The sequence below is a fragment of the Ruditapes philippinarum genome, unplaced genomic scaffold (assembly GCF_026571515.1).
Source record: "Ruditapes philippinarum isolate M1 unplaced genomic scaffold, ASM2657151v2 ctg319_1_1_1_1, whole genome shotgun sequence".
Taxonomy (NCBI): domain Eukaryota; kingdom Metazoa; phylum Mollusca; class Bivalvia; order Venerida; family Veneridae; genus Ruditapes; species Ruditapes philippinarum.
Genome location: NW_026857916.1, coordinates 4,267 through 67,580, shown reverse-complemented (window position 1 = coordinate 67,580; position 63,314 = coordinate 4,267). Strand labels below are relative to the sequence as shown.

At 32.1% G+C, this 63,314-nt stretch overlaps 2 protein-coding genes across 2 annotated transcripts; both read right to left on the bottom strand.

Moving 5' to 3' along the window:
* Positions 1 to 4,042: 4,042 nt before the first annotated feature.
* On the bottom strand, positions 4,043 to 10,367 carry LOC132751512 (NXPE family member 3-like). The gene is given in 2 exon segments (XM_060741687.1): positions 4,043 to 9,224; positions 10,239 to 10,367. A coding segment is annotated over 1 exon segment (1,485 nt). The 5' UTR covers positions 9,023 to 9,224; positions 10,239 to 10,367; the 3' UTR covers positions 4,043 to 7,537.
* A 15,362-nt stretch (positions 10,368 to 25,729) lies between these two features.
* LOC132751511 (TBC1 domain family member 12-like) lies at positions 25,730 to 56,123 on the bottom strand. Its single transcript, XM_060741686.1, is given in 13 exon segments — positions 25,730 to 26,449; positions 27,340 to 27,455; positions 30,737 to 30,846; positions 31,631 to 31,759; positions 33,651 to 33,722; positions 34,171 to 34,265; positions 34,608 to 34,691; positions 36,370 to 36,476; positions 39,940 to 40,057; positions 41,431 to 41,513; positions 53,308 to 53,405; positions 54,578 to 54,704; positions 56,083 to 56,123. Coding segments are annotated over 13 exon segments (1,359 nt in total). The 5' UTR covers positions 56,109 to 56,123; the 3' UTR covers positions 25,730 to 26,255.
* Positions 56,124 to 63,314: the final 7,191 nt, after the last annotated feature.

The following is a 63,314-nucleotide window of genomic DNA, read 5'->3' as shown; positions in this document are numbered from 1 at the left end:
ATAAGAATCCCTAAAGAAAGCCCAACACGGCAAAATTGAAAATGTTGCAGGCTCGGTTTGATTGAGCCTGTTCATGGACAGTACTGGAAAGTGCAAGTTACCGTCCACGCCCCTAGCACCGGCTTAAGCAGAATTCAACATTTAACATGAACTGGTAAAATTTAGAATTTTGAAATGTCCGCAGATGTGTTCATATGGCGGTTATCATGGAACCTTCAATGTTCCATGAGAAGAGGCATATGGTCCCCAAGTAAAAAAATGTAAAAAAAAAACTTCTTTATAGTTTAAGAGATTTTGAAAATACTTGGCAGAAATAGTTACAATAATAAGACGATTTGTCATGCCCAACACCTGCATCCCTACCTCCATGGTCAAGGTGTCACTTAGAGGTCAAAGCTTAACATTATAGATTTTTAAATTCCGTGTTTCATTTTATATCTTTAATAAATTTATTGTTGCATTTGCAGATCTAACATTGATCATAATTTTGGACTAAAAGTCCTGAGATCCATACCTCAATCTTTTGAAATAGAACAATTTTATGATTGATATAAAACTGTCTGTTTTGTTTTTTTCATGATTTTGCAAGATAATAATATTATGTTATTATAATATGTTGTTGAGGTAAGTTTGAAATAAATATATATATATTTGATGGACAAATGACATTTATGAAATCGCTGTGAGCCTGTCAATAAGTAGATCTAACACATTACATTAATAAGTTAACAAGTGTTATCGAAAAGACAGTTTACCGTGCAAAGAATTGACAAGTAAAAGGTGGTAAAGCTTTCGAATAAAATGTACTGCAGGTCTTATACATGTATACCCTCTAACCAAACCTAATTCAGTGCCTAAGTTCCGACGAAAACAGTATATTTTTTTTCTTTTCCAGTCAAATAAACATACGGAATTTTCAAAGATATTAACCCTGATATATTTTTTGTAATGGATTTCATTCAAAGTTTAAGGGATTTCAATATCAAAATAGAATATTGTCAAACTGCACACAGAGTGTGATGGGGTAGCCTGGGTAAAGGCTTAATCACTTTATTGGTCAAGTTGAAAGTTAACACTATAATGGTCAGCATAAAATGTTGTATGTATATCTAATTAAAATTCTATCATTCCTCAAGTGAGAATTAAGATGTTACTAACGGATTTATTCCAAATGTATTTTCCTCCGACATATTTTGGCCGGTGTAAAATGTATTTTTTAAATGACATATCTTCCTCTGTCTAACTGTAATACATTGTACTGACGGCCAAAAGCGTGAAGTATCTACCATTTTGTATCGTTTATTGCATCTGTCATGCATTTACATAATGAATTAAGAAATAAACGAATAAAACATCAATAAGAAATTTAATACAAACACAACGCTTTATAGAGACATTAACATATTTAAAAACATGGTGAGAACAACATTCTTACTCACAGAATAAAATAAATAAATATAACAGAAACTTATTCGGGAAGCATTTGGTAACTCCATGGGATTATATATTATGCATCTTGCAAGAATGCAACTTGTATTAATATGACCTGACAAAAATTATCTTGTACCTTTCCTTTATAGAATAAAAATATAACACAATCAAAGGGCTGCAACCTCTGTGGTATTTTCTGGTCTTTGCAATCTAAATCATACTGACTATCTGTATGTATTTTCCTATATAAATTTATTTTTATATACTATAATTAATCTTACGCAGCGACTGCGTCTATAACAGTTTGAGATTGATACATATGGAATTTTGCATGACTAGAGTTGCACCAAAAAATCATTTTCATTTTTTATGACAGCCATACTTAATCTTTGCATATCGTGGCTACTTCCTTAAAAAAGACACTTCAAAAAAAAAAAAAGTTGCCTCGACTAGGATTTGAACCTTGGGCCTCTCACACCCTAAACGAGCGCGCGGTGAAGTATACATATGTAGAATACATTGTAATTCTAAATTGAGAATTTCCATTCCGTGTATGTAATCCTTACTAATTTCGAGGTATTTTCTTGACTATAAACCTGTTGTGTAACACTGATGAAAATAATTTAGCGAAAATCTTTTCGCCAAAACAGTACGACATGTATATATTCCACTACTCGACAGTCAGATTTATGTGTACTACGCTCTGGAGTATTCGGTAATCGACATAGCTAAAAATAGCATTTTCATTGATTAAGCTTTACGGAAATAGCCGAACAGTTTTCATTGGGTAAAAAAGATATTCATCCGCGAAATTTGTGATTGTAACCTCATATTTCTATTGACTACTCTAAACTTTTAATGCACTGTAATTCGTTAAATGCATACATTAAAAATTGTTCTTTATTTTAGATTGCTGGTTTTTAAGCAGTTCTGAGTGAGACCTACTTTGCGTTGTTAGGTCTGTTAGGAAAATTTGTGTTAGACCGTGGATGTTAGCTATGTATTTACTGATCTTGCGATCAGAAAATACAAAAAGCATGTCCATTTTAAATACCCTCGGCGAGTTATTCACCCTGACAGTCTGATACGTACAGGAACTTCTACACATTAAGTTGTTCATATGAGAATATTATACATTGTTAAGTATCATACTGAATTCTGCCGGGCGAGTGCACATCTGTACCTATATTGGATGAGGCGCTAGCACGTATTTTGGTACTGAACCTAACTTGTGTTCATTAAGGGTAATCTCAACGCAGCTTTGTAACAAGTGCTTCCAACTGAGCTATTTTTACTGACATATGTTAAGGATGCTGCTGGATGGCATGCCATCCCAACACTGCGAAAATGACAGTTTTTTCGGACATAAACGCGATTAACATGCCACAAAAGTCTTTAGATTTAAATGTGATAGCAAATTTACGGGCTGAATTCACCTGTTGAGTGGGCAAATTTACTGCAAAATACATTATTGTTCAGGTTTTGTCACACCCATGCAATGACGATCAAGAGTCAGGCTGCGTATACGTGGTATTATAAGAAAAATCACTGACGTCGTCAATTTGCAACACTAACTTTTCCATCACCATCACATATATTGCGCATTTGTGTAACATTTGTGTTTGTTATAGAATCAAATAAATGGGAAACAATATCATTTCTTTCTCTCAACTACATATATTGAACATTTCAGCATTGCCATTGCTAGATACAAATATGAGACCATTTTAACACGCAAACTTATCAAAGTGTTCATTTGAATCACAGTTTTGAATGAATGAAAGAATTACGATTTTTTCGGTCACAATTTTTATTTAAAACGTTAAGAACAATTTAAATACAAACATAACAATACATATAGACATTTACAACAGGACAATAACCTTTTTGGCAAACATTATTTTCTCTCTGAATATGACAAATAAACACAACAATGCCTATCCTCCATTTTGTTCAGTGCTGATTAAAGCAAATATTTAAAAAAGAAGACAAAATGAAGTTAAAATAATTAATTAAAAAAGAATAATAAAAAAACAAGAACCTGTTTGGTAAACATAATGCCCATGGCGCAGATACTTGCAACATTTTTTCAAAAATGTTTACCCATGCACTCAGTTATGGACAGCAAAATTGCCAAAAAATGTAAACACAGTCATGACGTTTTGTTATTGTGAAAAAATTGTGACTATTAGAAAAAAACGCATAAAAGGATTGTGCTTCATTTTCCTCAGTGCTTGATAAAAAAAAATAGAAAAGGGGCCATAATTATACAAAAGTGATTGCTATAATTACCGGTCCATCGTAGTATTGATGGTTTTGAGAAAAGGCAAATATTCTAAAAAAGATAAAATGAAGTAAAAATAATTAATTAAAGATAAACTATGCTCAAATTTGGTGTTTGAAAATATTGATGATTGCTACGCAGTCTCTTTGTAAATATGAAATAAACATGTTTCTACCTCATTCAAAGTAGATATGCTACACACTAAAAGTGGTCAAAATATGAATATATAGTGTCATTAAAAAACTGACAGTTTTTTATTTAAGAAAAGACCATCGTACATTTTTTAATTCAAATTAAACATATTCAGTAAGGATTTCATGGATTTCAATAAATTTCTGTGATAAAAATATTTTACTCAAAGATGAGCATAGTATATCTTTAAAAAAAAGAATATAAACACGAACATGTTTGGCAAACATAAATGTCCCTGGTGTAGATACTTGTTACAATTTTTCAACAACAAAAAATATGATTATCCAAGCACTCATTTTTGGACAAAAAAAATTGCCAAAAAATGTAAATACAGTCATGACGTATCGTTATTTTGAAAAATATAAGTTGGCATGTCATTGCTATTAAATATTCAACTTATCGTGAATAAGAACTCCAAGCATGAAGTGAATTTGTAACATCTTCGATAGGTTTTCACAAAATGTACCTTAAGAATTAACCAAAACAAGAGGGCCATGATGGCCCTAGATCGCTCACCTGAATTATCAAACTCATCCAAACAATTACCTAGACAAGCATTCTGACCAAGTCTCATGACAGGTGAGTCAAAAATGTGACCACTACAGTGTTAACAAGGATTATCCATATTTGAGCAGTGCGACCTAGTTTTTTACCCAGGTGACACATATTCAAACTTGACCTAGAAATCATCAAAACAAACTTTCAGACCAATTTCCAGGATACTTGGATCAAAACAGTAGCAACTAGAGTGTTAACAAGATTTTTCTATTTTTAGCTCCGGTGACCTAGTTTCACATGCGATTTCGAACTAATCCAAGCAATTACCTAGACAAGCATCCTGACCAAGTTTGATGATAATCGAGTCGAAAATGTGACCACTAGAATGTTAACAAGGTTTTTCCATATTTGGGCGGTGTGACCTAGTTTTTCATCCAAGATGACCCATGTTTGATCTTGACTTAGAAATCATCAAAAAAACTTTCAGACCAATTAACAGAATATTTGGATCACAACAGTAGCCACTAGAGTGTTAACAAGATTTTTCTATTTTTAGCTCATGTGACCTAGTTTTTCATCCGAGATGTCCCATGTTCGATTTATTCCAAGCAATGACCTATTCAAGTTTCCTGACCAAGTTTGATGACAATTGAGTCAAAATTGTGACCACTAGAGTGTTAACAAGGTTTTTCTATTTTAGCTCCTGTGACCTAGTTTTTCATCCGAGATGACCCATGTTCGAACTCATCCGAGCTATCACCTAGACAAGCATTTTGATCAAGTTTGATGATGATTGATGCAAAAATGTGACCGCTAAAGTGTTAACAAGGTTTTTCTATTTATAGCTCCGGTGACCTAGTTTTTCATCCGAGATGACCCATATTCGAACTCATCTGAGCTATTATCTAAACAAGCATCCTGACAAAGTTTGATGATGATTGGGTCAAAAATGTGACCACTAGAGTGTTCACAAGGTTTTTCTATTTTTAGCTCCTGTGACCTAGTTTTCATCAGAGATGACCCATGTTCGAACTCATCCAAGCAATTGACTAGACAAGCATTCTGACCAAGTTTGATGATGATTGGTTCAAAAATGTGACCACTAGAGTGTTCACAAGGTTTTTCTATTTATAGCTCCTGTGACCTACTTTTTCATCCGAGATGACCCATGTTCGAACTCATCCGAGCTATCACCTAGACAAACATCCTGACCAAGTTTGATGATGATTGGGTCAAAAATGTGACCTCTAGAGTGTTCACAAGGTTTTTCTATTTTTAGCTCTTGTGACCTAGTTTTTCATCCGAGATGACCCATGTTCGAACTCATCCGAGCTTTCAACTAGATAAGCATCCTGACCAAGTTTGATGATGATTGAGGCAAAAATGCGACCGCTAGAGTGTTCACAAGCAATTGTGGACGGCCGGACGGACGACGGACGACGGACGACGGACATTCACCGATCCTAAAAGCTCACCCTGAGCAAGCTCAGGTGAGCTAAAAATTGAAATTAACAAAGTACTGAGCTGAGCAAAAATAAGTTATAAGGTTAACTGTATTCAAATATTGAAGAGATATGGACCTTTTAATTAAGAAGAAGGGCACACTTTTACAAAAATAAATTTTAGGGTTATCTGCCTTTCTGAATTGGTGACATATTTAAATTGTGAAAATGTCCATCAAATGTCATTTAAGATTTTAAAATATGCAAAATAGCCCTTACTCGCAAGCCATGCAGTAGAAATATTGGGAGGAATACAGTCTAAATAAAATCAGTCCTTAAAAGCATATAATTAACAAGCAAAGTATTTCTTTTATCTTATTGATATTTTTTTTTACATTTCTTCAAATTATTATACAATTCTCTAGTTTAATTTCCTTGAAATATTCTGGTTCATCTTGGGGCACGCACCTTTACTGAATAATGACGGGAGGGTCATGCTAACAGCTCCATTTCTTTTCTTCTTCAACACCAATCGCAACTACTCGGCCCTTTCCGTCAGACTTCGGATAAGGACGAACACAGTAGTATGAATACACAGAACGGATGCGGTATTTCGGTCTAACCTACGCTAAGAAACTAAACATGTAAACAAATAGTAATTTAATGTTGGGAGTTGTTTACAAGTTTATTTTCAATATATGTAGTAAAAGTTCACCTAAAATAAGTGATATCATAGGTACAAAAGCAAATAATTCATTTTTTATATATTAATTATTATGGTTGTAGAAACCGAAAGTACAAAAAACCAACCTGTTGTCATTTCGTCGGATTTGTTTAAAATCAATGGGCATATTTAAATTACAAATTGTTGTCAGACATATTTTCAAGCAAAAGAGTACCGGAACAGGCATTTGATGTCAAATATATACATTCGTTTCACACTATCTCTGTTTCTGTTTACATCTGAAGCCACGTGGTAGAACTACTTTCAATCCGTATTGTTTCCGATGTTAATATTATAGATAATAGCCGAGGCAGTTCCGAATGCTTCAACACTAGCGGTTACTTCATGGGGGTATACATTTGTATATTTTACTAGAATACAACGTTCATTTATATATGTATGCATAGCATTTGTATAAAACTGTAACAAACTGTAACAAAATATATTTCTATACCATAATTGTATATTATTATCATAATAAATTCATTGATCCAAAATATACCCATAGCAACCCCCAAGATTTTTTTTTATTTAAGACGTGTTTACCCCGATAAATTTTTGATAACGAACATATTTTGAGACTTAAACTTATTGTACATTTGAAATAAAAACTTTCCTCATTTTAAGCAAATAGGAAAAAATAAAAAGAAACTCAACAATAAAAAACGAATTCACCACTATCTGCAGTGTTCTCACAGAACTGTTATGTAGTCTGGAACACAAATCAATAAGCTTTTGTCAATGTTGTTTGCCTAAATGTGACTAACCGTCCTAGAATTATGTCGTCCATGTTTTCTCTTATCACACCTAACGCTAATGTGAATCAAGGATTCTTCTCTAGAAACAAGTTGCTAGTGATATCAAAAGTACGTACCTTTAACAAAATGTACCTGTAAATTTGTAAACTTACTAAGGATAGTTACTTTCAGACAAAGGTATTAACATTTTAGGTTTAAGCACAACACTTTAGCATATATAAGACATAAGCTGATGAATTTGACTATTAAACGCATTCCCTTTAGGATGAAGATTTTCACTATTATGGGCAACTGTTATTGACCAAACATCTAAATATATAACGTTATTTATGAGTTTTGAAAACTCTTCTCTGATGATTTCTTCAAAGAGAAGTGAAATTTTCGCATCAAACCATCGGCTATCATCTATACAAATATGTGGCCCTTTGAAGAATATTTTAGTATTTGGTTTTCTAATAACAAAACTTTCGATGGCCATAGCCAAATGTCTTATTCTTTCCCTAAATTTTGACGGAGGATACGCGGAAAAATGAGAATTGTAGTTTATTATTAATATCAATGATTTATTACTATCATTGCAATTTTCTAGTGAATGCAGAAGTTGAGGCACGGATACAATACCAATGGGTGGAAAGTTTGGATTATGGAACGGCATCTCGTGTTTAACATACATCAAGTTAATTCCATAATTTGTGAATAATTTCTTTGCATGATATTGTCCGTTTGACCCTAGGGCGTCTTTCATGTTAACACGTCCAAGATCTAGCACGTGTTCAATTAAATATTCTGCATAGTGTCTAATAGTAGAATCCCCAATTAGCACAATATTCTTATTTTTTAAACACCGCACGTAAGATGGTACATCATGTTTGATATTGCTGAAACAGTTAAAGAAATTCCATTTATTATTCAACCAGTAACCACTTGGACCAGATTCCGCCCATGATGATGACACTGGACGCTGACTGCATGAAACACCCCTTATTGCTTTATTGAATGTTGGGATTTCAAGAGACAATGTTTGTTTAAAAATTCCATGTCCTTTATTTCGTATCTTTTCTTTTTGAGGCACCATACTGTTATAAATTGGCCCAGTTCCAAATGATTCAATGTCTGAGCACTTTATTTTCAAGTGTTTAGGTTTTCCACAGAACCATTACATGCCACCATTAAGGCTTGTAAAATTGCACACTTTTTCATATCCAAAAATCATTTTGTTAGCACCACAAGCAGTAAGCCCCCTAAGTAGATTTTTTCGGAATGTTCCCCTTATTCCCCACGCCTTTTGCATAGCAAATACTGTATTTCCGTATTTTCTCAAGGCTTTCATACGGAGACAAGTGTTTTCAAGGGAAGAAGCCAATTTCAATGTCACTTTTGTCTTTCCTGTCCAGTACACTTTTACACTGGCCGTATAATAGCCATTTTTGTGATCAATCACGTGACCGGAAACGGGTCCATCTCCATTTGCTTGGCGTGCCCAGACGACAATGACGTCATCGCCTATTGTTTTTCTTCTATTGCTCATATCAAACGTTTCTATAGCAATTGTTATATTCCCTTTATCATCAAGTTTTATAACCGTTACTCTAGAAAATTTCAGACTTGTCATTTTCAGCCTATTAACAGTGTCCACATGAATGCAGAGTGCTTGCAATCGTTCTTCCGGTTTTAACTTTGTCACAGTGTACATGTATCTGGAAACGTTAACCTCGCTGTGATTTGCCGGTTTGAACTGACGTAAAAAATTGCATATCTTTCAGAAGCATATTTGTCCTGAATCTGTGTCAATGAAATTACTAAAATTATAATTGTGGCAGCTGCCAAATAAACGTAACGTAGTTCCTTGGACGAACTTGTTTGTGCCATTTTCTAATCGATTTCACATGACAACTCTGAAATAATAATAATTATAATTATATCTGAAAAAGTAAGCGTTAATTTTAGTTAATGATTAACAATATTCAATCATAAGCTATTTTAGAGATTTTGTGTCAAAAGTTATTGGAAGCGAACAAGAAGACATCACAGCAGCACACATTGCTGTAACTTTAAATCAGTTGGCACGAAATACTTGTTCACTGCTAAATATGCAGGACAGTTAGTCTATATTGCTGGTTTATTTTTACATTGTTTGACAATAAAACGTATGAATGAGACTACGTCTGATGCAAAATAAGATAATTTAAAAAAGAAGACTATTTGTGAAACTCGAACTCGTGACATAATATTTGATCGCAAAGAATCCCGACTACTTCCTGACATTTAACATTGAGGTTCAAACTAACCGTTATATTTGATTTTGTAAGACCCGTTTGTGGGTCGTATACAGACATTTGTGTACACATAAAATGAAACGTCAATCTCAAACAGTACTGCGGTAATTATCTATATAAATAAAATGTAATTTATATAAACAGTAGCAAATCGTTTGTTTTCTTTTAATATTTAATGACCAAAATCAGCAAAATAATAAATAGTTTTAATAGAAGGAAACCTTTTAATTGTCTCAATTTTCCTGGATACAAATGTATTGTTGCCTTTAAAGAAATAAATTAACATATAATAATGTCTCTTTCTTTGTCGTTTTTAAAGGTTGTCAGATTAGAACAGTAGTGTACATTTTTATTCATAACGCGGAATGTTGTAAATGTCGACCGGACATAATTTAGCCATGTATTTCTATATCTTTTATATTCTATTAGACTGATAAAATTTGGCTGCTCAAACGTATAAATTAGACATTTAGAGATGATAAATTTATCTAAGGAAGCTACGAGCTAAAAACTTGCTCACTGGTCGAGGTTAACTTAAATATTGTCACTGACTAAGTCTATGTTTGCCTTGTGATGAAGTACATGCGTCAAAAATTCCGTAAAAATATGAAGAAATACAAAACAATAGCTTACATGATCAGGAAGGGGTAATCTTTACTTAGTATATGGCGGCTTTGCAATGTGCAAATATCGAATTGATACTCACACATTCTTGTTACGTGATAAGACATATTCGTAATGTATACTGATGTAAAAACTTGTAAGTCTTATTAACTTCATCAGGTTGACACTTGTTGTATCCTGTCAAAAAAAACCATCAATCTTTGACAACTGTATTTGAATATGTTCGTTTTGTAATCCTTGAAGCTATGCTTCACCTCATACCTAACATAAATTAATTATGACGTTTTATTTTCCGGCAATTTTTAATTTTTATATTATACTAATTAAGAGAGCTAGGGGATCAGAGGTTATGAAGCTTGCATATCACAGATAACACGTCAAAAGACAAATTTAAAAAGCATGCAACATATCCTAAATGTGATTCAACAGTATTCAAATGAGGATTACTGGAACCACCCAGCAAGAAAATAAACGGATAGAAAGAACTAAATTACCACAAGCACAACAATAATGTCATGCTGAAAGATCTTTAATGATAGAAAATATAACATCTTTGATTGAATGTACGGGGCGACTTTTTACAGCCTCCACACAGCACAAACAAGGCTAATGTGGCTATAAAATAGAGAAAATAAGAATCACTAAAGAACTGAAGTCCACATTATAATGCTGCATGCTAAATTCCTTAGCTCTATGGAAGTTAATGAAAATATGTTTTCTTTATAAATGTATGTTAAGTTAGTGCCTCCAGTAAGGGGCCTCAGTTATTAAAGTCACCAAAAAACAATTATGCTTTTGAGTGAAACGTGTTTAAACGCTTTTCATTTTGGGTCATTGCGCGAATGATCTGAAATTTTGCACAAAGATTTGTGGTCTAAACCTACATCAAATGATACATTTATCTGGAAAAAATATTTTAAGTCCCCATCATGTCAAAAAAACCTCAGTGGAGTCCCTTTAAGTATAAATAACTGTCAGGGTTGTCTTATCCATAGAAATGCATTCAACATTTGATCGTGAATAAGAACTCTAAATATGAAGTGATTATATATGTACTCTCTTTGATAGTTTTTGACAAAATGTAAGTTAACCAAAATATTTAAATTTGAAAAAAGATACAAAGCTGAGCAAACATATGTTATTATGTTACCTGTATTCCAATATTGAGGAGATATGGCCCTTTTAAAAAAACATCTGTAAGAAGAATGGCACAATTATGCACACACACACACAAAAAAATAAAAAAAAAAAACAGAAGAAAGAAACGAATTTTAGGGTTGTCTGCCATTCTGGATTTATGTAACATTTGAATATTGAACATGTCCACTAAATATCATGTGAAAAAATGTTAGTTTTGGAGAAAATGGACGTCAACAAAAACGTTAACAAGGACAAAAAAAATCTGAGCTGAATAAGGGTCATAACTTCGCAAAAATAACTTATGATTACCTGCAATTTTTAGATAATAGTTTTAAAGCACGTTGTCATAAAGGTAACGAAATATTAACAAAGTAGTATTTTGACTTCTATACAAAATACTAAATCAATGTAATTTACCGCATTTTACTTGTCAATTCTGTCTCCTCGATGACACTTGTTAACTTATTAATGTAATGTGTTAGATCTACTTATTGACAGGCTCACGGCGATTTCATAAATGTCATTTGTCCATCAATTTTGACAATTTATAAATTGTTTAAAGCCGTCATACAAGAGTCAACAGACCGGAAATACGTAAGACTTCTCGAGTAATTGGCGACGCCGGTGAACGGCATCGTCTCTTATGGAATGCCTTTTTTGTTGCACATGGGAGGAGCTGTTATTATTGAAAGTTTATGTCATGTTGTGTTTATTAGTTTTATATTGATTCTTAAAAATAAAGTAAACAAATACGTTATTACATTTGTATCAAATGAATTATTTGAAAAGCATATTCTTATGAAATTGCGGGCTCAGTTTAACAGCTTATCCATACTAAAGGCCGGACAATCGCAACTTTTTGGCCGTTATAGAAAGTAGCCGATGGCTTTCCGATTGAAAGCCAGACTCCGAATATTGTTGTGGTCTACACTGACATTTTATTTTTATGCCCCCACATAGAGGGAGCATATAGCGTTGCACTTGTCCGTCCATCCGTCCGTCCGTACGTCTGTCCGTCTGTCCGAGCAAACATTTGATTATTATGAGCTTCATTCCGTAGTTAAATAAAGAACATTAACTCATAAAATTCAAATTAAGAGCTATTTTTTTTGTTTTTTTAGAGCGTTAATTTTGCTTAACTTTCAGGTTTCCTTATGGTGTGGTGTTAAGAAGACTGTTTGCCCGCACTAAAATTCAAAAGTTTGCGACGTCGTTAGTCCCAAATCTTGTGAACGCAACTCCTCTTAAACCGGATGGCAGATTTAGCTTAAACTTCCAGGGATGAACAACCTTAATGTGTAGATGGTAGTAAAGGAAGGAATTTTTGCTGCGACCAAATTTAAGAGAATTATGGCCCTTTCTTGATTTTTTCACAATATACTATGTAGAAATTTTGTGAACGCAATTCCACTTAAACCGGATGGCAGATTTTGCTTAAACTTCCAGGGATGAACAACCTTAATGTGAAGATGGTAGTAAAGGAAGGAATTTTTGCTGCGACCAAATTTAACAGAATTATGGCCCTTTGTTGATTTTTGCACTATATACCATATAGAAATTTTGTGAACGCAACTCCTCTAAAATCGGATGGCAGATTTTGCTTAAACTTCCAGGGATGAACAAACTTAATGTGTAGATGGTAGTAAAGGAAGGAATTTTCGCTGCGACAAAATTAAACAGAATTATGGCCCTTCGTTGTCGTAGGGGGCATCCGTGTCCTTTGGACACAGTTCTAGTTTGTTTTTGTTTTGTTATTAACCTTAGATTAGTTTTTATGGTCTTCACTGTTTATTTATGTTTGTGTGTGTTATGCATTGTACATTGTTTCGTTATGTTTTGTCAAACTTTTGTTGAAGTAAAATGAATTATTAAACACAACTTTATATCTATTGCACTTCACTTTTTAGCTCACCTGTCACAAAGTGACAGGGTGAGCTTTTGTGATCGCTTTTCGTCCGGCGTCCGTCCGTCCGTCGTCCGTCCGTCCGTAAACTTTTACTTTAAATGACATCTCCTTATAAACCACTTAGCCAATTTCATCCAAACTTCACAGGAATGTTCCTTTGGTGGTCACCTTTAAAAGTTGTTCAAAGAATTTAATTCCATGCAGAACTCTGGTTGCCATGGCAACCGAAAGAAAAAACTTTAAATATCTTCTCTTAAAAAAACCCAAGAGCTAGAGCTTAGATATTTGGCATGAAACATCTTCTAATGAGTGTCTACCAAGTTTGTTCAAATAAAAGCCCTGGGGTCAAAACTGGCCCCGCCCCAGGGGGTCTTTGATTTTCCCTATATGCATATAGTAAAAACTTAAAATATCTTCTTTGAAAGAACCCAAAGAGCTAGAGCTAAGATATTTAGCATGAAACATCTTCTAGTGAGTGTCTACCAAGTTTGTTCAAATAAAAGCCCTGGGGTTTTAACTGACCCCGCTCCGGGTGCCTTTATACAGGTGAGCGACCTCGGGGCCATCATGGCCCTCTTGTTTAGTATTTCCCTGTTTTTGAACAAATTTTCTCTGTAAACAAATAATGGAGTCAAGATCTTGACCAAGAGCCTTGGTTGATATATCATACAATGATATTTCAAAATACTAGTAACGACCGCTTAGTATTTCTGCAGTTGCAGTGTCTTTGACCTATAATAAGTTCAAAGGGTCAAGGTCACAGGGGTCAAATATAGCTAAGATCATTTGGACTGCAGTTAAAATATGTTGGTGTTTTGTTGATATGTCTTTCATACTTCTTTTACTTTGATTTTTATGTTTATATTTTTTTTAATTTAAATTTCTCCCTTTAAAAACATTTAGTATTTCCTAGCTTGTTTTGACTTTTCTTCACCTTCGACCAAGAATAAAGAAGTTTTCGTTCAGTTATATGAATAATAAATGTATAAGAAAATGTTTGTGTGGTTATTATTGAATGCTATAAGAAACTTACATTGCTCCAAAGAACACTTTTGAGTAAACAGGTGCGAGGGTTCTAAAACAAAATGATTTACAAATACTAACATTACAAAATGCCTCACTTTTTATTCTTGATAATTATATTATTATCCTTAAACTGCTAAACATTTTGGGTAAACTTGGTCAATGCATATCAAAATCAGCATACAATTCATTTAGTCTTAACTCAATCTGCACTGTCAATATGTCAGCAGTAATATTTTGTCCATCCATTTATTGATGTTGATCAATGGTACTATACAAAATGGAAGTGCAAAGCCCAAGTCCCTTATTGTCAACACTTTAAAACTAAATTTGATTTTGTTGTTTATTAAGTTCAAGATGAAGTGAACACTGACACTTATTAGTGCATGCACAAGTGAATACTTTTCATCTAGAAATAAGCTTTGGCTGCTTTGCATCAATGCTTTTCTTATTCAGGGGGATTTCCGGTTTGTTTCCATGGTGTGCACGTGACATTGACTCATAAAGAAGACTTAAAGCGCAAGAACCAGTAATTTTCTGTTTGAGCAACTTATATACAATAATTCACAAAGGGAGGTTCGAAGTCAATAACAGATACCACGCACTGGCTGCATCAACAAATATCAGACATGACACTGTCTGAATAAATACAGGATGATCTGATAACATCCATGCTGTTACTAGTAACATCAGTGCCGTTACTTGTAACACCCATGATGTAACTTGTAACAACCATGCTGTTACTTGTTACATCCATGCTTTTACTTGTGACATGCATACCGTTACTTGTAACATGCACGCCGTTACTTGTAACATCCATGCCGTTACTTGTAACATGCACGCCTTTACTTGTAACATCCAGGGCATTATTTGTATCATCCATGCCGTTACTTGTAACTGTCATGCAGTTATTTGTAAAATCCACGCCTTTACTTGTAACATCCATGCCGTTTCTCTAACATCCACGACGTTACTCGTAACATCCACGACGTTACTCGTAACATCCACGCTGTTACTCGTAACATTCACGTCGTCACTCGTAACATCCACGCTGTTACTTGTTACATCAATGCCGTTATTTTGTAACTTCCATGCCGTTACTCGTAACATCCATGCCAAACAGATGATAAGGATAGATCTAATAAGGCTTATTATGCCTCAGATATGCTATCATTTTTATTTCTCAAAAACTTTTTATTTTTGGTATCTTTTTAAGGTTTCAAAAGAAATACTCATTTGCCATATATATGTACATGTACTATCTTTTGCTTTCTTTGCTCTTTTGGTAACTGGTATAATTATAGTGAATTTGTATTTTGTGTGGAAGTCAAAATACTATTTTGTTTACATTTTACTATCTTTATGACACATTACTTCGAATTCAGCGCTACTTTCTCGAGTAGTAAAATATCTTATGATTTTTTGGTTGTTTGTTTGATTGGGTTTTACGTCACACGTCAAATGGCAACGTGGTGGAGTTAGACCTCAGTGGAACCACCGATGTTCCGTAAGCGAAACATCTTATGTACTTTAAATCCATTGTTAAAACATTATTAAACACATGTTCAACATTTGTAAACAGTTACAAAATATGCATTTCTGAGGCATAATGTACCTTTAAGAATTCAAGCAACTAATAAAACAACTAAATAACTCAGTGTTAATTGGTTTTATTGAATCTACAATTCATTGCACTGTTTTTAACATTTGTAGATATATGTACAATTTTTTAAGACTTTACAAAATATTCAATATATCACAAAATAAATATCTCAAGAGTGATTTCACATCTCACAATAAATCAAATCAGCAAACAAACAATGGAAAACCACAGACAGAATATGAGTATATTACAAAAGTGACCCTGAATTAGCCAGCAATTTCTTTTTGCCATTTTAAATAAAAGGCAAAAACCATGATATGAAGTGAAAATGTAAATTTGTATAACATTTTGTTCATATTGAAATATGAAACAATGTAAAATACTTATCCTGTCATATCATAAATTTATTACCATGATCATCTCTATTTTTAGCAATACAATTCGCAATATTAACATATGCTGTATGGAAATAGCTTATACATCTATAATCTAATGCTTAAAATCATCGTAAAATTTTCTGTTTATAACTGAATACACAAGTAAACAAGAGCCACCGATGGGTGGGGGCAACGCTCGACTTTTTACTTTTTCTAAAAGCAAACAAAGAAATGTTTGAACAAATCTTAAAGTTTCCTTTTTATCAATTTAATAGGTCTGTCTTATCACATTAGTTTTGTCTTTATATATACACACATTTATATATATACGCATTTATATTAATATACGCATCTATATATACCAATAAATATATATGGTCATTTAATGCACAAATCAGTGAAAATTCAATAATTTAACCTTCAAGGTCAATGTCATAAAAAAGCCAAGGTCAATTTGAGTTTGATAAACATGAAGGTCTTGTCCTTAAGAATGTTCTGTTATTATATGAAGTCAATCCATTCAATAATAGCAAAGTTAAAGCCAGTAAAAGCCAAAAAATGAAAATTTCAATAATTTGACCTTCAAATTCAAGGTCATTTATGAGTGAAGGCCAATGTTTGTCTGATTATTTTAAAAGGCTATCCTTGAAGATTTGTATGTTCAAGTTTGAAGACAATCCGGTCAAAAATAGCCAAAAAAAATGAAAATATCAATAATTTGACCTTATAAGTCAAGGTCATTTATGAGTACAGGTCAAGGTCTGTCTGGTTATTCTAAAAGGCTATCCTTGAAGATTATAATGTTCAAGTTTGAAGACAATCTATTCAAAAATAACAAAGTTACAGCAAATAATAGCCAAAAATATGAAAATTTCAATAATTTGACCTTCAAAGTCAAGGTCATTTATGAATGAAGGTCAAAGTCTGTCTGGTTATTTCAAAGGGATATCCTTGAAGATTATTATGTTCAAGTTTGAAGACAATCCATTCAAAAATGACAAAGTTACAGCCAATAAAAGCAAGAACAAGCAAAATTTTGACTTTTGACCTTGAAGGTCAAGGTCATTTATGAAGGTCAAGGTTAGTGTGGTCTACTGAAAGGTCTTGTCCCAAGAGTTGTTGTGGCCAAGTATGAAGACAATACACCAAGAACTAAAAAAGTTATAATCCACATACAAATTTGCGGACAGCAACTGCAACACCGCCAGGACTATTACAATAGTTATACAGTACCTCTAAAAAAAAAAAGTCGAGCTAAAAAATCATTTAATTTATCCTACAGATGAGAATTCAAATAAATTTTACAACTTTTGAATTGTTTAAGAAAAATAAAAATTTTACTGTAATATCACCCAAGGATTCAAAATGATTAATTTGTGACTCAAGGTATAATTGAAATAAGTCAAAAGAAACTAAGATACAGCAAAGAAATATATAACTATCTTGTATGTTTTAACAAGAAATCAAGTCCTCATAATTGACAAAGTTAAAAAAGATAGAAATAGATGTACATAAATGGGACACCTTCAAACATGGATTTACTTAACCTTTTCCCTGATAAAGATGTGTTTTGACGGCTTTTTGTCCCCCCCTCCCTTTTCAAGACCTCAAACAGTGAAAAAATGCCCTATTTAGACTCCATACAGTGTTTTTCGTTTGAGAAATGTTGTTAAAAAAAGTGACCACTTTTTCGGCGCGGCCCCCCATCAGAATGATAGGGGATGTGCCCCCTTCTGTTTGGGGGGTCAAAGGGGGGCGGTAGTCCTCCTCATCGCCAAGAAAATTTTGGACATGTGACAGGCTAAAAATTGCCTCAGGTCAATTTTAAGGTGTAACCAACGCTGAAAAGCTTTTTACTCTATCTCATTGCATTGAGAAGTTGCAGGACTGTGAAATCAGTTTTGATGAAAAAAAAACAATGCAAAATAGTGATTTTTCGCAATTTTAAGACATTCCACCCTTGCCATGGTAACAGGAAATTTAAGATTGAACATGTTGTGACAGAAATTATGGTTCAGTTAACATATGTGCAAAGTTTCATCAATATTGAAGCATTTTTCATAGTTTTATAGCAGTTGGAACTTGTAACCCGAGGCTTTTCAATGAAAACAGCCATTTTTCACAACATGCTCATGGGGTAAAAGGTTAATTTTTTATTACAAAAAGTTTTTTTGGTGGGTTTGTACTCTTCTGCTGCCTTTTCTGCTAGATAATATTTGTCCTGATAAAATAATCAACAGATAAAACTCAGAATAGCTTAACCTTATTAACTAATCTTTTAACCCATAACATCCGTGCAGCCTGATGAGGCCATAAACTGTTGATAGCTCAATTTTTTGATATATATAAAATAACTACGAATTAATTACCTTAATTATCTATCCCACAACCATTAGATGTGTCAGCAAAATGTCAGGGACAACATATTTATGTCCGAAGTAACACATGGGTGATTAAAATCCTTTTAAACCATGAATTCATCATTTTGCTCATTCATCTTTATGGAATTTCCTATCAAGGCAAAAAGGGGAGAAATCCAACAAGTTTAATTCAACAATGTTTTTGTACAAAAAAAAGGGGTTCTGTTGATAAAAAAAGAAAAGATTTGGTGATTGTGACTTCTCAGCACAATATTTCAAATAAATTTAATATATCAAAGTTGTTTTTGATTTATTCATTGAATAAATGTGGCACAATGTATACTCACTAACAGGAAGGTGAGGGGAAAATGAATAGTGGTGGGGAGTGGAAAATAAAGCTAGTCAATATGAATGGTGGGGAAAATGGACATTGGTGGGGAGTGGAGGAGAAACTTATATCTGTTATTTAGTCAATTTTGTACATATTTATCACTATTGCAACATAACAAACCTCTACACAATGAAATAAAAACATCATAAATTAATATTGTTTAAACAAAAAAAAAACCCAGACAATTTTGAGACTCAATCCTAACAAACAGCTTTCAACCATCATGTATTTAACAAAATGTCACTCTGAAGGTTATCAAATCAATATGAGAGCACAGATGTAATGAATAAGAAAATAAAATCCATAACATCATAACCAACATAAAGTACATTTTCACTACAATAAGTTAATACACAACCTTTCCAGTTTTTAGCAGTGAAAAATTTAGCCCCGCCTTTTCTTTTTATTACTTACTAAGGTCAACTGCACAGAAACAGTATGACAATGAAAACTATGTGTTCTTTAATGTAAACCAGTGGCTATGTGTTTTTCCTAGTATAGCAACTGGATGTCATTCAGCTGAGTTACATAAAACTGTCAAAACTGGAAATGTCAATTCTATATGGAAATAATAATAATAAATAATCTAAAACAAGTCTGTTTATCCATATGCTAATTAAGCAAAATTTATCTAGTTTTTTATTTTCATTTGCTAATCAAGTGCTGGTACATATATCATTTGTTTCCTTACAATAAGTCCTACCCCCCCCCCCCCCACCCCCAGGATGATTACATATAATGGTGGTTTATAAATGGGACATAAAAGATGTTATGCATATATATCAACATTGTTTAACAGAGATACATACTTTTATCTTTCTCTCTAGTTAACCTATATAACAATCATTAATATAGACTCAGTTATGAATTGTAACATACACATGTTAAAGTAGGTTCACTTTTTGGTCATTAATCAAAAGAAGTGTTTTATACCTTCACATGTTTGCTGAAGACTTGAACATGCATCATGGCTGCCCCTGTATGAGGTGGCATTATTTAACATCAGAAAATATATCTGCTAGACTGTAAAACAACGAATGTAAAGTCTTACTTGAAAAAAACAGTTTGAAGTTTGTACTAAGACACCTACATTACAAAAACAATTTCCCATTAGAGAGCCTGAGACAAGATTTCCTATATCAAATTCCAGTCGTTCTTTAGCTTAAAATGTCTTATAAAATCACACTCACTTGCTGTCAATGCCATTTTTAAAAGAAATGAAGACACAATTTGCAAAATTATCATATTTTGACACACGAACTAACACATAATCTAAGATATTCTGTTAAGCACAAAGTATAATACATATTGTCACCTTAGTGCAGTAACGGGTTAATTGCAAGTAAATTATGTAGAGTTAACCAGTTACTGCACTGAGGTGCTGAATTATGCTGTACTAAGATAAATAAACTGGACGCTCTAGTTATTACTGTACATTGAATGCCCAAAATGTGAATGCTGTAGGTAGTGAACGAAAATAAAATTAAAGGCACATTATGTCATAGAAACAAATAAATTTTTATTTCTTTAGAAAGGGAAAACATGAATTTTATATGGTTTAAATACATGTACATACTTGTTTTAGAGAATGTTAGATGCTTGTCACACGAAGAAAGTAGAGATAAATGTGAAATTATCTTGTATTTTAACTTCCATACAAAATACTAATTCACTATTACTGTACTATTTGCCAAAACAATAGATCAAAAAGATGGTTCAGGTAATTGGCCAATGAGTAACTTTTTGGATACCATTAAAGTTCAAAAATTAAAAAGCTTTTCAGAAATAAAAATTAAAGCATTTTTGAGGCATAATGCGCCTTTAATTTATATCTAGTGCATTAATTTTATCAAACATAATTAAATAATCTAACATCCCTGTTTATATGTAATTAACCTTTAACTTTCCCTAAAAATGATAAATGGTTCTGTCCAGATTGACAGATGGACAAGTCCATTTAACATGGTAAGGGTTAAAATGAAATGTAAAAACAACAATTCATCATACTTCATTCTCATCCACACTAGAACTATGTTTTGATTTATTACTAAAATGGCACTACACTATAATGTTTCAAGTATGGATTTTAATTCTTGTTCTTGGACACATTCAAGTCGCAAAAACATCATTAAAAGGTGACTAATAATATCCCCTTCCTAAAACTTTACCAAAAGTAAAAACCTAGCAGTCAATGATACCCTGCTGAGTACATTCTGTATACTTACCAAGCTAAAATTGACATGTGACTTTTGAGGTTGTTAAAAAAAATCTGTGCTTGGAGGGGGTATCTACTACAAAGCAGGGATATAAAGTGTTAAAAATGAAAATTATTTACTCTAACAGAGGAATAGTAGCTTCAAAAGAATTCAGGTTTGCAAAAAAAACTAGAACTATCACCAAATGTGATTAATACCCCCACAAGACTGCTTCGGAAATGAGGATGTTACTAGTAACAGAATACCTTGTAAAAGAATTGAATAATAGAGTTATGGTTGTGGGCAATTAAAGATAGTTGTGGTTCTTATATGTTGCTTTTCCTTTCAATGTGGTTGGCCATTGATGAAGTTTAATTGAATTACTCTGTAATAAGTCCAGAAAGACAAAGAAAAGGAACAAAGGGCAATAACTCTATAAATACTGAAGATAGAGTTATAGTTCTTGCGCACTGCACTTCCTCTTATTGTGCTTGACCATTGTATGAAGTTGTTTTGAATTCCAACCAGTACGTTTTAAGTTATGCTCCTGACAAGGAAAAGTATCAAAGGGCAGTAACTCTGTATTTTGTCAAAATGGAGTTATGGCTCTTGTGCACTGCACTTCCTTTTAATGTCCTTGACAACTGTATGAAGTTGTATTGAATTCCAAACAGTAGTTTTCAAGTTTACTCTGGACAAGGAAAAGTAACAAAGGGCAATAACTCTGTAATTAGTCAAGATAGAGTTATGGTTCTTGTGCACTGCACTTTCTCTCAATGTGCTTGACCATTGTATGAAGTTATATTGAATTCCAACCATTAGTCTTCATGTTATGGTCCGGACAAAAAAGGCAATGGAAAAGCAACAAAGGGCAATAACTCTGTAATTACTTTAGATAGAGTTATGGTTCTTGTGCACTGCACTTCCCCTTATTGTGTTATACAATTGTATGAAGTTGTTTTGAATTCCAACCAGTAGTTTTCAAGTTATGCCCCGGACAAGGAAAAGTAACAAAGGGCAATAACTCTGTAATTAGTCAAGATAGAGTTATGGTTCTTGTGCACTGCACTTCCTCTCAATGTGCTTGACCATTGTATGTAGCTATATTGAATTCCAACCATTAGTCTTCAAGTAAAGCTCCGGACAAGAAAAAAGCAAAGGACGTCTGGACCGACCGACCACCGGGTGACTCCTATATACCCCCCCAAACTTCGTTTTTGGGGGTATAAAAATCAAATGTACTTATGCCCTATTAAGACACTATTACACAACCTATTATACAAAGGTGGCAACAGGCTGTCCAGCACCTTCTGACAAAAAATTAGGGCAAATTTTAGGGCAATTTTTAAGAAATTTTAGGGCTAAAATTTAGGAATTTTAGGGTAAATAAAAGAAAATGTAGGGCTCAAATTTGGAATTTTATACTAAATTATGGCCTCAAAAGACCATGATATGGGCTCAATTTTGCATATTTGACACAAAAGTAACTCACAAATAATGCTCTAGTTCGGTTATAGCAAAGGTGTTACCAGTGTTCCATAGTCACCAGTGAATAAATTGATTCACTGGCCAACTGCCTTTAAAAAGAGCTGAAAAACTACATTTAAACATAACTAGAATGAAAACATTTTCTAAGTTATAAGAATCCAGGAACAAACCAATATTCAATTAGTTAAGCTATGATTAGCCAATAAAAATGTAACTTCCTTGGAAAAATTTTTTAACAGGTGACTATTTTGATATAGTCAAAGTGGTACAATTTTTCATTGTTCCATTTTAAAACTAACAGTTTTCTTATATTTTTCTGATAACTTCTGACAATTAATCAAGTTAAAATAATTAGTAAAAAGATATAATAAGCGATAATATATGGAAGGGGATGTTATGCTTTAAATTTATTTTAGCTATAAATGCATTTCTTACCAACATTTTAAGGTTGGTACATGTCAACAAGTCTTGATCTTTCTTAAAAAACAATAAAAATGATATGACCCACTAGAGTCATTCCCAGGCATAGTTAACTTAAATTCAAACAGCAGGATATACACATATGAAGAACTTGTTCAAGATAAATCAGGCTACTAAAATTGTAGAAAATTTCACTGTTCAAGATAAATCAGGCTACTAAAAATTGTAGAAATTTGATTCATTGATTTTCAACAGTTTTTTTTCCAGATTTTTAAAAAAACTTACACTATATGTTATTACATATGTTCAGTACATGTTAATGTGTACAAAAAGGGCAGCTGAAGGTGTCACTTCTTAGTAATTGGGTAGCAAAATGGTTAAAGCATCCAATCACTACTGCCAGTTTACCTTACCCACTTTATAATTAGCAAATATTGAAACTTGTCTAGATCTGCCAGCTGGTATCACTTACAAAAGATATGTTCTACAGTCATCACTTGAAAATAACTTGATTACAAATTAAGATTTTATTAATAAGGACCCCTGCATGCAGTCTGATGAAATTTAGTGGTACATCGTGTAAATAGTTGCTTTAAATAAATCTAAGACTGAGGTAAATGGTAAAATCTGTAGCCAATAAAAATGTGACTTCCTTGGAAATTTTTTATCACAATTTTAAACAAGTGACCATTTTGATATAGTCAAAGTGGTACAATTTTCATTAAAAACAAACAGTTTCTTATTATTTTTCTGATAACATCTGACAATTAATCAAGTATGGCATTTCTGCAGGAGTTGAAGTAAATGCAAAGCGTGACTTATGCAATTTAGCCAGACATGATATCAACTCCACTGACTGTGTTTGAAGTTAGGTTGTGATTGAAACATGGTTGTTTCTGGATATGTTTATCACAAAAGATAAAAAAAAAATAGGAATTAAAGTGAAAAAATAGGGCATTTTTAGGAATTCCCTTTGAATTTTTCATTTTTTTAGGAATTTTAGCCAAACTGAAAAAAATTAGGATTTTTTAGGAATTTTAGGGACGCTGGACAGCCTGTGGCAAGAAAAAAATGAGTTAATACTATGACTGTGACATAGACGAACAAAAATTCATAAAGAAAGCAAAACTAGTTCAGGTAAATCTATGATACGAATTGACAATAAATAAAACAACAGTAAAACTGGTTACATAAAAATAAGGCAAACAAAAAAATCAGTATTATAAATAGAAACATGCCCTGCATGTGTAATCGCTGTTTTGTGATAAAAGTATCCCTTTACTGAGTGGCGATGTGGCCGAGTGGTTAACGCGTCTGACTAATAATCTAAGTATTGCTGCCTACGTGGCTTCAAACCCTGTCAAAGACAAGCCATTGTTTTCTTAAGCAAGAAACTTTACTTTCATTGCTTAGTACTGGTTTGTCCCAGGAACAAATTTGAAAGTGTTTCAATAGGCTCAATCAAACTAAAATAAATTTGTATAAATTAAGGGGAGTTACTTAACTTTACTTGAATGTTTTATTTTTAAGCAGAACACAGAAATCTAGTTTGCATCACATTAAAATGGCCTGACTTATACACAGACTGATTATAATGACATTGTTGCCATTCTATTTGTGGTCATTCAATTATTTAAAGACATGACTGAAACAGATGGTACTAAATCAAAGTAATAAAATGCCTACTGCTTACCTATTTATTTTGTATAACTATCAAACAGTAACGAAAAAAAGTTGGATTTCACATTCATATCAAACTGCCGTGAAATAATTCACAAAAACATAAAATTATATCTCCCTTTTATCTTGACCACTATGTAGAATCTATACCATTTAGAATCAACAAATTGGTCATCTATGTGTTAATAATTTTGCAGAAGCAACACCATAAATGTACACAAAAGTACCGGTACATGATTTAAAAAAAAACCTATAAAAGGCAGATCTAGAACAGGGAATGCCAGTTTCAATATTAGACAATTCTCATACAGAAAGAACCTAGAAATTCTACACTTATATCCTGTTTTAAACTCAGTTTAAAAAAACAACAACAAAAACCTCATTTTAAAAAAAAAAAAATTTATTAATTTTTTTAAAATAACCTTTAACCTATACACTGTTTGGGCAGCAATTTAATTTAAAACCCCGGAAACCCAGAAACAGAGAAAAGGAAAAGTTAATACACTATCCCAATCTGATTTTTCCCTGAACGGGTTTGTTATTTCAGTGAGTATTTTAAATATTTTAAAATTTTTTCCCCCTTAAAAAATTTATAAATTGGTTTGGTCCAAATGAAAAAGCTGGACAAGTCCATTTATAAATTTTTAGAATGGTAAGGGAAAACAAGCAGTGACAAGGCAATTTTTAAAATAAAAATTTTAAAACGGGCAGTAGTTTTTCATCAAAAGGGCCCCCAAAACCCCCATCGGGTCGGGTTTAAAACAAAAATTTTTTAATCTTTTAAAGGGGTTTGGGGGCCCAGATTCCCGGGGAAACGTAAAAACACGGTGCCTTTAAAATACAAACCCCAACTCGTAAACAAAGTCCAAAAAAATTCCAAGCCTTTTTTTTTTAAAACACACCCTTCCCAAATACATAATCACTTCCACTTCATGTTCTGTGTGCAACACAGTTTATAAGCAAGTAAACAAAAGGCCAGCTTTTTCAAAGCAAGATGCACATTTTATAGTTGTTGTAACCACCAGATGCACATTTTATGGTTGTTGTAACCACCAGATGCACATATTAAGGTTGTTGTAACCACCAGATGCACATTTTTATAGTTGTTGTTACCACCAGATGCACATTTTATGGTTGTTGTAACCACCAGATGCACATTTTATGGTTGTTGTAACCACATGATGCACATTTAATGGTATTTCTAACCACCCGATGCACATTTTATGGTATTTCTAACCACCGGATGCACATTTAATGGTATTTCTAACCACCGGATGCACATTTTACGGTATTTCTAACCACCGGATGCACATTTTATGGTATATGCACATTTTATGGTTGTTGTAACCACCAGGGTTCCCATTTTGTCAACTCACACCAGGTGAGGCTTTCTATGAAATTCTTGTAATAAATAAATTTCTCCGTATTTCTTGCACACTATCATCAAGTATTGTCCCTACTATCCTTAACACTAGCTAGAACCTGTGAGAATTTCTTCTTGTCTATTGTCATTTGTATAGATTCTATACATCTAAACAATGCATCGTAAGAGTCTCTTTCTGGTAATTTGGTTAGAAACTGAGCTAAATGTATAAAGTCCATGCCCATTAGAATTTCCTCGTGACACTTTAATATACCTGAAATATACAGAGTAGCATAATCATAAAGACTGTAAGATATATTTTAAAAATTTATATGACATATTTTTAAAAAATGGGTTTTAAATTTTTCCCAATTTTGGCACATTTTGTTCCCTGTTAAACGAATTTTTTTAAAAAAACCCTTTGTCCAATGAAAACCCTTTGGGGATTTTCCCTTTTGGTTGTTTTTTATGTCAATTAACACTTTTAAAATTTCTTTTTCCAAAAAAAAAATTGGGTGGGGGGGAGCAAAGGGTTTCCCTTTTGGGTGCATTTTTTCATGCCCCCCAAAGGCACTTCAGTAGAACCACCAACATGCCATAAGCTAGCTGGATAGCTTCCTCACATGAAAGAAACAAAGTCCCTCAGGTGGGATTCTAATCCACAGTGGTGAGGGGCAACAAATAATCCCACCACACCAGTATCAGAAGAGATAAAACACATTGTCAACTAATATGCATGTGGATTACTTGTGTTTACAAAATATTTCTTAAATATGCAACTTAAACGTCCTTTAATGTTTGAAACAAATAATTATAAATTTGATCATGTCACATTATCATTTCATTAGAAATACAAGACACCTGTTGAACTTTTTAAAATAGACTTGTCCGGCTTCCATTTATGAAACTGTCCATTATCAATTTTGAGGGATATCAAGATGAAAATTTAAAACTGGTCAGCCAATTATAGAGCCTGGACAGACAGCATGATTTATAACATTACCAGTCTTACTAATGAATAAACATTAATAACATTATAAATAGTCTTTTAAATATTACTGAGTACCAGTCTGGTTTTCTGGCTCTTTTTTTTAAGCTCTAGCAGGGGTAAAAAGGTTGTGAAATATAAAGAAATGAAAAACAATTTTAAATTCTTTAACATACCTAATTTGCTGTTCTGAAATAAGAATTTTTTTCACCATTCATCGGACAGAAAATATTCCCAAACACGGCAAGCTATGTCTAATGGAAAGATTTCGTTGAATTAATGTAAATATATCCTGAAAATATAGAAATTTGACATACAAATTAAAATGTTAACCCTTAAATTCCACCTTTACACAAATCACATTAATGAAACAATACAGAAAATTAAAACAAGAGTGTCGGTAGGAACAGCAGGCCTCGACTATTCTAAGCTGCTTGATAGTTAAAAGAGCCTTAATAATGTTAAATTTTTTAAGTTCACAAAAGGGCTAATTTTTTTTATAAATTCATGTTATAGGCCTTAGAGAGAGTCTAATTATACAGTATTGGCTTGACTATTCGGAAGGTAATGTCACAAGGGTGTTTTATTGAGTATAATAATACTAATTACCTATGAATACATAAATTTGACAGAAAAGGTACAAAGGCTTGTTATTAAGATGTTTTATCAAGTAATTCACTGCTTTATTATTATAAAGGCGTAAAATTGTCCCAAAAATGGCACAAACCTTTCAGTAGTTATTGAGATAACAGCTTACAAGCAAAACTTTACCATGAATTTCTAAGTTGAAAAAGGGAAAAAAATCAGCCTAAATGCAAGATAGAATTATGGATCTTTGTCAGTGACCTACAATTATGACCCTAAATGCATATGTGAAGTTTTAAATAAATATCTTTCATAGTTATTGAGATATGTTAAACTTGCATGTAAACATTAACCAAGAGACTAAGTAGAAAAGGGGATATGAATCAGCCTTAATGCAAGATAGAGTTATCGAACTTGGTCAGTGACATACAATTATGACCCTCCAATAATGACCCTAAGTGCATGTGTAAAGTTTCAAGTAAATATCTTTGAAGACCTTTAACCTTTAACCAAAATTTCTAAGTTTCAAAGGGGCAAATAATTCTGCAAATATTGCAGGCAGAGTTATGCAATTTTTCAAACTGATGTACATTGTTACTATAAAAAAGTATTTTAAATTTCAATTGAATATCTCGAGCAATAATTGAGATATTTGACTTTACAAAAAGACTTTAACCAAAATTTCTAAGTTCCAAAGGGGCATAATTCTGTCAATATTGTAGGCAGTGTTATCCAACTTGTCAATCTGATGTACATTGTTACTATAAATAAGTATTGTAAGTTTCAATTGAATATCTCAAGCAATAATTGAGATATTTGACTTTACAAAAAACTTTAACCAAAATTTCTAAGTTAAAAAGGGGCATAATTCTGTCAATATTGTAGGCAGTGTTATCCAACTTGTCAATCTGATGTACATTGTTACTATAAATAAGTATTGTAAGTTTCAATTGAATATCTCAAGCAATAATTGAGATATTTGACTTTACAAAAAACTTTAACCAAAATTTCTAAGTTAAAAAGGGGCATAATTCTGTCAATATTGTAGGCATAGTTATCCAACTTGTCAGTCTGATGTACATTGTTACTATAAATAAGTATTGTAAGTTTCAATTGAATATCTCAAGCAATAATTGAGATATTTGACTTTACAAAAAACTTTAACCAAAATTTCTAAGTTAAAAAGGGGCATAATTCTGTCAATATTGTAGGCAGAGTTATCCAACTTGTCAATCTGATGTACCTTCTTACTATAAATAAGTATTGTAAGTTTCAATTGAATATCTCAAGTAATAATTGAGATTTTTGACTTTACAAAAAACTTTAACCAACGCAGACGCCGACGCGGACGCCAACGCGACTACAATAGCTCTCATATTCTTCGAATAGTCAAGCTAAAATATCTTGAACTAGCTGAATATGTTATTTATACATTATTTAAGTTAGAATGCTGTTAAACAGTGTTTACAAGAGGGCCATGATGGCCCTGAAATCCCTAACCTGTATATAGGCCCCCGGGGCAGGGCCAATTCTAACCTAAGAGCTTTTATTTGAATAAACTTGGTAGAGACCCATTAAAAGATGTTTCATGATAAGTATGTAAACTCTAGCTCTATGGGGTTTTTAAAAGAAGATTTTTTAAGTTTTTACTATACACATATAGGGAAAAAGTATGACCCCTCCCCCTACCCCCCCCCCCCAAACGGGCCAATTTTTTTGACCCCAGGGCTTTATTTGAACAAACTTGGTAAACATTGACTAGACTATGTTTCATGCAAAAGATTTAAGCTCTAGCTCTTTTGGCTTTTCAAAAGAAGATTTTTTAAGTTTTTTCTATATATAAATAAGGAAAATCAATGACCCCCGGGCAGGGCCAATTTTAACCTCAGGGCTTTTATTTTCACAAACTTGGTAGACATTGACTAGACAATGTTTCATGCCAAAGATGTAAGCTCTAGCTTTTTTTGGTTTTTAAAAAGATTTTTTAAGTTTTTTTCTTTCGATTGCCATGGCAACCAAAGTTCTGCATGAAATTAAATTTTTTGATTGACTACCAAAGGAACATTCTTGTGAAGTTTGGATGAAATTGGCTCAGCGGTTTATGAGATGTTGTTTAAAGTAAAAGTTTACAGACGGACGGACACCGGACTTTGTCACTTTGTGACAGGTGAGCTTATAAAAAATTTACCCATAACTTTAGTAGACAGACTGCAAATTTATTTGCAGTTTTCAATATAACCAAATCTAAATAAACATTATTATGAATATTACACCCCTAAAATTGTTTAATGGACTTGACCTGTTTTTTTATTTGGAGCAGTCCATTTATAGCTAAAGTGAGATCAATATGAAAATATCAAAACTGAATAGTTTTAAAGCGGCATGCCTCCAGATTCATGCTAATTTTCATGAAATTTTTTAGAAGTAGAATATTGTTAAGTGAACAAAGAAAGTAATTTAGAACTTGCAAATGATGCTTACAGCAGCTTTAAATATATACAGAGTCTGGTCTGTGTTGATTATAGTAATATGCAAGTAGGCTTCATGTTTTTTTAAGGTAGTCTTACTGCAATGCTTTCCCGCCAAAAAATTTCTAACATCGACCAATATCGTAATAAACTGGTCATTTCCAGAACGTTATTTTTCACAATCTTTGTTATTCAATAATTTTTAACCGTTTAAAACCGGAATTTAGTACATAATAATAAAGGATGAGTGATTGTAAACAATCTAATGCCCAAAAGTTTGAAAAAATTAAACGTCTGGAAATAACCAATTTGCTACGATATTCGCCGATGTTAGATTTTTTTGAGGAAAAGCATTTATCGTCACCTTAGTGCAAGAACTCAATATCTGCTTCTTTATCTATATGCAGTTATTGAGTTTTTGCACTAAGGTGACGTTATAGTAGGACCATCTTAATAGTTTATAAAGGGCTTTTACTATCAATACTAACATTCAAGGAGCAAAATAATCTGATAAACTTACCAATCATAGAGATAGAGATCAGGAGTAAGGTTGTTCTTCTTAAAGTGATGACATAAAACAGGCATGTTCTCAACAAAGAATTCTTCGTATGTTTGAAAATACACCTTCATCTGAAGAAATAAATATAATTAGAGCTCCATGTATTTATCTGTACTTTTCAGGTAAAGGTATTAGTTTACAAACTTTTAATGAACAGAAAAAAACCATTCCAATATTAATTTTCTGTAAATCATAGTGTACATATTATCTAAAAATATTTATTTTGCAATACATGGGAGATAATCATATAAAGAAAGACTGCAGGCTTTCAACAGTTGTCTCTCTTTTGGTGTACTTCACAAACATCATAGAGGCGTACAAAAGGAATATTTGAACTGTGCAAAGTATGATGATTTATTTGATTAAATGCCTAGGTCTTCATGATGTACATATTCAGTATGATACAAGTGTTAGATCAAAAGTAAAGAAAATTACTGACAAACTGTTACAATGTTTTCATTTTAAATTCTACTTTGCATGAATAATCAATACTTCACATGACCCGCAGAAATTTCTATAAACATCCTTCCGGAAGTATAAGTAGTATTCAAATGATAAAGAAGAGAGGTTCAGTCTATTTATATTTAAGGCAGCTTTTTATATTTTATCCTAAATATCTTTTAAAAAATCCTTCATCAACTTGAAAGAAGACAAGCTAAAGAAAATCATTTGTTTTTATAGAACTAATTATATATATATCCTAAATGTCTGTCATTACCAATTATTGGTTAATCACAATTATTAGAGTCATCCTTTTAAAATATAATTACAGCTTATTCAGCTAAACTTGACGGCATAAAAATGAGTATAATGTCACTTGACGATAATTTAACTTGTAAAACTCACTATACTTACCAATCCTTCATCAACTCTAAAGAAGGCAACTTGGCATGGTCTGTTGAGCAGGTTAGCAAAACAGATAAAAGCATCTGCTACATCCATATTCAATAGTAATACAGCCGATATGAACGACATGCCTTGTACCTGTAAATATACAACACAAATCATGATCAAATATTCCACTAAAAGGATCACATCACTATTTTGTTAATAAAACTAGTACTATATATCCATATATACATATCTAATATGGATTTAGTACGATACAAATATTTTATTCTCAACTTTGTTTTACCCTTACATCTGTACCATTATAAAGATCAAACTAAGTAATATGTTACCAATATAACCCCTAATAAGTGTTTTTATTTTCAACATAAAATCAGAAATCCATACATATTTATTTTCTCTTACTGTGTCATGAAAAAACTTTACAATTACTTCATTAAAATTTGTCTGGAGAAACATCAACCTAACATGCAACAAAAAATATTTTCAGAGTCACTCGTCTTGCAGGATAATGCTGTAAAACATATTGATTTTAGCTTACATCAAAGTTAACTAAAGAAAAAAGGTGTTTTTTTTCTTGTTTTATCAAAAGACACTTAAAAACATTTACTGGTACATGAAATTGATAAACAGACAATGTATATAATATAAGTTTTCATCAGAATACTAAGATCTTTTTTTACACAGCAACAGTTTGATAAGTTTTCATAATCATCTTTTTAATGATAATCTAAAGCACAAAGATGCAAATAAATATAATGGCATTAATATTACGAAGACAACTTGGTTTTACGACTTCAAAAGCAGTGCTAGCATTAATAAGGTTTCCAAAGGAAAGAATTATAGAAATAAGTATCAATGGTGGACATGATTTATCTTCTTATTACCAGATCACTGCAAGCTCAGACAAATAAATTCTGGTTTTTTCTTTGCGTAAAACAAGTGTAATTACATTCTCTCTAGTCTTTTGTAGACAATTTAGTTTACATTACTTCTGGATATGGCAGAAAAATGCACAGACATCAATAAAAGGAAGACGAGGAAACAAGCCTAGACTGGTATATTAACATTGCAGTCTGGACATGAAGTCTAGAGGGAGACTAAAGATATTCTTTCCTCCTAGTAAGGTCATTCAAAGTGTAACACAAGTAAGTTCTGTACTGCAAAATGATTTCTTGTCTAAAACATATTGACAAATCACTCATCCTTTCCCAAAATTTTACTGTCATTTATAAACAGAGGACAGCAAATCACACAGCCTTTCTCAACCTTTTACTGACAAATAGAGATTGACAAATTACACAGGCTGACTCAAACTGACACAGATATTGACAAATCATACAGCCTTTCTCAACCTTTAACACACACAAATAGAATCTGACAAATTACACAGCCTTGGTAATCCTTTCACGGACACAAATAGAATCTGACAAATTATACAGCCTTGGTAATCCTTTCACGGACACAAATAGAATCTGACAAATTATACAGCCTTGGTAATCCTTTCACGGACACAAATAGAATCTGACAAATTATACAGCCTTGGTAATCCTTTCACGGACACAAATAGAATCTGACAAATTATACAGCCTTGGTAATCCTTTCACGGACACAAATAGAATCTGACAAATTACACAGCCTTGGTAATCCTTTCACGGACACAAATAGAATCTGACAAATTATACAGCCTTGGTAATCCTTTCACGGACACAAATAGAATCTGACAAATTATACAGCCTTGGTAATCCTTTCACGGACACAAATAGAATCTGACAAATTACACAGGCTTTGTTAACCTTTACACTGAAACATATAAAGACTGACAAATTACACAGGCTTTGTCAAATTTTCACTGACACAGAGACTGAAAAGTCACAAAGCCTTTTGCCCAAACTTTTATCAGCACTGACAAAGATTGACAAATCACTCAGCTTTTTTCAGCCTTTGTACATCTTACCTTGCTTCCCATTTTAATTCATTATATTTACATACTCATATAAATACTGAGAACTAATAATTTACTTACATAACCAATATCAGGTCTGTAACAGGCATAGGCACCTAGTAAACTGTGGAGTAAATCATGGTAGGGTCCACCCTGTAAAATTACATCAGTTTATATAGTAAAATGTTTTAATGTCAACAGTCTCTATCAAATTCTGTAACCTTTTTAAGCTAGTAAGCAGTTAAAATTTTCAAATCTAAAAAGAAATCTTTATCTACATTCTACTGACATTTACCAAAGATACCTTCCTTACCTATAATTGGCTATAAATAACTGGAAAGGATAAATTCATGTTCATTAAATCGTTACCTTAAAATTACTGGAAAAGATGTATTTACTTTCATTAAATTTCTTTGTAAATATTTTGATTGCCTTATAAAATTCAAGTAAATATTTCAAGAAATACATGATTTTTCAATTAATATATGACTTTTAGTTTCATAAAAACACTCATTTTTTACTTCAGGTCAAGTAAAACATGGACAAATACAAAATGATGTGGCAAAAATACCTCAAAACATGTAGACACAGTAAGATTTACCTTCTGAAATATACAGAGTTGTGGGAATGTTCTGGAGACATCAAGTTTTATGAGTTCAACACTTGATTCCTTACTGGACGGGGGCTCTGAGCAAGCTGTAATATAAAATATAATCATAAATAAATATATAAATACATTAAAAGGACATCACTGATGTTTTTTGACACTGCTAGAATTTTTAATCAAGATTATTGTGTAACCATTTGATGCAAGTCTGGACTGATAACTTGTGTGAAAAATTTATATCATCCAGTAATTTCATTTTTCCAGAATAAACATTTTAATTGTTCACAGGAGCTGCTTCACTATTCTCAGTGCTTGTTATTAAAAATTGAGCATGAATAATGTAGAATTTTCAAAGTTAAAAAAGGGCCATAACTCTGTCAAAATAAACGTCTGAGTTATAGGCCTTAAATAAATAATTTGAGATAACTTACTTTCTGTAGGGCCATATATGACAGGGGCTTCATCCATCTGTTTGATTTTATCTGCTGCTCTACTCACACATATCTCATACAATTCTGAAAGTGTGAAAATCAATTCTTTAATCATCTAGTTACCTGTCAATGCTTAGTTATGTAAACATTGGATCATTCCATCATACAGAGTCATTAAATGTCTCTGACAACGTTGCTATGGTTATTGCAAAGCTTATAAAAGCATTTTTATATACCTCTTTGTTTAAAAAAAACCCAACATATCTTTTATAATCAGATTCCACTTTTGTTTTAAAAAGAATACATGGCATTCTATGAAATCTCTTATGACACTCAAAATTGGTTTTGTTTGTGAGATTTAGGAGGTAAAATAGAGAAAAACGGAATCCCTAAAAGGATTCTAACAATTATGATTTAAAACAATAAGGGTAAATTTCACAATTCTTACTTTTTAGTGTACAATAAACAGGTTAATCTCTAGAATTCATATTTCAAATAAGAGATTTTTGGATTAAGATTTTTGACTTAATAGAGTCAACGAATGTTGGCTCTGACAGATTTGCTGTAAAATCTTTCAGTTTTAACAAATGACTATTAAATTCACATCTCAGTAGATATTAATACATGTAATCCATACTAAAATATGGATGACCCAAAATTTACAAGGAGTCTCAAAAAAAACTTATTAAGCCATAATCACAAAAGGCACCATCCATAAAATTAATTGAAAATTCATTTCACAGTATCTGCACCTTATTCTCATCAATTCTCATCACAATCTAACTAATCTTCTAATTTACTTTCAAATCAATATTTGAGCCATGTCACGACAAAACCAACATAATGCATTTGCAACCAGCATGGATCCAGACCTGCCTGCCCATCCGCGCAGTCTGATCAGAATCCATGCTGTACACTTACAAACCCTATAACAAGTAGAGAAACCGATAGCGAACAGCATGGATCCTGATCAGACTGCGCGGATGCGCAGGCTGGTCTGGATCCATGCTGGTCGTAAATGCATTATGTTGGTTTTGTCATGACACGGCTCATTTCAGCACTTAGAAAACAAATTGTAGTAGAACAACACCAATACAAGCAAATTATACTGTCTGATATTGCAGGGAATATACAGTCTGACTGAAACACATTTCCATAACATGCATTAGCAAATTGTGCTTGATTATTCCAATTCTTCTAGCCTGACCAACACAACATTTTAAGCACAAAAAATGTTTGTATTCTTTGTTTGCTTTTTTTTTTTAACCAAATTCTGTTCTGTTCTTGATTCTGTTAAGTTATCTATAATTGATATTTTCCTTATAATCTTTGCACAAACAGAAACAAATATTACAAATACATGTCTTCACCTTAGTGCATTAACAAGTTAACACCTATTAAATTTATTTGGACTTAGCCTGTTACTGCACTAAGGTGACAACATGTTTTTTGTAATTAAACTGAAATGTTAAAGCATGATTGTAAATCATCTTAATGCCTGCATATATTTGCCCCTTAAAAATATTACTAATATATAGTAAATAGTAGTCACTAAAGTATGGAAGTTTTAAGCATCAGTCCAGTTATTCTGTAATTCTCTGAACTTAAAGAAATTCCAAAAATTAAAACCATGCTGTGTTAATTCCTTCATTTCATATCTTAACAACAAAAATTATCACTTTAGATATTTACTATAAATATATAATTTCAGGTTTTGTTTAAATATTCAGGTGTCCTAAGTCAATGGTGGAATATAACTTACCTGGGGTTATGTTCAGATCATTACCAAGGGCAAGCTTCCAGACTTTCCCTCGTACATTTGTTGGTACGCCATGCCACCATAAATCTCGTACCTTCTTTGTGTTCTTTCTATAAAATTTAAACAGGCATCATTAATTTTGCTTATGAGTAATGGAGTGAGCAAATTATCTAAAATTGTGTACCCAGGTTATAGATGCAGACCTACATCAAATGATACACTTATCTCATAAAATAATGTCCAGTCCGGTCATGTAAAAAAACCTAAGTGGAGTCCCTTTAATAAAGGGGATGGTTAAACAAGGAAATAATGTGACACTAGATATAACTGCATAAAGCATTACTTTTAACACCTTCGTAATTTTTTTCTCTAAAAAATTCTAACAGTTAGCATGGTTTTAAATGACTAGTGCCAGTAGAAAACAAAGCTGCAAAAAAGAGACTGAACTAAGACTGAACTAAAAGAAATCTATAACATCTATAACTCTCAGTCACTACACTACTCTTTGTAATCACATTGGGTATTCAAATGTTCATGTTATTTCACATTCAAATTATGTCATGTATACAAATTTCAAGTCAAGGAGAATAAGCTCATTTTCTCACCAATTAAATGCACATACTTCTTTATTTCCATTAATTAAATGCATATATTATACAACCTAGATCAAGAAGACAGATAAATATTTTTCACGATGTTTTTTGTTGCTTTTTTGGTGAATTTTAAATTTTAAGATATCATCAATGGGAGTTTAAATTGTATGTGTTGAAACAGTCATTAAAGTGACACAATAATAGACGTGTATAATTATCTTAATGTGCAATGTACTGAAAATTTAGAGATAAAGTAAAATAATGTGTTTTAACTGTACATCTTATAATACAACTACATTCTGTAAAGACTTCATGAAACTAGTACAGCATGAGTTCTGTTAAATGTAAAAACTGGCTTATTACTCTAAATTTCAAAAATATTTTATAAATTTCAGTTGCATGGGTCTACTGATATAAAACTTTCTGTATCAAAGCCTTTATCTTTCTATTGTCAAAAAAAACAAAACAACAACCTACAAATAAATATTATGCACCTTTGGTTTTGGTACTCGCAAAAAAAATAGAAATATTTTGTATTTATTTAAACAGGAGCCATGTTTGGTAAGACGGACCATTGTCGAGTTACAATGTTTATATAACTTGTCTATGGAAATGCTTTTTTGCATCTAAGTAACTATGGGTATCAGTGAAACCTGCAGTGTTCCTACAGTTATAACTGACTCATTCTATGTCTGAACATGGGGATATATATTGCTACATTAATGTAATAACAGAAAACACTCCATATAATAGTAACTTTCATTGTAATGTTTCCTCTCACTACAAACCAGTGAGAGGGGAAATCTGCTCTAATATGAATGTGTTTCACATGTAACAAGGTAGTGCTCAGTTCTAAATCTTTGCAGGCTGTCCAGCACCTTCTGACAAAAAATTAGGGCAAATTTTAGGGCAATTTTTAAGAAATTTTAGGGCTAAAATTTAGGAATTTTAGGGTAAATAAAAGAAAATGTAGGGCTCAAATTTGGAATTTTATACTAAATTATGGCCTCAAAAGACCATGATATGGGCTCAATTTTGCATATTTGACACAAAAGTAACTCACAAATAATGCTCTAGTTCGGTTATAGCAAAGGTGTTACCAGTGTTCCATAGTCACCAGTGAATAAATTGATTCACTGGCCAACTGCCTTTAAAAAGAGCTGAAAAACTACATTAAACATAACTAGAATGAAAACATTTTCTAAGTTATAAGAATCCAGGAACAACCAATATTCAATTAGTTAAGCTATGATTAGCCAATAAAAATGTAACTTCCTTGGAAAATTTTTAAACAGGTGACTATTTTGATATAGTCAAAGTGGTACAATTTTCATTGTTCCATTTAAAACTAACAGTTTCTTATATTTTTCTGATAACTTCTGACAATTAATCAAGTTAAAATAATTAGTAAAGATATAATAAGCCGATAATATATGGAAGGGGATGTTATGCTTTAAATTTATTTTAGCTATAAATGCATTTCTTACCAACATTTTAAGGTTGGTACATGTTCAACAAGTCTTGATCTTTCTTAAAAAACAATAAAAATGATATGACCCACTAGAGTCATTCCCAGGCATAGTTAAACTTAAATTCAAACAGCAGGATATACACATATGAAGAACTTGTTCAAGATAAATCAGGCTACTAAAATTGTAGAAAATTTCACTGTTCAAGATAAATCAGGCTACTAAAAATTGTAGAAATTTGATTCATTGATTTTCAACAGTTTTTTTTTCCAGATTTTAAAAAAAACTTACACTATATGTTATTACATATGTTCAGTACATGTTAATGTGTACAAAAAGGGCAGCTGAAGGTGTCACTTCTTAGTAATTGGGTAGCAAAATGGTTAAAGCATCCAATCACTACTGCCAGTTTACCTTACCCACTTTATAATTAGCAAATATTGAAACTTGTCTAGATCTGCCAGCTGGTATCACTTACAAAAGATATGTTCTACAGTCATCACTTGAAAATAACTTGATTACAAATTAAGATTTTATTAATAAGGACCCCTGCATGCAGTCTGATGAAATTTAGTGGTACATCGTGTAAATAGTTGCTTTAAATAAATCTAAGACTGAGGTAAATGGTAAAACTCTGTAGCCAATAAAAATGTGACTTCCTTGGAAATTTTTTATCACAATTTTAAACAAGTGACCATTTTGATATAGTCAAAGTGGTACAATTTTCATTAAAAACAAACAGTTTCTTATTATTTTTCTGATAACATCTGACAATTAATCAAGTATGGCATTTCTGCAGGAGTTGAAGTAAATGCAAAGCGTGACTTATGCAATTTAGCCAGACATGATATCAACTCCACTGACTGTGTTTGAAGTTAGGTTGTGATTGAAACATGGTTGTTTCTGGATATGTTTATCACAAAAGATAAAAAAAAAATAGGAATTAAAGTGAAAAAATAGGGCATTTTTAGGAATTCCCTTTGAATTTTTCATTTTTTTAGGAATTTTAGCCAAACTGAAAAAAATTAGGATTTTTTAGGAATTTTAGGGACGCTGGACAGCCTGTCTTTGACATGCCAAGATGGACCAACATAGCATTTTTACTAAAAGCACTTCCCTACATTAATTTTAGTGTCTGGAATTTCTAAGGATGTGTCAAAACCTGTTTTACCAAACTGTTGTTTATTTTTCCTCATGCTACAGAAGTAACTATAATTTATAGGAAAGTCTATCAAGGGCTTGCAGGTTCGATTCCCAGCTTCACCACTATCAATATTTTATGATTTTGTTTTGGATGAGACCTTGAAAAGTGAGGTGCCATGTGTACACAGCATCTTATAGAGCCAGGGTGGCCCATTTGGCAACTGCTGTATCCAAGCACTATGCACTAGCTATGAAAGGAAACAAACTCTTCAGGGGGCATTGCATTGATTGCACATCCAACATGCGACAGTAAATAAACTGAAAGAAAAATAAGGTGACTGTATTTCTATCATATAAACACAACTTACACAGAGTCCCAGTTAGGCAGTATATCCTTGTTCCAGACCCTAGCTGCTGCCATCAGTTGTTCTTCTTGTCTTAACTGTTGCTGCATCAACTTTTTCTTCTGTTTTAACTCCTTTTGCTCTGAAATCATATTCAAAGCAATCATTTATCGTATTCAATATTTAGTTTCAAAGACCCAACAACTCACTTTTCTCAGTGGGCTGTTTTATATCTGCAGTCATCTGGTTCAGGGAATGAAAAAAAAAACAAGTAAGATTTACATGAGAGCATGGTGGTGATACATGTACAAATATGCAGTAACAGCAGCTAACCTAAAATAAAAATTCCTTCACAATTTGCATGATATCTGTTATATAACTACAGTAAACTGTTATTCTACATGTATAAATGATCTTTATTCTAAGGCACTAATACCAAAAAAAATCTTACTACAATCTAACTTGCCCGTGCGACCAAGTGTATTAAGCGACTTTTGTCTAATGCGGTCACTTTCAATTCCCCCCGTTCATTTTCTATCTATATCTTTAATGTATTAAGGGACTTTTGCTCAACGCGACCAACGACCGCTAATTAGTCAGCTTATTGAGATCAATCTTTTCATTAAACGACCACTTTTACTTGTGAAGTAATTGTGTTTTAGAGAATGCCGCCTGGTAATGTCACAAGTGTCAACAATCAAAATACCATATATAAATGTGTGAAAAACTCTATTTGCCAAACCGTTTTAGTGTATGCAAATAAAGGTACGTATACGCGTGACGTGTATTATCCAATAATATCGATAACACAATGTAACGCTCCGCCCCTACTCAGATGGTGTATACGCTTAGCTGTTGATATTTAGACTGCATTGAATTGACCTTGAACTTGATCAGCAATTAAATTAATCGTTACAATCAGATGCAGTTTGTTTATTTCAAATGAAAAAATGCACAACAGAAAAAAACTTCACTTATCAGGGTTTTCGTGTTGGAGACAAGGAAATACAAGAGAGAAGTTTAAAAATTCTGGAAAAATGTCAAACACACATGTTCGTAATGGATCAAAACTGATTTGTCAATAAATATCAGAAAGTTTTTTTTTTACATTAGCATTAGATTATCTGAGCGTTCTAATTATTAAACATTTATATAAATGAAGTTGAAAAACATTCCCACCGAAAAAGAAAGATGTCATGTACATGTATAAATTTTGACTTTTTATCATGCTTTGTCTTAAGAGACTGTTTCATTAAGCGACCGTTTTTGGTGTTTCCCTTGCGCGGTCGCTTAATACAAGTTTGACTGTATTTGGTAAAGTTACTTGCTCAAAGTTTGTTTTTCTTGTTTTTTTTTTCTGTTTTTTTTTTTAAATATTCAACATAATTTGTGCTCTTCCAATATGTTAACTTCATATAAATATATCTGGGATACCAGACTGTTTCATACTTAATTTTTCAATAAAGCAGCTTAGCTTATATTTATTTCAAAGTAGAACAGTTCATGCTGACATACCTTTCCTCTTGGCAGCCTCTACCATGGCCTCATACTCTTTCTGATGCCTTTCACACTCCTCCCTGTCTTTAGTTGGCAAATTCCTGAAAGATACAAGAAAATTGTTGTTTTTTTTTTTATTAATTAAATAATTAGAAAATCTTCACTGGTTTAAAATTGTTCTGTTTTGTAGCATTGTGCTTTCTTTAGTTAAGCTTCTATATTGAGAATTGGGCTTTTTTTTTTGGCTATTATGAATGTCATAATAATTTATTTTATATGCCATAATTTCAAGGCACTTTTCATGTGTGTGTGTGTGTGTTTGGGAGTCAACAGGAATTTTAGCATCCCCATCCCATAAATTATATCATACAAGCTTGATATGTCTCCTAAATTATGGTTACTTCAATTGCAGCAAAAAGTCAATATTATTTTAAATTTTAAATTATTGCAGCAGAAACTTTAAAATAAATTTTAAAACTACTTTATTTTATTGATCAACATTTAAAACTATAAACTATTCTTACTGTGGGAAAGATTAAAGGAAAGTGACACCAATAAATTTTAGATCATGGGGATGACACACATGTCATATTACAATGCAGGCTTTTAACTTTATGCAAGTGCTTGAGTTGTATACACATATATTGCATGTTACAATTATCAAATATGCAAACGTAATCATCTTCTATGTAATATATTACATCAATGCATGATATAATATGCATTCAATGTCATTTTCCATAGAAATTTACATGGTATGTCTATGCTAATTAAAACACTGCGGTAATTACAAATTTTCATTTTTCAGACAAAATCTATAGCGCATAATTATCATCTTAAGAAATCTTCATTCTTTTAACTGTGAGAATAAGTTAACATGGAATGTCTATACATCTGAATATAGGGTTCCCGAGTACTAGAGTAACAAATTGATAAAGAAAGTATGATTATTTCATTGTGTGTGATGATGTAAAATATATCAGGACAGTTTTACATTCTGTTCTATATAACTTTGACTGACTAAAGTTAAATTAACTTTGACCGACTAAAGTTAAATAGTTATAGACAGCAGAACAAAAACATTTGAGCAAGAATTTAACACACACAATATTTTCATCAGAATGACAGCTAGAGTTGTATTTAGACAGAACATTGGCTATAAAAGCAAAACTTCCACTATAAAACACCCCATGACATCCCTAAGGAAACAAATTTTCTTCTCAAACCATCATATAAGAGACATTATTCTTTCATTATTGTCCCTGTATAAATAAGTCTATAGTCTTGTTACCCCTGCAGATACCTCAATTATGCATATAGAGACATTTATTTCAGACAAAACAAGCTTGCTACGACTTTATTGTACAGCAATATGAACAAAATTACTAGTATATAGAGTAGCTGTTTTGTTTTTTTCAGCATGACATATATTTTAGACATGACAAGCTATTTTTTCTAATAAGTTGCATAGGAATAAAACTTTCCAATTCTGGAGGATATCAGCAGTGCGTTCAGTACCCATTTTACGTTAGCCAATCACCGTTACTGTTACGTAACAGTTAATCGAACGAACCGTTTTGGCGCAAATGTTTAAAGATGGCGGACAGGAGAATAATATCAGCGATTTTGTTAGAAGAATTGGCGGAAGATGACTTATTTACGCAATTTAATTCTAATCAAACATTGGCAATGGATGTCATGAATGTTTCTCTAAGTATGTATATTCACATTTCTTGTAATTGTTGTTTATTTGCTGTTAAAATCACATCTTTTCACCCGAATTACAACGCCGGTTCAAGACTTTTAACTGTCCGGGAAGTCTCGTCGTACTTTTAGATTTCCCATAGTGATAATGGACATATGTAATTTGTTTATAGTGGCGTTGGGGTAAAAAACTGTGGCGTTGAGATAATAAACTATCATTTTATCTATATTCTAATTAATTCGGAAAATTTTGATGCCTTGAAAAAAGTCAACAATTCCTCAGTCATGAAATCAATAAAAACATGTTCTCGGAGCTAATGTCAGGTGCTAGAAATTAAAGAAAAGTTCACAAATTTAAAATGACTAATAAAGTTGGTTGAAAACCTAAACAGAAATCTCATTATGCACTGACAGACTCAAATTGTTATAATATCATTCTAGAATGCATTTCTTTTTATTATTTAATACCACTTCTGCAAAATAAAAGAATATACTTAACATTAAGCCTAATGTATTTTTGTAATGTTTTGACTTACAACTGAGATTGTTTACTGTTATAAATAATAATTTTAAAGGACAATATCAAATATCAAAATTGAGCAATCACTCGACTAGTTGCAGCAATACCAGGCAGAAATTGTTGCCTAGTAGCATTCAGACTTTAACCAAAAATCTGCAGAATTTGTATAATTAATTTGCCCTTCTTTAAAAATTCAGACAGTCCATTTGAATTTTGAGAGATTTCAATAACAAAATACCCAAAATTGAGCTACCAATAGTATTACATGAACATGTATACTTAGAACCTGGTCAGACTTTTAAGGCAAAGGCTAATCAACTCTGGTACCATGGTGAGGGTTAATGCCATCAAATTATAGCAATAATGTTCAACATTCTCTTGACAAATATATTTAAAGGCCCATTATTCATCAGAAATGCTTTTTCATATTCATTTCTCAAACAATTTTTAACTTAAGAGTTTCTCTGTAGTATCCAAAAAGTTACTGTCAATATTCCAAGCCAAGCCATTTGCCTAGTAATTTTTTTTACAACATGCCTTAAGAAATTCCTAGCTAGAACCCTGGTTACTAATTGGCCTATTACTGGAACCATCTTTTTTATTATCTATTGCTTTTCAGCATTTATTACAGTTATAATGATTTAGTATTTTGTATGGAAGTCAAATACTAACGTTGTTAGAATTTTGTTACTTATGACAAATTCACATTTATCTCTACTTGCTTTGGTTAACATTTAGCATCTTACATGATCTAATATCATTATTATTTAAACATAAAAATTCATGTTTGCCCTTTCTAAAGAAATAAAAACTTATTTGTTTCTGAGGCATATAAAAATATGCCTCATATAATTTGTAATGTGTGTTTGTAAATGAGGACATCATATGACCCACTCTGTTTCAACCTTACGGTTAAGGTAGCAAATAATTATGTTTTTATTCAGACTTTTATAGTCAGTGCATTTGTATTCAGGATCAAGAAACATTTTAATTGTGTTTTTATGCACATTGCAGAAGTTATGTTGGATGCATCTATAGAAATAGGTGAACTGTTTTATATTACAACCTTTTATGTAAATAAATAGTGCACAAATAATAGCTTGTTATTACGAATTTAACCTTCTACTTCTGAGAGAGATCTTTAAAATAATACGAAATATACACTGCTGCATAAAAAGGTATTATTTAAATTACACACACATTGCAAACTTTGCTATAATTATTTCTCATGAATATAAAAACAAAAAATCTGTGGCACCAGTTTAGTTTGTTTATTATTAACTATGAACTATAGAATTAACTGACATTTTATAGGAAAATATTTAGCCTAAATATTTATGAAATTGATGTCAAACTGCTTTCAAACTGATTCAAAAAACATAAAAATTAGTTTTAGATATTTTGACAAATTATTACAGATTAATTGAGCCGTGTCACAACAAAACCAACATAGTGCGTTTGCGACCAGCATGGATCCAGACCAGCCTGCGCATCTGCGCAGTCTGATCAGGATCCATGCTGTTCGCTTACCAACCCTGTTACAAGTAGAGAAACTGATAGCGAACAGCATGGATCCTGATCAGACTGCACGGATGCGCAGGCTGGTCTGGATCCATGCTGGTCGCAAACGTACTATGTTGGTTTTGTTGTGACATGGCTCAATTCTTACCCAGCGATAGACTTGCAACCATAGCTGGCAAAGCATAATTATACTGTACTGTATCAATATATTGAAAATTACTTTGATGATTTCATGATTTCAGTAAAAAAAAAACAACCCATAATTATTTTGGCGTGTCTTGTTTATAAATGCTATGAAATGTGTACATTACATTGCATAACATCATCATATAGTTTTCAAATATGTATCAATTATTGTTTACAAAAAATATATTGACAATGTATTGATATTGTTTCTATCCATGACAACTCTTCACTTACTACTATTTTAATTCAAGCAGAAAATGCAGTGGAAAATGTCTATATGCAATATTATTCAGCAATATCCAAACTGTGTTGCCAACACTGAATACATGGATATGTGAGGGCTGATCTGGACTCTACAGTGCAGGAAGCATAGGTACACATAGGGCACTCAAAGGGTGTACATTTGACGCATTAAAGATATGAATTTCAGTAAGTCTGTACAAAAAAAACCCTGGTAAACTTTGTTATTTTTAACATACATCATATTACCCTTTCATTTTAGTTTCTGATATATTTATAGAAATCTAATGTTTCTATGGCAGCATGTTTAAAGAAAAGTCAGAAACAAAGATCACTGATGTACATTGAAATTACTGATGCTGTGAATGGAAATCTATGAAAACAAACCTCTTTGTGATTTATATATAGACATTTTCAATTTATTCTGGGATGTAAAAATAATTATTGAGAAAAAGTTTGTTCACTTGATAGTAGGATATTTCTTACATAAAATTGTTTGAGCAAGTCATGAGCGTTCCATATTTACAATAAAAACAAAGTCATTCCAAAGTATCCATAAGCCTTTTTTTGCCGTAATATCCAAGTACTGTGTATTATTATTTCTTATATTATATGGCACTTTACTAGGATAGAAATGGAGTCCTTCTACAAGGAAAGAAATTAGTGTGTAAAGCTATTATATCTGTTGCTTTATAATACTGATTATAAATTCATTGCCTAAATATTGAAAAAGAATACTTTCAAAATACCTTCATTTTCTTATGTGAAAGAAATATGTTTGCATATTTTCCTTAAAAGCAAATGGCTCATTCAGAAAATCATTGCTAAAAGGTTAAAATTCCAGATAGCAGCATATATAAAATAGCAGCATTTTTTGTTCCAGAATAATTTTTTTGCTTTTATGCACAACATTTAAGTGCATCAATTTAAATAACAGAGACATTCTATGTTTAAACTCTTATAACATGATTACGGAAACACTGAAAAAGGCATAGATTTATCATTACATACAGCTTTATACCCTTTTAGCAGCCATCTTGATGGCTGTAATGCATATAATAATGCATATAATTTCTTTGAAATCTTTTTTGGGGTTATAAACCAATAAATTTAAACAGTGACACTTATTTAAGAACGACCAAAAAGATTAAGAGGGACCAAAAGGATTATAACAACCATATAAACAGTTAATGACCAATGATGATCTGTTCAAAAGTCAAAGCAGGGCAAATCCAAACTGGCCCATTATTATTTGAAATTCAATTAAGGCATTGCAAAAACAAAATGAAAATCTTATGATTAAAAAAATACATGTTCAAATTTCATTTGAGGAAAAGGATTCTCCATGCATGATTATGTGTAGATTTGACAGTAGGTTTCTAGATGAATTAACACAAAAACTTTTTTCACAAAAAATAAAATAACTGCTTTTATACTTCAATAAAATCTTCCCTTGAGTTTGTCTGTCGCTTCAAAAATATATAAAACTGTAATTAACTTATTATCTTACAATAGATATAAGAAACCTGCATTACAACATAATGACTGGTTATATAAAAAATATATAAAAAATACATAAAAACAGTACTGAATGAAAAATGTCACTGATGTATTATTTCAGTGTTATTTATAAATACATACAGGTCAGTGAACTAGTCAGCAAAATAGATGAAGAAGTGTGTACATCAAAATGTAACAAAACCCTCAAAGTTAATTTGTGTTGTTAAACATAATTAGTCACTGGATGCCTCAACTATTGATTTTCCAGACATGTATGGATGCCAAGTTTTTTTCTCTAGCCCAAAAAGCTGAAAAAAGTCACAGGTTCAAGTACCGAGGTAAAAAGAAGTCAAAAATTGAAATCTTGATCTTCAAACAAAAGCTTTTACTGAAGATTCTAGAGCTTATAAGGTCAGTTATATTATTGTGATTAAATAAATAAGATAGTTCAGGTTTACAATAGATTATACATAGAGATCAAAAATTCAAATCACTGCTGGAACTTGAGGTCACAAGTGTAAAATTCTATGACAGAGGACATACTAACAAATCACTCTAAATAATTATAGCAAAGAAATCTTGAAAATGTTGCACAAAGCAGTTATGAGATCAAAAAGTTTCTTGCTAGCAGAAAGGCTTGCAGGAGAAAAATAACTTTCAGGGTAAGAATTCTAGCAGTATGGTAGCAGTATAGTGATGCTTAGAACTTAAGAGGCATTTGAATTTTCTCTCTTGTCAACAACTTACAACATTCATAAAACCTCTAATGCAGTTAATAACTGCAATTAAACTTGGACAGTAATGAAGGAGATGTCTCTGAATAAAACTCAACAGAATTGGAATACAAACTTAAGTGTATAGTGTATTAGCTTTAACTCAAATTTCAAACAAAAATCTAATGAACAAACTCTGTTTATGTTATTTGTAACAGAAATCAAAAATCTAAAAATACAATCATATAATTCAATAAAACCTACATTTGTTCATAGAATACAAAATCAAATCTTGTCATTGTTCACAGACTATCCCTTTAGAAAGATATCTCAATTTCAGGACTTGAATAATAATTTGTCACCATGGTGTCAAAATCTTATCATAACAACATATCAATGATAAAATATCAAATCACATAGGACATTATTACACCACATTGACACCTGAATCTGTCAGACAATTCTGATACCTCTAAATATATATTCATATTACAAACCAATACATGTACCAGCATCATTTCAAGAATTCATAGAGTCACAGTCACTTTTACTTATGATACTTGCTGACTTCACTTCAGTGTTATATTTTTCTGGTCCGTTCAAAGTTCGGGTCATTGATTCCAGCACTATCAAGTGTTGAAAATGGAGTACAACTCGCTGGTGCTTGGAGGGCCAATGAGGGATGTTGCACATTTTCATTATCCCTCTCATGTACAGACTCAATCAAATTGAGTCTACAAATATTATTTAATTTTGCAGATTTTAAGGCTCATGAGGGATCACTTTTTTCTAGACATTTGCACTAATATACTGGTGATATAATAATAAACAAAAAAGGAAAATCGTGACAGATTTACCGATTTGTTTTTTCATAAACATTGAAACCAGAGACACGTCCACTACCTTGTTACCATGCAAATTAAATAAAACATGAAGTCTAAGGAAATCTTGCAAATCAATATCAGTTGATTCAGAAAGGAAATTATGAAGCGTTCACTTTTATCCAACAAGACGTAGAAATGATGTCTGAGACATTATTAACAGATAAAGGATGATCCAGGCCCGTAAGATTTGTATTATCATACAGACCTGAACAGAATAGAATATATGATCCAATCAGTGCCTTGGAAGTGAGCAAATAGATTTGTTGTGGACAATAGATTCATTAGACATCCATAGGGAAGACTGTGCCACCGAAGTAATGTAAAATTTTTGTTCAAAAGAGGATGTTAAAAATATCACACTTTGAAGAATTTTGAGCTTATTCTCAAAATAGCAAAACAACTGAATATGGCCTTTTAATATGACCTTTTTAAACAAAGATTTATCACATAAACAGCATGCTGAAATATTTTAAGTGCTTAAACAAGAGCCATGCAAGCTCATAAAATGGCATAATTCAGTAAAATGTCCTAGCTAAAGTCCATACTTAAGTTACAAGATATATATTAGTTTATAGAGAATTTATTTTAGTTCAATTGTGTAGAAAGTTATAAGCTTATAGGCACAATCTTGAATCTGTTCATGAAACCAACCAGTACTGACCAAAGTTTCAAGATATTGGTCAGCGACTATAACAATCATGACCTTGAAGACATATATAAAGTTTCAAATGATCACCATCTTTAGTAGTTCTAGAATAGAACTATGACATAAAATTTTAACGGTCACAGCTGTATATTTCACTAACAATCCAATTAAGCTAGAGTTATTGGTCCTAAAATAAAGTGACTTAAAATCATGACCCATATAAGATATGTGCAAAGTTTTCAGAAATGACTGACACACCACAGTGTAACCCCACTATTATTCCAGTATGTTTTTTACAGCATCTTTCACCTATTGGTTAAAACATCTAGCAAGAAACACTTTAATCAGTAGCCCTACAGTTGGCATAATTGTGGTGATACATGGAAATATAATATGTTGTTGTACACTGTTCTTTATTCTTACAAGTCACGTATTTTGCATTTAAAGCCCCTGCATAAATGACCTTCATGAAATCATGAATTTTTCATAACTTCAGGTCAGTATAATAACTTTAAATTTGTGAAATAAATGGGGGATAGTTTTCTTTCAGGAACAGTTTCAATGCCTAAATGAAGCCAGTTTCTTGTTGCAATATGAATTCTCCCTCTTTCCTATAGAATTACAGTGTAATCAGGCAAATACATCAGACTATAAGCTAATCTAAAATGACAGGATAGCCTGTAAAGTGAAGTCTCAATACTGTAAAGCCCATCCATCATATATAAGTAACGATGTCATCATCATTTCATAGCTTATTTCTCTTCAAACACCCTGGAAAAGGCTATAGCTAGCTGCCATGTAAATTAGATTGAATGTTAACAAGCTGATGACAACAAAAATATACAGTAGTCCATATCTCATTTTTAAGGGGAAAAAAAGATTTTTTTGATGCTACTTTTGGTATCATAGAAATTGAATTTTAGTTTGATTGTGTAGGAAGCTATAAGCTTATAGACACTCTCTTGAATCTTGGTATAGTATAAATTTCATGATCTTCAATGTGACAAGAACTTTGATAGAAAATTCCTTATGAATTTTAAAGTACTAGGACCTATTAATTTCAATATAATGAAATGAAACAGTACTATTACATGTACAGTTTATAATGAAGCTTTTCAAATTTCATGTTGTGGACATAATATTGTTTATGTAGCAGTTGTAACATTCTATTTACCTCCTAAGTATTTCCTAATTCAGTTGTAACATTCTATTTACCTCCTAAGTATTTCCTAATTATCTCCTAATTATTTCCTAATTATTTCTAATTATCTCCTAATTATTTCCTAATTACATGTATTTCCTAAAATTTATAAAAGTTGTCAGTTCAGAAATATAACTATGAAACATAGACTTGTGAAAATATTCATCATCGCACAAAAATTAAATAATGATGAACAAATCTTTATCAGGACAACATAATACTGATGAGGATACAATCAACAAGAAATATAAAACATCCTAAAAATGTCATCTGGTGAATTTTCAGATAGAAATATACTTCTTGTTTGAAAACAAGTGAGAAAGGGACATACAGGCCAAAAGCCACCATGAAAACTGCTTTAGTTACCATGCAAATGAGCTTTGTAATTGAATAATTATATACAAACTTTAAGACTGCCAAAGTGAAAATGTTTCTTGAATGTACGCCCCCAACCCCCCCCCCCCCATAATTATTACAAGCAATTTATTGTTAAGGCATTTTCCAGGAGATAAATCATCTTTAAAATACAATTTATATTTGTAACAAATTCTCCTCTTCAAAACTTTATATCTTAAATTTATTTAATTGCAAACCCTGAAAAAACATTACAACCAAATCAATAAAGCGCTATGTCAAATTATGTTTTATTAAAGGAACTCCACTGAGGTTCTTAAGGCCTTGGAAATCTTGTATTGTTAAAGGGAGACACAGGCAAAATTTTCATTTCTTAGTTTTGAATTTTTCATTCCTAATTCTGTAAATGCCCTCAAAATGAATATATTAGACAATCAAAGGAACAAAACTTTTCTCCATATAAAGAATAAAATGGTGGTTTCCTAACCTGACCCGCGTGGGTCAGGTTAGAGCGCTAGGATTTCACAATAATTGTCACAGTGAACTCTGGAATCGTTAAAGAACATGTCAAATGAATGATTTTGACTTGTTTCAATAATACAATATCCACAGTATCTGTTAATGTAACTTCAAGGATTTGTTCACGTCACCTGACTTGTTTTAAAACTATTCGGTGATTCTATTGGCGTCTAAATTTTGCTCAACATATATAGATATATTTATGCTTCACTAGCAAAATATATAGAATCTAAACAGAAATTCATGCTGAAACTATTAGAGATGTCATTTTAGTGCGAGTTGAGTACAAAAGATCATTTAATATTTTTGTCAATATTTCGCCTGAATATCCCTTTAAAGGAACTCCACAGCCTCAGGTCTAAAACCTAAAAACATAAAATTTGAACATCTTACAAAAATCAAGTGAAAGGCTTAAAATAGAAAACTTTGCAATAGATAACAAAGAAATATACTCAAATTGATTTTCATGCCATTCTTACCCGGATTTTGGTCATTTTGCTTCCGGAAAAATGGGCAGAGAGAATGATCTGACATTTGCACACAATTTATTGGTCCAAAACTTCATCAGTTTGTACAAAAATCTCGGTAAAAGATTTCCAGTCCAGTCATGTAAAAAAAACTCAGTGGAGTTCCTTTAAAGATTAAGCATTGATGATAAAAGGAAAATATCAAGAAATTTCAGAACAATTTTTAGATAATTAAACATCTGAATGCACTGTTACTCACAGTGATTGTGTAGTCTTTTTTTAGTATTATTTCCTGAAACAAGATTGGCATTTCACAAAATTAATCTAAAATGAGAAATGTTTCATTTCATTGGACTATATTTTGTAAAGGACAGACATTAAACAAGTTTCAAAATGTGAAATGGTTACAGATCAAATACTCACACTATATTATTCTTTTTTTTTTATTATGAATATTTTGATGTTTAGCAAAATGTGAACATTATTTATATTTCAATATAATCCTTCCTGAATGACATATTATTGTTTTGGGTTCAGAAAAATGACAAATATTTATGTCATGACAATATTGTAAAGGTCATATAATGCCATTCCAGTTTTTTACTTCACTTTTTTGTGGTCACTCTTTATGCCTTATTCCAGGTACTAAAGAATACATCAGTAGCATCTCTGTTTCACAACAAGTTACCTGAGTAGCACCGCTACCTGTGTAGCACAACTGTTCTACAAAGAACAACCCAAGTAGCACCATTATTCTACAACAAGCTTCCTCAGTAGCATTACTATTCTACAACAAGTGAGCGAAATAGCTTCCACACATGAAAGAATTCAAAGTCCTTAGTTATCTTCGAATATACAGCAATGAAGAACAACACAACAACTTGACAATGGATTTAATCAGGAAATACCTCAAATTCAGTTCATTTAATATTTAAAACAATTTCTAGAAACATTCTAACCAATACTAGTATATTAAAGGGAATGAAACATTTCAATGAATAAGTGCTTGAGAAACAATCTGCTCATGGGCAAATTATCTAAGTATCAAATCTTATATCTGATTGATTATAACTGAATTTGACCATTGTGATGGACAGATCAATGAACAATTAAAATCAATTACAATCAGATTACATTTTTTCCAAAGCAATTGGAGCTGAACTGGACTATAAAGGGCAATGTTTGTGCAATAAATACATGTACATGTAATTATGAAACCATAAGATACAATAATATTATTTCAAAGACTTAATTTATATAATTATATTTTTTCCAGTAAGTAATGATCAGAAAACAGTCTAGCATAATTATATAATCTAGAATCATCATCTAGATTAGCTAACTGTCATATATACATGTATAAATATTATACAAGGCAAGATGCAAACCACAAAAGCGGTTAAAGATAAATAACTTATCATGTACATTACATGTACTTACATAGGTCTGTTTTCAAGTATAAGGGCTGTGGTAGACATGACTTCAATATCTTCTTTCTTCGACCTGCTCGCCACTTGCTGCTCTTCTCGATGTTTGGCCTGAAAATAATAAAATCAATCCATGATTGTTAGAAATAACACATTCTTTAAACATCAATATCCATTCGGTTATTGTAAGTTGTAACATAGTATACATTTTTGAAAACGGCGCAAAAAGAAAGACAATCAAATATAATAGTTAACACATGCTCGAGTACAAGGATTTCTTGGTACTTTAACAGGAACCACCAGACTCCCATCATGCATTACTGGTAGTTCACCTTATGCTGGCACTTGGGTAGAATCACCACCGTCTTCCAGCAGCTAGATGACATTGAAAATCTAAGGGTTTTAACCCACAGCTGAGGAAAGCAATTTTTTTTAAAGTCAATGACTTTTTCTATCATTCAAATTCAATGGCAAACTAAAACAATGAAAGAAATCAACAATTTCAAGCATTATAATTAAGCAATGTTCAATTGTAAATAAGGAACTGTAATCAAAAATGTCAGTCTTTACTTTGATAATTCAGCTTAAATAGGTTGATCTATGGTAATTTGTAAAAAAAAAAATATTTACCAAAACAAAGCCTCCAGTCCTCCCATATGAAATAAACATCTTTAACATTTTTGTTCATAGATAGTAGTTACATTATCTATCTACTCTCAACTTTATATGATAGAAATAAGGAAGTTTTCATATATTATAAAGGCATCTCATTGTTTTATACCAATTCAGGATGTACTGATACTACAACCGTTCTCCAATTGTTGAGCTACATTTGCACGAGATTAAAAGTTTTGGGGATATGTTGCAAAACTATTTCAACTCTGTGGCTGATAGGTTAAGGTCACTGAATCCAAACCACTTGAATCTTACAGCTGTGAGTTAAAATCAAGCTATGGACTTTGGGTTGATCAGGAAGCTATCCAGCTAGCTTACCAAATGTCATGGTTTTACTCAGGTGTCTGCTTGTGCATAAAATAATACACAGAAGTGCATCTGAAGACTGCCTTAAATTGTAAATCTGTAGGTGTGTCTCAATCAATAAATCAAATTGACTGGCTGACTGACTGACCGACCAACAAAACGACCTACCGAACCTACTAATCGATCAATCAATCAATCAAATAATATCAACCAATCAATATTCTAACTTTATTGAAATTAAACATAAAGCTACAAAAGTAATCTACAAAACTATATCATGATCAAGATATCGACGTATGTACCTTATACTCGCTCTGGATTTGTTCGGGATTCTTTGACGCTGCTTGTTTAGGTGGTATTTTACCAAACAGTTTCCATCCCTGATCATCACTATCACTACCTTCTTTAGACTTCCGAGAAAAAATGCCCCTGTAAATATATTCATACAATATCAATACAATGTATATTGTAAGACATATCTAATATTCCAATGAAAACATTTTTTAATTCTCATAAAACGACAAGTATTTGAGACATACATTCATATTGATCTTGCATCATTGTAGAAGTTCAGCAAGAGTAATTTTAATAAATAAACATAGATTCACTTTCAATGTGCAAGGAACAAAGCACCTAACAATAGATTTTAAATTCATGTGACAGTGCTATGTTGAGCCCTTATATTGCTTTACATATAAATAAGCATATACATTGGTAAAAGGATAAGAGTTGTTGCCCTTTATGTCATTCCTCATACTCTGATAATAGAAAATATGATAAATACAGCTTCAAATTCTTGGGCTTTCACTCTTATCATGCTAAATATCTGGTGGTGGTGGTGTTAAAATTGCCACATTGAATTTACAAGAGCTCAGTTCAGCCACCGCACATTTTTATTCCTGGGCAGTCTGTCAAGCAGTTTACCAGTACTAGTTGCTTTTACTTTTGCAAGGAACTGATTACCTCTGTACATGCCAGTGCAGAGGTACAATGCAAATGACTGTAGAAAAGATTTCATGATCAATCACAAAAAAAGTGACCTGCATCATCCGGGGAATCAAACTCTTATATGGATTTGTCCATCTGGACAAAAGCATTAATCATTTTTAGGGAAAGTTTCAAAATAAGTACTCAGTGCAGACCATGATCAGACAGTGTGGATGTGTCTACACTGGTCACATTGGTACATTCTATAGCCACCAGCGGGCTATTAAGGAATTTCAAATTAGAAAAATTTAACAAGATAAAAATGTTCATTACTGATAATGACTATGATGACTAAAATGGGACAAATAATTGTTCATCGAATAATTTGTTCATCAGACAAAATAACCCAGATTAAAGTGTAATATCTGATTAACTGCCATTGCTGAACTATCTCTTTAGAAAAACAATTAACACAGCTATACTCACTTCAGATATTTTAAGTTATCCTCCCATCTAGTCAAACAGAAACTTTTTATGACATCATCATAACATTATTTTCTCATTATGTTTCCCATTAAAATTTCCACATGCCCAATCCTATAAAGATATCTCAAATATTCCTCACAGAAAAAGAAAAATCAGCAATTTCTTTGCATTATTTGGATAATCTCATAATAACTATAAAATGTGATTCTCTCTTGATTCTTTTATCTTGATGGTAACCTTTCCTGTGTAAATATGATTCATTTTTTTAATGACTATGGTGATTAAAAGGGAAAAGAAAATAATTCATAAAAATTCATGTAGGATAACATTTAAAATGGTTTCTTACATATTTTTGATGGGACTAAAAGTGTAAATATCAAAGAATTTATTTTACCTTGAAAGCTCTAGTGCCCCAGTCATGATCAAAACTAAATGAGAATTTTGATATTAAAATTTGAGAAAAAAATCTTTATACCAACTCAATAGCCTTGTGGTATCTGGCACAATTTAATTTAAATGAATACATCACTCTAAATATCCAAATATCTTCATCAAAAACTTTGTTTTGAAAGATATGCTAATAACTACTATGCCCAGGCGCAACAGAATGACATTAAACCAGACCACAGAATGACATTAAACTGATGTCAAATTTTGAAATACACCAAATTAGTAAATATTAATTCATAACCATCATCCCTGAGTGTGCATAATGGGGATATCATTGATTCAGACTGATCATTTTATACAGTTACAGTATAACCATTAAAAAACAAGAAAACAAGCTAGATAAACATTTAGTGATGTCACTTTTGATTACTTTCAATACAGAAATTACTTAACTTTCAAGTATGCAGCATATTGACCCTTTTCATATTATCAATAATAATGACTTTTCACACGCTAATTTTTTTTTACAGACATTGTCATAAATGAAACATTCATTTCTTCTGAATTAAAATTCAGGCAGAAATTTTAATTATAAAACAGGAAGAGAGAAAACACACGTTAAACAGTTAACTGGTTTATTCAAACAAATACTGGTTTCGGTCTCAGGATGGAAAAAAATCAGACATAAAATATTCTTGCACATAAAACTGCATATGCAGGTGTTCATAAACAGGGAAAAAAATATTAATGAACAGATAGAATCATACATGCCCTTTTGGCGCATGTTCTTTTTTAAATGCCTGACTAGGGGCGCTATTTAAAAAAAATCTGACTGAGATGACGGCCCTTGTAATTTCATTATCATAGCAATATTGTCAAATAACACCACCCTCGCATGTTTAGGCCCAATGGAACAGGTTTCTTTATACGAAAGTTAAATAACAAAATGCAAAATTACAGAATCAGACATGTACTTTTATCCAAGAATAGCACTTATGCACCTTTTTTTTCGATACAAAATCAACAGAAATTCCCTCAGACTATTTTAAAAGTACTTGCCCCGGCAAGCTTGGGCTTTAAAACAATAATAATAATATTATTACCAGGCCTGTAATAACATCATAAGTCAGTCAATTGAATTAAATATAATCCATATTTTCACCAGTAATGTCATCAACATTGTCATCAATGTGATATAGTGTTTATTTATAGTTTCACACTCATTAATTATTAATATTAATCTGATCTGTGAACGATAACAGTGTCAGTTCAAATCATCAGGACACAGAGTCATAACACATGTATATATAATGGACTTTGTCCATTTATATATAACTTTTCATGCGACTTTATGAACTAAATAAAATTGAAAATGTACATAAATAATAACCATATTGATTACAGAATACTAAAGCCCTTCAACCTATTCAGTAGGAGTATTTTAATAAATTATTAGTAATACAGATATTACCTGAGTTAATGGAACATACAAACAAGAGGGCCATGATGGCCCTAGATCGCTCACCTGACTTATCAAACTCATCCAAACAATAACCTAGACAAGCATTATGACCAAGTCTCATGACAGGTGAGTCAAAAATGTGACCACTACAGTGTTAACAAGGATTATCCATATTTGAGCAGTGCGACCTAGTTTTTTACCCAGATGACACATATTCAAACTTGACCTAGAAATCATCAAAACAAACTTTCAGACCAATTTCCAGGATACTTGGATCAAAACAGTAGCAACTACAGTGTTAACAAGATTTTTCTATTTTTAGCTCCGGTGACCTAGTTTCACATGTGATTTCGAACTCCTCCAAGCAATTACCTAGACAAGCATCCTGACCAAGTTTGATGATAATTGAGTTGAAAATGTGACCACTAGAATGTTAGAATGAACAGAAATTTGGATCACAACAGTTAAGAGGGTTAACAAGATTTTTCTATTTTTAGCTCCTGTGACCTAGTTTTTCATCCGAGATGACCCATGTTCGATTTATTCCCAGCAATGACCTAAAAGACAAGTTTCCTGACCAAGTTTGATGACAATTGAGTCAAAATTGTGACCACTAGAGTGTTAACAAGGTTTTTCTATTTTTAGCTCCGGTGACCTACTTTTTCATCCGAGATGACCCATGTTCAAACTCATCCGAGCTCTCACCTAGACAAGCATTTTTACCAAGTTTGATGATGATTGATGCAAAAATGTGACCGCTAGAGTGTTAACAAGGTTTTTCTATTTTTAGCTCCGGTGACCTAGTTTCTCATCCGAGATGACCCATGTTCGAACTCATCCGAGCTATCAACTAGATAAGCATCCTGACCAAGTTTGATGATGATTGAAGCAAAAATGTGACCACTAGAGTGTTAACACTGTTTTTCTCTTTTTAGCTCCGATGACCTAGTTTTTTATCCGAGATGACCCATGTACGAACTCATCCAAGCTGTCACCTAGACAAGCATCCTGACCAAGGTTGATGATGATTGAGGCAAAAATGTGACCACTAGAGTGATATCAATGTTTTCTTTCTATTTTTAGCTCCGGTAACCTAGTTTTCATCCGAGATGATCCATGTTCAAACTCATCTGAGCTCTACACATCCTGACAAAGTCTGATGATGATTGATGCAAAAATGTGACCACTAGAGTGTTAACAAGGTTTTTCTGTTTCTAGCTTCGTTGACCTAGTTCTTCATCCGACATGACCGAAGTTCGTCCGAGCTTTCATCTAGACAAGCATCCTGACAACGTTTGATGATGATTGAGGCAAAACTGTGACCGATAGAATGTTAAGAAGGTTTTTCTATTTTAGCTCCGATGACCTAGTTTTTCATCCGAGATGACCCATGTTCGAACTCATCCGAGCTATCACCTAGACAAACATCCTGACCAAGTTTGATGATGATTGAGGCAAAAATGTGACCTCTAGAGTGTTAACAAGGTTTTTCTATTTTTAGCTCTTGTGACCTAGTTTCTCATCCGAGATGACCCATGTTCGAACTCATCCGAGCTATCAACTAGATAAGCATCCTGACCAAGTTTGATGATGATTGAGGCAAAAATGTGACCGCTAGAGTGTTAACAACTAAATGTGAACGGACGACGGATGACGGACGGACGACGGACAATCATCGATCCTAAAAGCTCACCCTGAGCATGCTAAGGTGAGCTAAAAATTTATAGTTGCTACCCAAGCTTCCAGCCAGCCAAAAAATGTACATTTTATTAAACAAAACAAAACCCAGAGTTTGAGAAACTTTAATAATGCTATGTTTGTCAATCCCAATTAGAAAGAACAATTTCATTCCAGGAACTAATTAGTTTTGTCATATTTTTTGAAGATGATTTCTTTTTCTCATGGTTTGATGGTAAGAAACAGTGAGTTAAATGGGTCAAAACTGTTCATGCTTAATTAATTAGGCTACCAATTTCCCATCATTAAGCCTGTGAGTTGCCACTTGAGACCTAAATAAATTTTGTACATTGTATGTTTCACAAATTACAAATTAGGCTACATGAGCATTAAGTCACATGATCTCATATTTTTTAAAGTTTACATTAGTCATAAAAATATCATCTGGCACAAACAATATTCATAATAACAAGTGATGAAAACATAAACATCAGTTAGATAAAAAACAATTTATCGAAACCATCTAAGGTCATATTGACAATATAACTGTTTTACTGGTAGAATAATTATGTACTATAAAACTGTTTATACTGACTGAGATATTATCTAGAATATGGCTTTATTAATATCACCAAAAATATATATATACGAATGGACTGTATAAAGATCTATATATTTACACAAAGATGCATCAATTATCTAACTTTTTAAATTAGGCTTTGAGTGCAGGCTGGAGGGGGGGGGGTGCTGGAGGGATAGGGGGAATGGGGAGTTTATTTCCTCCAATTGTTTCAGACTTATATTGCACATAGAAAAGTAAGAAAAGATGAAAGAAAAGTAATACAGAAATCATAAAATATTTATATTCTCGATGACCTAGTTTTTTTTTTTTATAGGGGCTATAAAATTTTCTGTCATGTAACTTAAACCACTCATCTTTCTTCACTTTTATATACAAACAATACAGGTATACAGGTGTACATCCAATTAGTCAATAAAATAACAAGATTCAATTCAAAGAAATGGAGGTAGAAGATACATGTACCATGAAATGGCAAGGTCTTCATAAATATATAAGTGGAGGTGTGGTTAACACACTGGACTAGTAATCACAAGCTGAGTGGGTTCAAACCCCATCAGGAGCAAGCCAGCAAGAAACTTTACATTCATAACTTAGTACTGTTCGCTTCCAGGAAGAGATTCAAGAGTGTTTCAATAAGCTTATAGCTTCCAATACAATCAAACTATAATAACTTTGTATAAACTAAATACATTATCATTAATAATACTCTTTATAATTGATTAAACTGTAACAGTTATATGGCATTGATATTTTACTGAATAATTACTGAATTTTACACTTTAGCCATTTTTCTTGGATATTAAAAACAAATTAGCATTTAAATAAATGCAATTAAATAGCAAATAACAAAACAACAATTGTATCTCTAATTCCCAGTTAACAATTAACAATCACTGACATATCTTAATCAAGTTTGCAACCCCTGACCAAAGTTAATTTTAGGAGATGTACAAATGTACAATCACTTTCAAATCTACCATGAAAATGTTAATCAAACAACACCAAAGTGCACATTATCTATTTATGTAGAGATATTTAAATTAAGGACTGAGGGCTGTATAACATAGTAGTCCAACATAGTTATCTACAATGGTAATTACTGCAGGTTTATTATTTACGCCCCTCAAACAACTTTCTCAAAGAAAATGCAGTTTATCTCAAAGTACAATATTTATATTCGTTTCTTTTCTTTTTTTTGTTCTTTTTTTATTATCTACAAATATTAGCTTTGTCTCACAATTTTTAACATTGAGTATCGGATTTAGTACTGTTTCCTGCTTAACTTATATCATAATACACCCTCAACCTCCCCTGTTTCATCCAACCTCTCCACCTCCCCCAACTAAACAACTTCAGAAAATTTTATTTGTAAGTAAACTTTTATGTATCCCCTACAACTTAACAAAAGCTACAAACTTTGTATTTGGAACTGGAGGAAATTAGAATTTTTAAATAAACTGCAAAAGAAATCAATCAATAAATCTATCATAAAAACCAGATCTCAAAAATAACAATACAGTGATGTCAGACAGAGTATAGTATACATAATTATATAGAGAGATGAGACGCAGTGACCATTGACCATGTAAAAACATCAATTAGCCGCCATTTCCTGAGGGCTAAAATACCTCAAATTACCACTTCATGACTGTCACCACGCTAAGTATGTCTGTTTTCATATCAAATACATATTTATATAATCTCCACACCCCTCCCCCCACTTTTCTACCTTTACAGAGTAAACAAATTCTGATACTCAGAGATATATCTATGTATAACTATGTTTCATGTGAAATATTAATATTGTAGATTTAAATAAAACAGAAGAGATAAGATATTTGTGTGACATATAATTATGATGTATCAAGCACTCATCCGAGATTAATATACACATTCTTCCATTATTTCTTGTTTTATCATAAATCCTGTTTACTTAAGTCGATGACCAGAAAACTTGATAAATTAATTCGAAAGTATTGCACACTATCATGGCATGTGTACTTTCTGCAGCATGTAAATAAATGTTTAATAAAAAAATACCTTGATAGAAATGCAAATAAATCATTGAATAATAGTTGTAAATACCAGTGTATATGGGTGTGGGTTTTGCTTATTTAAAACACTCTAGCTTTTAAACCATAATTCTTTTATATTCCCTACAGTATTTTAAATTGATTTACACCTTGGAACAATCAATACATAAACAATTATAATTATCAACATTTGCAATGATAAAACCTTGACCTTAAATGACCTACTTATAACCTCAATATACGTATATTTGGGATCTATATACCAATTTCATTTAAATTAATTTATTCCCAACCTCATTATCATTCAGACCAAGTCAGATAGCTTTAAACGTTTAATCTTCACACGCCCACCTAATATGCTCATCTTAACGCCCATCTTTCAACTTAAAATCACTCCATGGTTGACAATATTGTTTGATTGATTCTGATTGGAATTTACGTCACGCGGACACATGTACAGGTCATAAGGTGACGTTCCAGCTTAATTGGTGGAGGAAGACATCAGGTTCCCTTCCATACATTATTTCAGGCACAAATGGGCACCTAAGTAGAACCACTTACTTTCTGTAAGCTTGCTAGACTCTTAGCTTCCTCACATGAAAGAATCCATAGTCCCTGTCGAGATTCAAACCCACATTGATGAGGGAGGGGCAAGTGATTTGAAGACCATAACCACTCTGCCATGAATGCCCACTTTGATAATATCAGAACAGAACACCTCATATGACTTTGTAGTTTGACCTTACCTCCATGCAGGAAGATAAATTATGATTTAATTTTTTAGTTCTATTTACATTAAAACATACACCATTATTGTAAAGTGTTGACATTATTATGTAAGACCATAAATTTAGAATCTGTACAAATATAAACCTTTAAAAGAACCTATATCTAAACAGGGAAGTTCAAATTCTTAAATTTTTTGCCTTCATAATCAAAAGACAAACCACTTTACAATATTCTTCTATTCAATGAAAAGTACATTAAGTGTGGATCAAATTCTTAGTCAAAGTTCCTTTACACAACTTGATAAGATGGGGGTGACTTTCTTTCTGTCAGCAAACATAAGATCTGTAACTTTGAGTTCTTTACACAAATGATGACCTTTACTGATGGAACTCTTCTCTTAATGTGGCTTAAATGATAAGGGCTTTATTCTTATCAACAATAATTGAAAAAAATTGTCCGGAAATGGGTAACAAAAATATTTACCACTGGTAGACCTGTAACCATCAGACATATTCAAGTAATGAAAGGACTGATTATAATCAATTAGAATCAATTATATAAACTGAAAGCTACCATTAAATAGTTGTATTTGATGTTTCACATTCTCTGCACATCAATAGAATAAACAATTATTTAAATGACATTGTGAGACAAATTTGCAAACATAATATATACCTTTTGGCTACTTTTCAATTCTTACTTCTTTTTTTAAGCTGTATACTACAATGTACTATGTTATTGTCATTATGCAA